The 72,089-nt window shown below is 39.2% G+C and overlaps 5 protein-coding genes across 6 annotated transcripts in view; 3 read left to right on the forward strand and 2 right to left on the reverse strand.

The window, feature by feature from the left end:
- The first annotated feature begins 14,223 nt into the window (after window positions 1-14,223).
- LOC128880395 (28S ribosomal protein S14, mitochondrial) lies at window positions 14,224-15,115 on the forward strand. The gene is made up of 3 exons (XM_054130430.1): window positions 14,224-14,363; window positions 14,446-14,586; window positions 14,872-15,115. The coding sequence occupies exons 1-3, from the start codon at window positions 14,253-14,255 to the stop codon at window positions 15,055-15,057; spliced, it is 438 nt and encodes a 145-aa protein (XP_053986405.1). The 5' UTR covers window positions 14,224-14,252; the 3' UTR covers window positions 15,058-15,115.
- Window positions 15,116-15,437: 322 nt separating this feature from the next.
- Window positions 15,438-20,940, forward strand: LOC128880391 (gustatory receptor for sugar taste 64f-like). The gene is made up of 10 exons (XM_054130424.1): window positions 15,438-15,622; window positions 17,423-17,671; window positions 17,872-18,103; window positions 18,601-18,736; window positions 19,384-19,583; window positions 19,654-19,745; window positions 19,865-20,085; window positions 20,170-20,338; window positions 20,553-20,642; window positions 20,741-20,940. Exons 2-10 carry the CDS (start codon window positions 17,453-17,455, stop codon window positions 20,801-20,803), a joined length of 1,422 nt encoding a protein of 473 aa, XP_053986399.1. The 5' UTR covers window positions 15,438-15,622; window positions 17,423-17,452; the 3' UTR covers window positions 20,804-20,940.
- Window positions 20,941-21,054: 114 nt separating this feature from the next.
- On the reverse strand, window positions 21,055-27,859 carry LOC128880392 (gustatory receptor for sugar taste 64f-like). Its single transcript, XM_054130425.1, has 11 exons — window positions 27,616-27,859; window positions 27,403-27,550; window positions 26,933-27,051; window positions 26,618-26,812; window positions 26,280-26,389; window positions 25,873-26,043; window positions 25,292-25,464; window positions 24,278-24,443; window positions 23,961-24,050; window positions 22,848-22,940; window positions 21,055-21,495 (listed from the first exon to the last, which is right to left on the reverse strand). Coding segments are annotated over exons 1-11 (1,287 nt in total). The 5' UTR covers window positions 27,617-27,859; the 3' UTR covers window positions 21,055-21,474.
- Window positions 27,860-33,150: 5,291 nt separating this feature from the next.
- Window positions 33,151-41,980, reverse strand: LOC128880394 (uncharacterized). 2 transcript variants are annotated; one of them, XM_054130428.1, is made up of 4 exons: window positions 41,672-41,804; window positions 37,325-37,448; window positions 35,827-36,090; window positions 33,151-35,531 (listed from the first exon to the last, which is right to left on the reverse strand). In XM_054130428.1, the coding sequence occupies exons 1-4, from the start codon at window positions 41,672-41,674 to the stop codon at window positions 35,476-35,478; spliced, it is 447 nt and encodes a 148-aa protein (XP_053986403.1). In that variant the 5' UTR covers window positions 41,675-41,804; the 3' UTR covers window positions 33,151-35,475. The 2 variants fall into 2 exon arrangements, with proteins under 2 accessions (XP_053986403.1, XP_053986404.1); XM_054130429.1 differs by lacking the exon at window positions 37,325-37,448 and having other exon boundaries at window positions 41,672-41,980.
- Window positions 41,981-46,540: 4,560 nt separating this feature from the next.
- LOC128879647 (netrin-3-like) overlaps window positions 46,541-72,089 on the forward strand; it is a 78,238-nt gene continuing 52,689 nt past the window's right edge. Inside the window, exon 1 of the mRNA XM_054128980.1 lies at window positions 46,541-48,993. Coding sequence (XP_053984955.1) covers window positions 47,667-48,993 — 1,327 coding nt within the window. The 5' untranslated portion in view covers window positions 46,541-47,666. The remainder of the gene's footprint in view (window positions 48,994-72,089) is intronic.

Below are 72,089 nucleotides of genomic sequence, written 5' to 3' on the forward strand. Positions count from 1 at the left end.
GGAAAAAAAGGCCTCGAATGCAAAGGGTTAACAGAAAACCCTGACAAATCAGAGCACGAGCCACTTTCTTTAATTTTAATTTAATTCTTAAATTTAATTTCTTTAATTATGTCTTTATTTATATCTCAGAAGTATGAGTTAGCATAAACATCTGCAATCTAGTAGTACACCTTGAAATTTTGACAAAACCTTGTGTCACTATAAAAACTCTTTAAAGAGAATCCTTATACCTTGAAACTCCTTAACGAAAATGACCTTCAAATTTTAAACAATTTTTTCGTGTACCTAGATCAAAGGTATTTAGATGATTCCACTCGTGTGGTCCTCCGCTGTACTACGTCCATTTTTCTTCCCTCTGTAACAATTCGGATCCAAGCACGTTCATTTATCAGCTTTGAAAGAAGAACCGAGCTCACATTTATCCTTTTCTCGAGATAATGTTTTCTAAATCACGATAGTAGCTGTGGAATAAGTCGAGCTCGATTTTTTAACAGCACCACGAACGATTACAAATGAACTTCTCTTATTGATAATTAGTTACGAGCGATCGAAATAAATTTCTTTCATATATAACTGCTTCGAGCAATCGAAAAAATATCGGACACTAATAACTGTTATTTGTGACCAACAAGTTTAAAAATCGATATTTTTTTATCATTTTATTCTTCGATATTTTGTGTTGATTATCTTGAATTTCAATAATAATCAATTTTTTTATGAATAATTTTTATCGTTGTCGCCGGTTTCTAACGTACTAGAAATGGCCATATCCGAAAATAGCGAATCGGTGGCCCTTCGATGGTCGAACAACGCGCGGTGACAGGCACCCATTCAAAGAACAATTTCTCATCGGTTACCTTCGCTCCAAAATTCCGTTGGAAACGGATGAAATCATTGATTCGATATAGTTGAGAAAAATTGTATGCCGGCTGCTTTTGAAGTCTCATTCGACGCTCCCCGAGCGAGCTAGCGAATCCTCCTGAAATTTTGATAAAACTTCTGCAGAGGAACGTGGAATGTTGAAACTTAAGGTACCCGCAACGGTTTCTCGGTCGTAATTTGCTTTCAATACTTTCGCGTGGTAAGTCTGCTACTTGGATAACGAGCAAATTCGGTCCGGGTGCCAAATAATAAGACGGGAAGATTCGAGCAACAATATTGATTAATCATATTCGATCTTCTTCTTGACAGCGCGTTTCTTTGTCATCGTTGCTTAATATCGTGTCACTCGACGACACTGTACTTGGAAAAACGCTATCGCGGGGCTCCATTATCCCAGATAATAAAGATACATGACTTCTCTAAAAAGAGAATTTTCAAATAAGAAAACCATTTCTCCGACGTTGATCGTTTCGTACTTTACGCAGTGCGACGTAAACATTAATATTGCGAATGAAGAAACGGTAAAAGGTTTACAAAATGAGCACTGATATTTTGTAATAATATTAATTTTAATAATAAAAGATATTTGCCAGTATGAAATGCACTAGAAAACGCACGTTCGCGTAAATCAATAGAAAGCTTTCATGCAAGAGCTCTTTTTAACAACGAGGCTTCGTACAACGCTACCTCGTTCGATGTTTCATGGTAATCCGCTTTTCGATAAGATGAACGTTAACTCCCGGAAGTAGGACGACTCGAGTCATTAAAAAAGGAACTCGATAGAGCCTGTCCAAGGAATAGAAAATTGATAATTATACATGTATAATATTGCGCGTACGAGTAATTCCCTTTAAATTTCGTGAAAGAAAACATTCACAATTTACGTTGCTTGTTCACCTTTTAATTTTCTACAGGAAACCTAAATGTCTGGAGGAATGTCAGGCAACCCGACAGCGTGCTGCTAGAGAATGAGATCTTGTTCCTGAGGGATCTGGTTACGGAATGGAAAAGGTAAGTATACCTTCTGATAAGAGGTATATGTGGAAGCGCATGGCACTTACTCCGGTGCCTTCGAATCAAGACATATACTTTACCAAAAAATACAATTTCTACCGTACACACAGGAAACGTTGAAAAATATTTATCTGCAGAGCCCTGCAGCTATCTCTCTACCTAAAGAAAAATGAATGCACCAGGTCATCTCGTAAATTCGTGACACTTATTGTTCTGCTATTCAAATTAATACGTGAAATATACCTGTGAATCTTATGAAAAGAAATGTATCCACCCTGAGGTGGAATATGTTTTAATTAAAAAGTATTATATCGTATAAAAGAATTTTAACCCTTCGCACTCGAGAGGTGACTCACAGTCTAGGTTTCCTTTAGGTTTAATTTCTTTGGTACTCGAAGTGTCAATAAAATGATTGTCGTTGAGGCAATGGTGACCATTGGTAACGAATACAATTAAAAAGCGTTCGAGAATTTTCATCGATAAAGACAATTATTTAAAACGTCTCACAAAATAATAAAAGAGCAGCTTTGATGGTTGCTATAGCTCTAAAAAGAATTATTGCACGCGCGACATCAGTATATCCAAAATGAGAGACTCGATTCCAAAGTAACTTGAACGGGTACCTTTAGAAACTGAACGAAGAAAACTTCGTCGCTCGTTCGATGCTCCTCCGATATTACCAGCCTGTATTCTCATTAAAGGGAAAAGAAACGTCGTCGTTCATCACACCCGTGACAATAGAAAATATCGTCTAGAAGAAAGTGGAAAAGATCGAGCGAGACATTATGTTGACACGTTTCAACATTCAAAGGGAAAAGAAACGAAAGCGAGTACATAGCCAGGAAATACGGGACTGAACTGCAGGAAGCGAGAACAGAAAGAACCAAAGGAATGAATAAAAGAGAATTGAAGGCCGCAGCTTTCATTCGAGTCGTGGCCTTCGCCGCCTCTTCTTTGCCTCAACACCTTGCCCCCTTCGCGCCGTTCCGTGAGAACCAATTTGAATTATCGCTGTTTCGCTACTAACCATGCCGATAACGCGTTTCCTTCCCTTTCGTCGTTTCTTTCATCGTGGCACGCAGAAACACCCTACCGACTACAAAGGATTACAATTTCATGAAGTCGCATAATTTTCTATCGGCTAATCCATCCTACTCTTACGTTGAGTTGTTTTTATTACTTAGTCCAGAGCTCCGCAACCCCCGTGCCGCGATGACTTTGCTCGAGAATAAAAAATCTTTTTAAGTTGGACCCAAACTACGTCGTGAATAGTAAAAACTGTGAATACAGATACATTTCAACGACGCTCAGGTCTGGTATGCAAACCAGTATCGTTGTTTATGTATCAACGAGGAATACGCAGCGAAGGTGTCGTTAACGATTTATAAAATAGACGTGGTAATTACGTAATGGCGTTTGTGTGTTTCACTGCATTAGCTCTTCTGCAACTTCCACCGCCACCGTAACTTAACGAGGTGAGCATCCATTACTCGGGGAAAGCAGTACAAACAACGTTTATTACCTTATTTTTCGGTGAAACGCCTCTTTGCTTTATCGCCGAGCAATTAACTAGATACCGAAAGTACACCCAGCTATACGCCGTTCTACAATTACAACAGGACGGGGCGATATTGCAAATTGCGCAACATCCCCTTTCAATCGCGTTGCGTTGCGTTGCGTTTGCTTGCTAACATTTCTGTGTAATTTATAGACGGACCTCTGTTAATTGATGACACCACAAACGCTGTTAGTTTTGGCGGCAAGAACCACAAAACTTTTAGACTATTCCACGCGGGATTGAAAGCATACGGAAGGGTACGTGTACCATCCGAGTTTGCCGAACTTGTTGAGGAAATAAAATAAATACACGCCTTAATTAAAGATGAGCCGAGAAATGTACACATGCATCGATCAAGAACGAACGATGCGGAAAATATCGAGTAGTGGTGTAAATTATTAGATTGCCCAATAAATGTGTGCTACAGATTGTATTTATATGTATCGGATGTAGAAATTAACCCTTTGCACTCGAGAGGTGACTCTCAGTCACCATTAGGCTTCACGCAGCAAATCTACAGTACCTAATGTTTCTTTAGGTTTCATTTCTTTGGAGTTCGAAGTGTCAATAAAATGATCGTCGTTGAGGCAAAGCTGACCTTATTCTGAAATCTAGATAGCTTAGAATTCATGAGCAATAGAATGCTAAGAAGCATCTCGTAGTTGCTGGCAGATACCAGAAAAAAAGGCCTCGAGTGCAAAGGGTTAATACGACAAGAATATATTTCTTAAATATTTCTTCTTAAATTCCAGCGATAGATGTGTATATAAAATCACGGAGAATTAATTTCTACGCCTAATGTCGCCATCACGGTTTAACTCTGTCTCCTCGTAGAACTGGGCGGCGAACACTTTCGATTCAATATCCCATTAACACGTTAATACACGCTCGCAAATTGTCTTTCGTCCTGTCCGCGAACAAGTGACCTCCATTTAACCGAATTATTGCTATTAATCGGTTCTAGCATTATTGAGGCAACGTTATAATTCAGAGAGCACCTTTCACGTGATTACGTAGCCGCCCCTTTCAACGAAGGATCGCGGGGTGCCTTTATCGATTGATATTCAACGCAACGTATTTGCTTCGAGCACACGTCAACAGCAACATCCGCGCCGCGGAACAAAGGCAATGGGCCGACTTTAATGAACTTTACCAAGGCATTTATGGCTAAAGGATCGCGGTCTGAAACTGGATCGCACATTACCAGCCGACCAAGACTTAATCCTAACCGAATTAGAGAACCGCGTAATTCGGACTGACGAAACCTCCCTCTCATCTAGGATCACGTTCTTTCCGTTACCACTGTTCAAAATTTTCCGTAAATATGTTAAATTTTATTCGCGATACTTGCTCTATTATCTAACTCTATCTTTTTCTTATTAACCAAAGGAGAACATTTTAGTCAGAAGAATATCGAGCACATGCTCATTGCTGCTGGTCTGTCCCGTTGAAACGGCTACGGTCGATAGGATTCGTCGAATAGTTCTTGTTTCAACGACACTGTCCTCGGATAATCCTGATAAATGGCACCGACATGTAGATCAGGCGCAGAGATGTATAAGTGGCATTTTTCAAAGCGGTATACGAATGCGAACTTTTGCTCGCGGTGGAAATTAAACTCGCTGAAAGTGTAAAAATCCTTGACTTTACTCGAACGGAAGAGGCTGAAATGAAGAGCCTTCCGAAGGGAATTTAAGGCTTTTCGAGCGATAATTTCAATATAGATTAATTCAATAGTTTGAGTGTTACGGACCAATACATATGAGAAACTTGCATTTTTTTTTTTTTTTTGGTAAAATAGAAGTTTCTCATATATATTGGCCCGTAATACCTAAATTATTAACCCGATTGGAAAACAATGTTAGAAGCAATTCTTGGAAATTCGATTATCTTTAATATGGCATCTTGGGCGACCCAATCGGATGTTTCTAACTCGAGATATGGGCTAAAATGTGAAGATATCTCAGAAAAAGATCGAAAAAGAATTCAAAAATTTATATAAAAAAAAACCTATCCATAGAAAAATTTTTCATTGCGATTTTTGAGTGTAGCAGACCAAAATACGTAAGAAAAAAATTGTCTCGTTGAATGTACATTTTGGCTGTAAACTTATCATAAGAAGATTCATTGTCGTTCTAGTAATAAACAGTAAAACTAATAAATATTTGATGCAGGAAAAATTTAACATTTAGAAGCACCGTAAAAGTTTATGTATGAAGGATGGAAGTCGTCGAACTTTTCCGAAGCAGTTTCTTTACTAGAGAAAAATCGAGGAATAGCGCGAAACTCCGTTATGAAATTGAAAAGTAAAAACTAGACTGCGGATGTGCGTTCAAATTTATATTTTCACAGATCCGAAAAAGCGAAAAAAGTCTAGCGATAACCATCTCCATTTCTATTTAAATCTGACCGGGAACTCATTATCAGCTGATATTGATTTATTTTGGAAAGTAATCTATGGAAATCGCCCGAGAATTCACGTTTTGACTACACACTAACAGACATTCGAATGTCTCGCCGCAATTTGACTTCCATAATAGATCAAGGGGGGGAAGAAAATGAACATGCAAATTAATGCGGTAGAGCCGCGCTGAAATATAGAGTTACGTGCCCGTGGATTGAATTGAACATCATACTGTGGCGTAACTGCGTATTTTAACTACAGATGATAAAAATATCATAAAAGAGCATTGTATACTACACCTATGCTTGAATTCAAATTTAAGATACGGTGACAGCGACGGAATAGACATCCATCTTTAACAATAGCGCCGTTCTTTCGAAATCAATTTTTGAATTTCCTATTATTACACTTCTATTGTCGAGATTTGGAACACGGCGCAGTTCTAGGACGTACGAGAAACAGATATTGCCTCTTTTATTGCGATGGAAATCAGGGCAACACAATACACCGTGCATTCTTTCCTCTTCGTGTATCGAGAGTGCGAAGAATTATCGATATTAATCCTGTTTATGGTTTCTCATCGTGAAGGTATTATTAGTTCCATCTGGGAACATCGTCGACGCTTTATCGGCTCGGACGACTAACTAATAACGCGTCTGATGAATGTTCGTTACGTCGAAACGAAACGAAAATTTATTTGCCGAGACAACGTACACGGGACGGGATGTTTATTTTTTGCAAATACTCCGATTGCGTTGTACAAGAATTGTAGCACTTACCAAATCTCCGGGGATTTGCGAGGTACGGGGAACGGTGGAAAATTGGTAAGCTTGAATTTTATACCGTTGCGATAGGATTAACGAGCTTGAAATTAAATTCCCTTTTTAATTTAAACGAGTTCGTTATGTCACGATTATGTATAAAGTTTGTAACAGTGAAAAGCTTTCGACGATCGTGCTTGTAATATGGTAATTAACGCAACGCTTGTTACGTCTGATTGATGCCCAAAACATTCTTTAAAAACGTCCACGTTGCCGTAACGCACTTCAGAGTAATTTTAGCATTTTTAGTATTTTTCTACCGCAGACCATCATAATGTACGCGTTGCATGGAATCTTGTTTCCAGTTCAACCTTATGATTGTTCAAAAGAAGCTGTATAAAAGAAATGTTACGTAACAAATATTTGAAGTCAATCGTAAAGGATTTTATTTTAATCGTAGTCGAATTTTCTAACGATACTTCTGAAAACGATGAGTTTCATAGAAGTCAGTCTTTGCGAACACCTTTCACGATGAGTGATTCCGAAGTCCGTTCTCTTTATCGAACATCGATAAAATTTTCCATGATTTATAACCTTACTCTAGCTATTCCGAGACAGGTATACGTAGAAATGCATAAAAAGTTTTTAAATAATTCCAATATCCCTGCGGATGATGGCCCGCACCTTTCTTTCCCCCTCTGCCACTTCACCGAACACCGTTCTATATTTTCCATTATTGTAAAACGCAGCGTAGCGGGGATTTCATTTCAGAGTAGCAGAGGAATTTGTTTGAACATTTTTTGCCTTTACAGGGGCGCAGCTATTATTTGGGTCTCGGTGTCTCCGATTCCTGTTTCGAAATTCTGCGTTCGGCGCAGCATGTGCATTCTGACTATTGTGTATCACGATGTCACGAGCGAACAATCGTCTAGCGCCTTTGAATTTTTCTTAAAGATTTACACGAACTTTCTGGCCAACCCAATACATTTGTCCGAGCAATTGGAAACAGGAAGCAATGCGGTATGTTTTCGTGGAATTTTCAAAATAATCCGGAAACTCGTCGTCGAAATTAGCGAATCCAATCTTACTCCCAGCGGCATCCACGTCTCGTCATTCCCAGCAGCGCTATTAACAAAGTGGGAAACGAGTTTTGCGAGGCACAATGAAGCCGGGGCATGGCAGCACTTCCGAACTTCCAGATTAATCGGGCTTTCGGCCGAATAACATTTATTCTATTATCGACGACGTATTTGTAATTCAAATCGTTTCCCCTTGGCCGAACAGGTGATTCCATCAGTGCACCATTACCGCGTAAAATCGATGCGCCGTTTCCCGCATAGCAGCGCAATTTCAGCATGTTAATAAGACCGAGAAACTTATTTAACGTGAATTATGAATTCCATAAAATGCCGGGTGAACTGGCCCGATCCCGCGTTTCGCATATTAAATAAACTTCATTCGGAAATGGTACTTGACGACTATTCCAAGAGACCATCTAATCCGATGGCTTTAAATTTAAATTAGATTTTTTTTTTTTTAAACGCTATAAGCAATAAAATTGTATTTGTCTCGCCAAACAAAGCTCACTTGTAGGTGTATAGGCTTTAATTTCAAGGCTGAGAATGCTCGAAATTGCATTCCAGTCCGAACCGATAACGTCGAAATGGACACAGAAATGGAGATAGGTCTCTAGAGTCCCATAATCGCGTGACAGAAAATAGCATTGGCTGACACGGCTGTTCTATATCTCGACTGTGATAAGGGTTAGTCGAACGATCAAGTAACGGTAATGGTACCTAAGTATTGTACAATTAGTTAGAAATAAGTAGTCTAATTAGAGACCTGACGAAAATGAATTCTACTTTATTTATAATTTATTTATTTTCACTAAAGAGTAATTGAATCGACGTATGATTAAATTCATTACAGGTACTGTTGTTTACAAATAGCCTTACGTATTAATCATTTTAAAGAATAAGTATACTCAATATGAATTTTTAGTCAACTTTTGCAATATAGACTAAGAACTAATGGCTACCCTTAATTACATTAATGACCAAGTTTAAACAATTTTTCACAATTGACTAACCACTAAATAATCGTTATTCAGCGATAACATGGACGCATGCCTATTAGCCGTTAAACAAAAGAATTACTATAACTAATAATATCAAACAATATGTTGTTATTAAAAAAATGATCGAAGTCACCAGTCATATTCCGATTACATTCAACCAAACGTCGGCATTAGTCTGCACAGTCAACGCGTTAAATCAAAATTTAAATTGTAAATATATATAAGTTTCGAACCCAGGTCTGAATCGTGGAACGTTACAAAAACAGAGCTCCACGAGAAACAACCGTGGGAACGATCATCGTTCAACGATGAGAAATCTTGTGTGATTTTACGTCGAATTGCTGAATTACGTTTACATTTATATCGAACGGAACGTTTCCGGTTTCCTTGATTTTTGCTCCAGCAACGCAAACAGATAATATTTGTTCGCGTCGGAGGAAATTTCGACGTAATGCCGAGCCTGTTTGCGCGTTCGATATCGCGGCGCGATCTTTCTTGGCTGGCAGATCTCTGTTAATACGAAGGACTATGTGGCGGCTGGACCGAAGGAAACGGATCTGACAGCAGATTACGACAGGTGAAAGTGAGATTTCTGAATGTCTTTATCTGCGCTCTCCAGCCGACCGCCGTGGTATCGGAAAACTGTCGGAGAAACGTTTGCCTGATTATTAGTTGGAACGTTCATTCCCACGATAGGTTACTGTAGAAGAAAGTGAAGAAAGAAAAACGTCTTGGAGAAAGGAAAACTTGCGATAAATTGGAAGGAATTCAGTATGTCTTGCACCTCTTCGGTTGGATGTTGAAAGGAAGAAATTCTTCTTTCGACAGTGTTTACTTTCAAGGGTACAGCAAACTATGGTAATACGTCCACTATCCGATGCGATGATTAGGAGGGATAACTATGTATTTGATTCGGAGCCCACTAAATTACTGTGTGACAATTAAATTTCTTTTCAAAGGCTATAAAATAAAGGACTGTGGTGGCACCTTCTGTTTTCGCCGATAGAGGAACACCGCGCGTACTGCGTGTTTCTCACAAGCGCTCGGTTCGTCTAATATTGATATATACTACTGACGAGGCCACTAGCAGGCCCAGAGCATTAACATTATTCGGACAGAGTATAAAAGTATTTTTGTATAATGCAGTTTATATCATTTATTTATCGATTTATGTTAAAGTTAAAATAGCTATTGTTAATGTCAGTATATTCATAGTCGTCGAGATATCTTAAAAACGATCTGAAACAAAAAATTCAAATATTTTATTAAATTGTACGAGTGTAATTATCGTGCGAAGCAGAATCAGAGTGAATTTCCATACATCAATTTTGTGCATTTATTTTAATAAATTTTAATTTCATCGTTTACAGTTCTAGTTTTCTAGTCTCTCGTAAGATAATTAAATTACTGGGTGCATGTTTCGTCGGTCTTCGAGTCTTCGTCTCCGTGAGCCCTTGTCCTCTTTCGTAATCCTCTAAAGCTGCCTGTCTGTTGGAACTGGAAGTGGTACGTGACATTAGTGCCGTCTGCAACAATCCTCGTCTATGCTTTTGTTTATTCAAAAGCTTATCTGACCTGCTACCTTGCCTTCTGTCAAGAGCACGCATTAAATCTGTTCAGCCACCATCCTGTATGTTAATACTCGATATTATAAACAATCGCTCGAAAGTATAGCACTTATCAAAGATACAAAGAGGAATACTCTCTTTAATAATGAGTGACAAACGACTATAATTCAATGTTTATATTAAAAAGAAACAAACGAGAAGAAAACTCATATGTATAAAAACTAAAATAAAAATTATGGAATAAGTTTTATGCATATATACGATATGTTATGAATGTACTAATATTTTTTTATTTTTAGTTCGTATCAACTGCATTTTTGTCGATTCATAATTTTTCAAATAAAATCCCATGACTTCTATTTACAGGACATTCTAAGGAATCGATATTTTCCATGTAAATCATAGCTTTATATAAACGCCGACACCACCTTTGTGATTACCAAACTGCGGATTTTATGCATTTATTATGTGCAATAATATAGAAAGCATACATAAAATATACGTAACGTATGTCCAATATATTTTAGAATTATTATAAAATAATACTGTTATTTTATTTTTCATAAGTGCACATACCAACTGGTTAACACGTATTTGTTATACTAGTTCATGTAAATAATACAAATATTATCAAAGAAGGAGAATACACCATCCCTAATGAAGAAAACGCTAATTTATTACGTTATCAAATAATTTGTTTAATAATACTTTTTTGTTTACAACAGATTGAATAAAAAGATCAGCGTAGGTCACCGGTGTTAAACGCAGCACAGAACGTGTTACGCGCGTGCGTTGCTTACGTAGTTTCGAAATCGATTTTCCAGTAAACGAAGTCTCGTACAAGAAAATTCTATTCCTCGTTTTTTTATTTATTTTTCACGCATAGAATAATATGCTCCCCGCAGGACGCTTTTAACGTCACTCATTATTCGAAACTCTGCATAGACTGCATTGATCATCGCTCCCCAATCTCTCGCATATTGACAAGGTACTGCTAACAAAGTTTTAATCCGCTATCGTATCAATTAAAAACACTATCGGTATTATTAATCCAGTGGTGAAATACCATTGTTGGTTCGGTAAATATGGTGCAGGAATGAGAAATAATTTTTTATCGAGTGGAATAGTTTTTGGATATTCACGATTCAACTTTGGGACTTATTAATTATTTTTTACTTTTTATTCAGACTAAGAATTCTCTAACACTGAGTTGGTTCACATTTTCGTGAAATTTTTCCTATTATCGAAATTAGAAAAACGTGATAGAGAGAAATGTTGAATAGTACAACAAGACCCATGCACCTAACTGTGAACACAGTTTTCAAGTGCAAGAATACACTTCCGAAGTGTAATTGGACTGTTTTTCTTTTAAATGGAAAAGTCTTTCGTTGGTCTTCCTTGCTGCACGTCATCGCCGATGTAACCCCATAGGAAAAAGTCCAAATAAAAATAAGAATGCGTCGTGAAACATTTATTTTCTGATAAAAATAAACAACAAAAATTTTGTTTATCAGCTTAACATTTATTCAAAAATAATTAGAAAAATAATACACAGTAACGGAAGTTGATATTCGTAATGATTAATAGAAAGAAAAAAAATTTTCAAATTTTCAAAAATCGGAAAAATATAATAACTTTGGAGGTCCCGCGATCGGACCGACCTGGAAAATATGCACTCACTTTGGAAAATGAGATTTAAAATTTAAAACTCAAAAATCTCATTCAAACGTACGTTAAAAATTCTTTTCATATTTTTTTTCTAAAAAGTACATGATAGAACAAAGCTTTTAAAAAGAAAAGTTTAAATTTGGACAATTATTGTTTGGCAGTTACTTGTTATACGAAATAACAAATTCTTAAAAAGAATCTCTCTTCCTTTCGGATTCGTCCCAGAAAATGCAGTAATTTTTCACCGAGCCTAAATAGCGAAGTTTTCAGCTTCCTCTGTATCGTCAAGCGTCAGTAATTACAACCGCAAAGATACCCTCATCTCGGGGTGGCATTCATCTGGGGCAGCATATAAAATCAATAGCCACGGGCTACGAAAATAGTCGAGGAAAAGATGAAGGGGCATTAACACGGAGTCGGCATGAAAAAGTCCGATAAGTGCATAAGTCTCGAGAGTAGATCCATCTTTTCGTTTACCAACTAAATCGTTACACGTTTGCTCTGCCGTTGTGCAAAATTAAAACATTCAGCCTCGAGGATACATCACTCACGCGGTGTACCTCGTTCCCTACTTCCATGAACACGTTTACCAATTCTTAGGAAAGGCTGCTGGTCCCATTCAAATTCAGATTTTACTAAACCACGTACTACAAAACGAATTTTCATTTTTGTCGAATTGGTACATTGGTTTGAAGTTTAATGACAGTCGAAAAAAAAGACAAGAATTAGTTATAGCTCGTATATTATCTACGGCAAGTTTTCAAATACTCGCGAAATCTTCTCGATATCGACGTTCAAAAAGATATACGCCACCGTCTTGGCGCGTCCTTGAACAGGAAATCGAATTTTGATCACCTGCGCCTCCAACGAACCAAACGCACCGCAATTTGCATTTTTGAATTCCTCGAGAATTCAGCGCAAATTTCATTGGACTTTTGGCTCGAAAGCGAGATGGTCTCGCGGTAATGCGACAGAATCTGGCTGGTGTAATTGCAATAACCGAGACGACAATCAACGTAACGTCCACCGTTCGTCAACCGCAACGCGCATCAACCTCGTTACCGCCGTCCATGACATTCTTGGCGTCGCGACAGCGGCGGTGTTTCCGGTGACTAAATCGGTTACTCACCCTGTCCACGTTTCCTGTTCGGATATTCCCGTTCGATACGGATCTGCGAATATCTCCGCAATTCTATCTCTGGGAGTGTTTCCAGAGGCCGGTCCTTTGATTTCCTGCCATTGCTCGCGGACATTCGTGAACGTTCATCTTCATCGGTAGATTCAGTGGTTTCTGTCCTTCGTTCTATTTTTTACCGCGTAGGAATGGAAGAAACTAAAGGAACATAATCGATTGAGCAGGAAAAGCATCTCGAGCGCGTGAAAATCGTAGCTACGTACAACAATTTTTTAGAATATAATAATATACATTTATATTTCGATTTTATTGGAATAATTTTTATTTAGATTTTGTAGGTAATGTAAGTACGTCGGTGTTATGAAAGTCTGGAACATTCTATGCGCGTTACCACACCAGATTTTCAAAATACTCCTCGAGAAAGAATAAACTAATAAACGTATGAATTTTCCCATCCGACTTTGAACAAATTTTTGTTCGATCTCGTAGAAAAAAATGTTTCCTCTCACTCGCGTGTACATTGGGAAATACAGGAGTATCGTACTTGTAATTGTTTTCAGTAAAATGAATCATTCGAAACGGCGACGAATATTATCGGTTTCTTTTGATGTTTCAAATTATTCAAATTATTATTCAAATATATACCTGCGATCAGCGCCATCGGTGGCAAAACACTCAAGTTTGTCGTGGGATAGTTTCACTTTTTTGCCGCTAGATGGAGGAACGGTATCTAAATACCGACATTACAGTTACTAGTTGAAACGATTATTATTTCATCCAGTGATAAAGCATTATTTAATTCTAAATTGTTGTAACAAGTCGATTAATATGCGCTCTACGTAATAAAATTAATATTCAATGCGGAACCTTACCCGCAATGAAGTTTCAGCATTTGACTCTATCGACATCCATTGAAAATCGTACGAATAACTGAAATATGAAACAACTCGGTCAACGAAATCCATAAAATTCTTTTTTTCAAATTTCTTAGGATAATGTCTACTTTGCAATGATTGTGTATCATTAAAAAAAAAAAAAAAAAAAAAAAAAAAAGAGCGCGAATCAGTCGATATTGTTGATATTTAGATACTGGTTGCTTTATCGAGCAAGAGAACTATCCCATGACAAACTTGGACATTTTCCCGCCGAGAGCGCTGACCATAGTATAAAAAATTAGTTCATCTGATGATACCATCTGATACGATACGAGTTAGCAAAAACATGGCTGCAATAAAAAATTGTTTGTCGAAATTTTCAAATTTTCTTTCTATTAACAGAAACTGTACAGCGTCTGGTGTAAGTAGAAACGGCGTTTTAGAATTTTATACGTAACAGCAAGATATACGTTTAGATTATATAATCTAAATTTGCTGGTTAGTTTCAGCAAGTACGTAATAAATATTGTAATCGATGGATGATTCGTGATGTTAAACGAAGAAAGTTGGCAGAAGATTATGCACCACAACGACTACGACTAGTTGCCCTTAAGAGAAACAGTATTTTGCCACCTGAAATTGTTGTACGTTATGTTGTACACACAACTTAACCTCAAACTATGAAAGAAACATGAATGATGTTTATTATAAGAGTGATGTAAATTCACCTTCCTTTTAGGATGTACAAGATTTTATCTTTCGAACAGGCATTAATAATAATGTAGTTTTCCATACAGACAAAAGTGAGATAGTTTTTAAACTTTGCTTATAGAAACTCCATTTTTCAAAAAAAAATGATCTTACATCACTTTTCTAACAAACAGCACAATTGCTAATGATCGAACTAGACATAAAGTTTTCTGTTTTAGAAACTTGCTGGCGAACAAATAGATAAAGAAATTCCTCGTCAAACTGCTCTGAGACAATTAACAAATCGTTGTGTACTGACTTCTCGTGGACGTGGTGTTGTTATGAGATGGAAATTATCTAGAATCATGTTCCGTCACTTAGCAGATTACAATAAATTATCTGGTGTGGAACGTGCTATATGGTAGAACTCGTGTACATTGTAAAAAATTTAAAATATTGAATAAATTGAAATAGTAAACCAAAGTATTTGTAATCCTTTTATTCTATCTATGTTGGGATTAATTTTAATTTTCTTTTTTACTAGTAAATATTATTCTTAAGGTATTACAAGTATTACCATTATCGGTGTGTTAGCATAAACAGTGACTGTATACATTTGTTGTTTTATAAGAATATTATTTACTTTCGAAAAATTTGAATATTGATTTGCAAATTTTAGCAAACGATATTTACAGTTTTGATTTGCCACTTTTAACATGCAAGAAGTTTTTTAAATACTCCCCTTTGTTTATCGCTGTTAAAGCGCGAGGATCCAGGTAACTATAAGCACCTATCTGGTCGGGTATGCATGGCGCAGGTCCGGCTACATAGTTCAATTCTTCTGAATCAAGGGACTTTACGAGCTAGTACACATTGGTATACTCGCGGAGTAAATTCAGTTTTGTTCACGTTACAATTTTACCTGTTGCACTTATCACCGCCATCGGCAACTAAATTTCCAAAATATGAGTACCACAGTTTCGAGATATCGTGAGTATTGTTTTTTAATTAATAAGAATTGCATATGTATGGATGTCTCCTCGATAAGTCTTTATTGTTTGATGCACCGTGAATCAATGATAGTGATCAACAAACCCCATGAGTTCGCATACCTACGCAAAATTGTGTCAAGTTATAAAGTTATGTTGTTCGATATCCTATTAAGTTTTTTTTTTTTTTTTTTTTTTTATTTCTATTACAATAATTCTCAGCTTACCGCTTCTGTTCACGAAAATATAAAGCATTTAGTTCTACTTAAATTGATATAAATGATAAATCGTAAATATTTGTTTAAATTGGTTACACATTTTTGTATCAGGTCATTCCACGAGTTCATATTACTTATTGTTGCGTTACGAAGAAATGTAATCGCGCTTTCTGTCTTTCTTCCAAAGTCATTACACCTTCCCTATATACTTCCTGTACCTTTTTATTAAATATAAACACAATTTACTGCACGAAATTATGAGACGAAATAATAATCGAATTCGTTTCACTAAATTGATATAAATTTTACCTGGCGGTAAGATGGTATAAAGGTAACGAACAACAATATGAAATCAATAATATAATTACCCAGATTCTCCTTGCATGTAGGAAGATAGCAATAGCTTTATAGCTAACATGACAACGCGTCAATATTTGTCACATTTTTTTTATTAGTTATTATATGCGATAGAACATCTACGATATTTGCCTGCTACAAAGTATGAATAACTCACGGAGAATTATCGAAGCTAATTAGTTTACCATATTGGGTTAATTCATAAATAACTTCCGTTTATTATTTTGTAATTTAATTCTAAATATATTATTACGTACATGAATTATTTTTAAGTATACGAAGAAAACTGAATAATAATTTCTTGTCGAATGATCCGATTCATCCGAAATATCTGAAAATTTCATTTCTACCTCCATTTAAATAACGAATATTCCATAAACAGTTCGGTATTTTTAGGTGTAGTAATAAAACCGAATACAAATTTCTTGTAAAATTATCTAATTCATCCAAAAACCTTATACCTCGCTAAATTTAATCGTTGAATACTCAGTTCAATATACCGATCCTTTTTACTTCGCACAACGCAACATCTTTATTACCGTTTCTGCAATGGGAGCAGGTAACGATGCATAGAATCGCACCAGAAATAAAGTTGTGCGAACCATAAACACGGTAAGTTAACAAGACTTTCAAATGTCAACACATTAGTTCATGCCCCGAATAAACATTTGTCGCTCCTTTTTCCGGGAATATAATACATCATTGGTATCGTTTGCCTCCAACGTGCGTCACGTCATAGAATGTCCACAGTGCTTGATAATTAATTCTATAACACGTGTTTCGTGAACAACCGCACGAAGCGATTCTCACATAAAAATCCGTAAAAATATCTCCCTGGTGCATTTTATAACGCTATTCGATATTCAACGAGATACAACGCTCGTGATTGGAAATTCGAGAACGTCGGCTCCATTTCCTGCTGTGAGAAAGTACTTGCATTAGTTTGCTCGCGCGATATTAAAATCTTTATCGCTGCAGTTCAGGGGATAGAGGAGACTGGAGTAAACTGAAACAGGAATCAACTGAGACGTGGGTCAATAGAAAACGAGACCTCTTTTTTTTTGCCTTATCGTCTTATTTTTCTATTACTTATCTTACACCACGGGCTTTCAATACTTTTTGTATTAGTCGTACCTTGAAAAACTGCCCCCCCCTAATTTTATTGTACACGTTTTGCTGTTGTGTTTATTTCTCTCTATCGCGTACTGTTTCCATTATTTTCACAGGATTATAGTACGTAGCGGAAATGTAACGTGATGGTCGTATTTGCAATGATGCATACAGAGGTTCAGGTCATGATGTTGAAAACGAAGTTAGCCCTGACTGAGATTCCTACTAAAAGTAGAAATTCGACACGCAAGATCTGGCCCTTCTTGGTGTACAACCACGACATCGAAAAATTACGTATAAATTACAACACGAATCCATCAAGACAAAAGTTTCGAGATGAACACAGTTATTCAATGGACGCTGCCGTGAGAATTTATTATATTATATATATATAAGTTGATATTTTCATAGAATTAAAAAGAAAGATCGATTCTTTTCTTTTTTCTAGTCAACAAAGTAGAACCCTTCTTTAAATGAAAAAGGACACTAATTTTTTTGACGCGTACAAAGGGATAAATAAGTAAGGAATTAAATTGATCAACATTGTTTATTTATTTTCTCATAGATCTCGGAAAGTTTTCACTGCGCGATGGGACCCATTTTGAGATTAGCACAATTATTTGGCATACTTCCCGTGTCTGGAATAAAATCTCAGTCACCCACGGAGCTTCGTTTTAAGATATTCTCGTTTCTGACCGTCTATTCCGTCTTCATCATCGTAATGATACTTTTTATAACGATTATATCGACGATACATATGATGACAACCATAAGCGCCGAAACATTCCACACACGCGGTAAGTGGATTATTTTTCTCTGGAATATATATGATCCGTATCTATCGTGAATGCTTTCTCGGTTTTTAATCGCGCCAGACATGAAAAAAGATTAAATAAACGCACTAGGTAATAAACACGTTAGTCCGACCGGCACGCCAAGAGCCAATTTGTGTCTTCATTTAGCATTGCAAAACAACGATTTACGACTCATAAAACCGAGCTTTTTATCGCTTGATATTGCGATACCGCTATCTCATAGACACAGGCTACGTCGAACTTACTTTACCTATCGCTCTTTCTCAAATAAAAAATTACTCTAAGCAACTCAGCTGTCTTGAGAGGCAAGCCTACCCAGAACGACCTGCCTTCGTTAAACAAAGGTTGTCTAACATTTCGAACGTTATTCGATTGATTTTTTCTGAATAATACATTTTACATTGTTCATCTACAACTTGCGATAAGGTGCGACGAGGTAAATATCTGAAGAAAAAAAAAATGCAATATCGCGTTTTCAGGTGGCATAGGCGAAGCAACGATCGGCACGGTGTTCTATGGGAATAGCCTGCTGGGCGCAATTTTATTTTTCTGGCTATCTTCGCGATGGACGTCTCTTCAATACGAGTGGAAGGCCATGGAACAATACATAGACAGGTCAATATTGCGTTCACGGACGAAAAATATGACGCGATTCGTTATAAACCGTGTTGTTTCCACTTCATCAGTGCCGCACGCGAAGTTCAATACCTGCTAATCATCATTGCGCTACGAGAAGGCGGACGGGAGGGAGGGGCGAGGGGATGTGTGTGTTAGATAATTGATTTATTTTCGAGTAAAATGCAGTCACGCGACCCTAGAAGATGTCCTGGAGATGTCCGACAAGTTTACGATAGATTTTTTTATTTTATCACAAACATACAAAAAGACTGGTGAATTTTTAACGAGATAGGAATTCGGAATATTGTAGGCGGCATTGTTTAAATTATTATGGATAAAAATATGTAAGGTAATTTGCATATGCATTTTATATTTTTTAAGTAAAACGTACGTTACGAAATAGCATCAAAGAGTTTGTATACTAAAAATATGATAATTGTACCGGAAGGATATGAATAGTTGAAGAAATGTAGGAAAATATTTGTTTTCTATTATTTTCGTCAGACAGACTCATTCACCATTTTTTTTTCTTTCCTATTAAAATTTTAGATTTGTAAAAATTTTTCATTAAATAGATGACCTGGTGCATTTAGTCGCATTTAATAAGCATTAATTCGCACACGAGTTACGTCTGTTCTGTCCAGCAATTGTACGGTTCATCCACGCCTTCGATGGAAGTTTCTCCTCATAAGTTCTACCGTTTTACTATTGGCTCTCATAGAACATATCCTAAGTATACTGAACAACGCGGGGAGCTACGAATGGGACGGATCGAGAAACTCGACGTTTCGCAACTTTCTAGAAATATACAGTCTACGATCGCATGCCTTTGTCTTTAAAATAAGTAAGATTATGTCATATATAAAGTGTCCAAGTGTTTCACAAACCATTACTAAACTTATTTTTCATTTCAGTGGATTACAACTTTGCTTTCGGTATATACGTCTTTATCGTTAGCAAACTAGCGACCTTCATTTGGAACTTTACAGATGTCTTCGTTATGCTGGTACAAATTTAATATATAAATTATTTCTTATTTTCATCTGTTTCACGCATTTACTAGTAAACGCACCAGGTCAGAGCGAGACAGAGCCAGCCAGTGAAACGTTTTCGTATAATCTTTAGGTTTCCACAGGCCTGGCTGAAAGATACAAGTTTTTGAACAAGAGAGTAGCGATCATGCTAGTGAAAGATCGACGCTCGTTCAGCTGGCACAAAGTGCGCAAAGCATACGCGGTCTTGAGTGCTCTCGTAAAAAAAGTGGACGACCATATTTCACCGATTATTCTATTATCGTTCGGAAACAATCTGTACTTCATCTGTCTCCAATTACTGAATGGTCTATCGTAAGTGCAATTTATTTATAAACAAAGGAACAACTTTCTATTAGTAATTATTAGTAATTAACTAATTTGTTTGTACGTTAAAAGGAACTCGAACAGCAGTTCCATCTTAAGCGACATATACTTTTTCGGCTCCTTCGCATTTCTCATCGCTCGTACATGCGCGGTTACTTTGTTTACCGCTAGAATACATGATCAAAGCAAGAGGGTGTTACCTTGCCTGTACAGTTGTTCAACGTCCAGTTACGACTCGGAGGTAATTTCTAAGAATATTTAGTGGGCTCTCGTATACGTTTGATCTTATTCTTCAAGAAGGTAGAACATTGTAGCATTTTTAAATTACAAGAATTTCAACTATGAATTTACTTTGTTCACGCTTCTGAAAAGTTATAAATTTCAAGAATGTTGTAGTGAACATTTGAGAAAGATATCTCTAGACTGCTAGTGTTAATGGAAATATTTATCGACAGGCTCAGAGGTTGGAATATCAACTCGCTACAGATGATGTAACGCTGACAGGATTACGTTTCTTTTCAATTACGAGAAACTTTATGCTTGCGGTAAATTGATCAGCATTTCAAATTATTCCCGTTCATATACTTTCCACCCTGTACAATACTCCTTTAATATACTGCGTTCAAACAATATTTATTTACAGGTGGCAGGGGCGATCATAACGTACGAAGTCGTACTTTTGCAGTTCAATGATTCGTCACCGTGAACGAATAAGTCGAAAGATTTAGCGTGTCTATTTTACTTGTTCAATTCTATTGTCGATATTTTATATGTTTTTGCATTTAGTTTTGTTATTCAAGACTTTTCGTATTTCAAATAAATCATTATTTTACACATCTAGTACATTTTTTCTTTTTTTCTTACAACGCCTCTCTTTTTGGCCTTATTATCTTATTTTCCATTAACTTATCTTACGCCACTTGTTCCATATATTTTTATATAAGCAATGCGTTGAAAAAACTGGGTCCGGACACGCCCAGAATTCGAAACCTAGCCCTCAGCATGGTAATCAGCTACGCTATCCACTGCTCCACCGTCCTCATCTTACGTCGAGTATACATTAATCGAGATTACCGCATTGTTCAAGGTGCAACGAAAGAAGTAAAATTTCTTTTTATCAACATAGTCATACATCGTATTATTTTGCATGTTAGTTACAATACTATTGCATTAAACGATCTATATACTCGGTTTGCTATAAAATATGTCATGCATCGCTCGATTATCATCTACGGAGGATAAATACACATGTATGCCGTTCTAGTTTTAAATAATCCGAGGATGTTGAAATTCTGTAGTTCTTAATGATTGATGTACAGAGAAGGATGGCAGGCAAAGCTCCTTCTCCGCAGAGAAAGTATTAAATCGTCACCAGGATCAGTTCTTCGAAACGAGGAACTACAACAAACAAACAAGTCTGCAAGTGAAATTTTATAAAAACAACAATGCTGTTGAACCTTTTAATGGCTCGTCACCTTTCTTTATCAGCTTTACCATTGTCGCTAATGGTACTATTGCTAATATTACAAACTTTCAATAGTGGTTTTACTTCTATGAAAAATGAAAAGCATTTTTTGTTGAGACAAAAACATCAATATATTGTAATACATGTATAATACACAGGATTATGAAAGGATTAAAAATACAGACAGCGTTATAAATATTCAAGCTCATATTATTAAGCCTATACTACAGTACTATGGATAGCTCCTTCTAGTTTTATACATAATTCTATCAATATTTGTTAACGACATAATAAAGCAGTGCTGTCTATAGGTCGAGTCCTCCGCGCGGCTGTGTTTTAATATACCGGGTGTCCCAAAATTAGTGTAAGAACCGGAAATGGAGGGTAGCTGAGAGGATTCTGAACCACAATTTCCTTTGCAAAAATGTCGGATGATTCTTCGTTTTTGAATTATTAACGAAAAACCACCGACCAATCACAGCGCCCGAATAGCGCGCGCTCGGTCGCGGAGTTATTGTAAAATCACCTTTTGTAAAAGTTCGTTCGATATTTCTTATGATTTCAAAGATATTTCCGAAAATATAAATAAAAAGAATTATTTCGAAGGGGCACTGCGAAACACTTTTCTCGAAGGATACTGCTACAAGCCTCAAGCATTATCAAGTGTTAAAACAAGTTCCGTGAAAGCCACGGAAATCATACGCTAGGTAAATGTACATAATTACTTTTCAGAAAATTTTTATACCAATTACAATCATAGAGAAAGTAAAAGCTATGAATACAAGATTAATTTACAGAAGTTATTCTAAAACACTACGAGGCAATACGCTAGTTCAAATCGTATTGTATATACAGCAGCTATACAGGGTGTCCCAAAAGTCGGGGAGGAGCCGGAAATGGGGGGTAGCTGAGACGATTCTGAACTACAATTTCCTTTGCAAAAATGTCGGATGGGGCTTCGTTAAGGAGATATTAAGAGAAAACCCCGACCAATCAGAGCGCGCGTAGCCTTCGCTACCGCGGCCGCTCGAACGGTCTACGCGCGCTCTGATTGGTCGGGGTTTTCTCTTAATATCTCCTTAACGAAGCCCCATCCGACATTTTTGCAAAGGAAATTGTTGTTCAGAATCGTCTCAGCTACCCCCCATTTCCGGCTCCTCCTCGATTTTTGGGACACCCTGTATACTACTACGGATTTAGAAGCATTTTTAGGCGGGAAAGGGAAGTTCGAGGAGGAATCCTTCTAAAGCGCCTCGAAAGATACTTGCAAACGCGTCTACTTCACCTCGCAGACGTCCGTAATGTTCGTTGGATCGATTTGGTGAACGGAATTAAACTGGACGAGAACCAATTCGTAGGTGACTATAGTCCCTGCCACCTGAAACATGTTTAAATAACGAATTCGTAATATTTTAATGATGGAAAGCCGCAAGATTGAAAGATGGAAATTTTGCGTAATTTTCATATTATGTTTGCGAATCGACCTTTACGCGAAGAGCGCCTTGATGTCTCTAGCGTCGCATCGATCAACTAATCGATTGACAGTGGACGCTCTATGTCATCGTGAGACTTTTTGGGCCAGTTTCAAAACGCGCAATGGCCGCGCACGTGCGCGCGTAACAGCTCTCATTGTTAGTTTTCTCATAAATATCTCAGTGATTGTCTCATCAAGTTCAAAGTGTTAATTAATGTGTGCGCCTGGAATAACGTTCGCCTACTCGGGAACCACACAGACTCACTCAACCAGATAGCGTCAGAATACTCAACCTTCGATAGTTCACCTTCGACAACATCGACAGGTACTGTTACGAACACTTTTAACGCATTATACCATCGTTTTAGTAATAGACGAGATTAAAGTGTTTATTGTTAATCTCTGGCATTCATTTGTACAATCCTCGAACAGAACATCCGTTCGTGAACATAATACATTTACGTGATACATGTATACTATATTTATTTCTCTTTGTCATTATTTGCGGTTAAGCAAACAATTATCTAATTATCTAACTATATTATCTAATATATTTCACCCGCTGATAGTAATTCAAGTTTCAATTATGGCGTTTTCAAACTTTCATATGTATGTAGTTTGAAGGAGTTTCCGTGCTGTTTCTCAAATAGAACTTCAGGACGAAATTAAAACCGAATATTATTAAACTTTGCAAAGATTGCCGATCTCATGGTTCTCATTAAAACTTTAAACTCGATGTGTCTCGTTATTTATACGGTGGGTTAAAATTATAGTAAATATTTTATTTCGCTGTATATCCCATTCCGTAGTACATATATTAAGTTAAGATTGTATTATCATGCCAATTTTAAGCTCTTAAAAATTAAAGGAAGCGAATTAAGAATCGAATTTAACAAAGGTTGAGAGGCACTGTCGTATACGTACAGTTAACACGAGACCCCTGGTCACCGAGAAGAATTTCATTCCAGTCAAGCAGATGCTGTCCGTCGTAACTTGAGAGAGAAACCTCATGACCTATGAAAATAGCAAAATTAATGAATTTCTCGGGGTGGCAGAATTAACAAAAGCGCGACTTTTGGCGAAAAGTTTTTGATGAAACAAATGGAAACCGAATGACTTACACGAACATGTATATTTAAACAAATGAACGATAAAAAAATGTACTAATTAACTTTCATTATTGTGATTTTGATACGGTGATTTTGCTGTATGTTGTAAAAATGAAATATACGAGATATTACTTCAGCGCAGAAGCTGCTTCCGGAAACGGTGTATAAAATCGGAGCAGGTAGCAAGGACTCGTCGTGTATTGCTGCCGCGCATAAGGAAACTAGCGTCGTCCTTGCCAACAAGAATCCAAAGGAGAAGCTGAAGTAAATTTTCTCGACCAAGCCTCGCATAGGACTGCTTCAAAATAGAAAATTTTAACGTTCTACATATGTTTCACGAGAAATAACTATTGAATGCTTTAAAATTAAATGTGACTGAACGAAAGTCACTGAGTTAACACCGAGGACCAGGACTACTTTTTTTACTACAAATGAACGATCATTAAAAAATATGAAAAACATAATACAGGGTGGCCCAAAAAACGCATACTCGCGGTAACGTACGAGCACGGCTCGCTAAGACGTGACCTATTCTACTGCGAACGCTCCACCGGCATACTCGCGGATCAGTGATGGGCAAAACCCTAGACTTCGAATAGATCTAAAGTTTGCCGATGTGTTTGTCTCGTTTCCTTCTTTGGAAAATGTTCAAAAGAGGAAACGAGACAAAAATATCGGCAAACTTCAGACTTATTCGAAGTCTAGGGTTTTGTCCATCACTGGCGTACGAGGGCGTCCGAGTAGGGCTTACCCTATACTACTGCGAACGCTCCACCGGCATACTCGCGGTAACGTACGAGCACGGCTGGCTAAGGCGTGACCTATACTACTGCGGGCTCTCCACCGGCATACTCGCGCTCTGATTAGTCGGGATTTTCTGTTAATATCTCCTTAACGAAGCTTCGGACAACACTTTCGCTAAGGAAAAAGTTGTTCCGAATCACCACCTCCCGGAACCACCCCTTTCAAGAACCTCCAACATTTTTGGAACACCCTGTATGTAATATGTAATGTACGTTAAGTCAGCCTAATGTTCTAATAATATTCGAAATACGCAAGTCGGTTACAAAAGTATTGAAAATAAACTGCCCAAGGCAATGCAGTGGGAAAAATGGCACACTTAAGATTATGCTTCAATATGTATACTTGAAAGAGAAGAGTAGTTGTATGCAGATGAAGTAGAGATCGGTGGCGAAGGAGAGAAGAACCATTACAGAGATATGGGAGTCCAGTTGCCTCGTCAAGCTTGCCAAATGGTTATAGTCGTTTCTTGCCTCGGCCCACCACCATTCTGGCATTGCCTTAACAATGAAATGATACTAACGACCAAGATTCGTCATTAGAAACGATAATTCTTACATTCGTTCGCTAAGATTACAACAGCTACACCGTGAAAATAGAAAAACTTCGAGCAGCAATTACTGATTTCCTTTATCAACAAAACGCTTTTTCTTATAACGCGAGATTGGCGGGCTTGCGAATATCACGTTGTACTAGAAACGATAATTTATTGAGTACCAACGATTGCTATAACGTTTTCACTTTTCACTTTGCAGCTATGGAAAAATTCAAAGAACTGTTTATTAGTAATCGCAGTCATCGAATTGTATAATCGGCAATCAAATTCCTTGTGAATTTATTCGATAACTGTAGTAACGCAAAAATGAATCGTGGTTACGAATGAAGTTTTATTAGAGTTATAGAAATATTTGGAAAGTGCACCTTACCTTGCCTCTGATAGAGTATAAGCGAGTATTTAATTGGCGAAATTGGTCTGTCAAAGCTATGCTGATCAGAATGAGAAACAAGTCGACAAAGTTCCAAGAGAAAGTACACAAAATGTTAATAATGTCCACCACTATACCTTTCCATAAGCTGTACGAAATTTTAGAAAAGACCTAATTAAAAAAGGGAAGACACGAGATTTGAGAATGTTCTTCAGGCTGTACACAACAACTGCCATTAACCCTTTATAGGTCACTGGTACTCATTATTACCAGTAAGGAAGAAGCTTGAATTTTGTATTTTTAAGTTTCTACGCTTATCCACACAAAAAAAAGTGAACAAAAAAATGCCCAGGGAGCTCCGGCCTATAAAGGGTTAATTAAAAGTTAGATGAAAATACTTTTCTCACCTGGGGAAATTGCGATTGGAAATAGATACCAATAATATCCGAATTACCTTGAAAATCTGCGCATTCTTTGGCTCTGATGTAACCATGAAGAATGGAAAAACCATGCTCCACTGCAATAAATTTACCATAATTCGTTATTCAGAAGATTATTAGATTAAAGATCGAGCAAATTTAATTGCAAGTGTCAAAAGAAATATTAATATAATGTTACGTATATAAAAATTTTGCAAAACTTTTTTAACGTGTAGAACGTATTAAAATTTGTGAGAGAAATTTTTCACTCTCCGGAAGTGAAAGCGTTTGTCGGCATTGATAAGAAAAATATAAACGTCACCCACCTAAAGCCAATATCACCACCGTTATAGTCACCATCTTGAATTTAGTGGACAGAGACAATCTGGAGACTTTTCTGTGTTTGTTGGAAAACTCCTTTTCAAGCTTCTCCCACGTCAGCATTAAGCAAGGCCACTGCGTGGCCAATTTCAGGAAAAGGAAAGACGCGATCAAATTAGTCCCATTGAAAACTAAATTGGCTAATACCCATAAAACAATAAAGTGTGTTATTTCGATAACAATTATTATAATGAAAATAAAAACGAAATATTTCCTTCTTGATTAAAATGTGAAAATTGGTAGCAGGAAAATTAACTTACTCATTTTTGCAGGAGTTACTTCTGTAGTAACTATCCTCAGAATGTTGAAAACCGTCATCATCGACGAACCAAGTAGTGAAATTATGCAATAAATAATCTTTGGGCTTCGCCAAGTGAACCTGAATATATGTTAAAATTCAATATAGTTTAGTGTAGGACACAATTCGATGTACTTTAATATGTTATATTTTAGTACATGCTACAATTTAATATACATTTAAGTATGTGTCACGATCTGATTAAAATTCTTGTGGTGTTTAGGGTAGTGAGTAATGTAGCAGGCTGCAACTGCGTCGATCTCAGGTTCGAATCCTGGCGAAAAGGTTCGCTTTTTTTCACGAATAATTTGAACGATATACGTATATTAAAATTCAATATACTTGAATATGCGATACAATAATGTTCAACCACACTTGAACATCCACGAGGGTCTACAAGCATAAAGTTTCGTTAAAGAAGAAATAACTTGCCTAAGGTACGAAGCATCTGGAGTATTAACGCCAGACACAGGAAACATGGAGAAGCACTGTGCGAGCATGATGATCGGCCTCATGGACGCGTGCAAACTGTCCGTTGGCGGATTAAAATTTCCTGCCGAAGGTTCCGCTGGACCTGACACTACCAATCGAATTAAATCACTGTACCGGTAATGCGGATTCGCAAAGATCGTTAGCGCAACTTACTGTCGGTGATCTCTGCGTTGGGCTTCAGACTACGGAAGTTGCCAACCTGCGCGGTGTCTTTAGATCTGAAAATTTCATGGACGATTTGGTACGCTGCAGATTTATTATTTCTTCGCGCGGTACCTCCGTTACTTCTAACGTTTCTAAGATAATTGCACTTTGTTTATTCGATCCACTTCACTTTCATGACAAACGTTAATCAATCGAAGCGTGATAGTACGACGTTCGATATTCGATCCGATCTATGAACTTCATTCGGGACGTGTCGCGATCGACGGTGTGCACGATGCAGGATCGCATGACGAATAGGAGACGAAATCGTTGTTTCAGAGTTTTGTCGTACGCCGAGGAGAAAGGGTGGAGGGTGTCTTATAGGGAGCGGAAGCTCAATAAACGTATGTTTAAACAACCATTGGAAATATTGGCTCGAACATCGCACTGGACACACCGACGGTAAGCGTAACATTCCGCAACGGACGAAGGGTTTGTTCTTTGGTATAGTGGGTCAAGAAGATTTCCGCTTAGGTTATCGGAACTTTCTTACCGTTCGTACGAATTTGTGGACATTGCAATGATTGATAAATAGAGGAGGAGTGAACGTACGCGGAACAGTATCGTTTAATGCGTTTTAAATAACAAGTGAATTGTAGTCAAATTGCATGTGGCCTCCTTAACATGGTTGCTTACAGAGATGGGCAAAAGCCTAGGTTTCGAATAAATCGGAAGTTTGCTGATGTGTTTGTCTCGTTTCCTTTTTCGGAAAATATTCGAAAGAGGAAACGAGACAAACATATTGGCGAACTTCAGATTTATTCGAAGCCTAGGGTTTTACCCATCACTAGTTGCTTATAGTATGCAGAAATTATTTGGAATAACTTGAAAAAATATTTTTAATATTCCTCAATAAAATATGCATCTAAAAGATGTTATTCGTCGAAATGGATGAGGTATGAAGCCCTTCAGACTTGACTTTTTCCACTTTCACACAAGTCCAACACGCGTTAAAAATGCAGCAAAGATATTCCACGTTTCTAACCACTGTTCACATCTGAGAGTGTCAAATTACGAGGATGTCGATGCACGATGTCAAAAATATCAAATCTTTTTTACACATACCTAACATTGATCGATATCATGTTCGTAACGGTCATATTTAGAGACTGCATTCCGCTGGATGTTTTCTTTATATCGCCGTAATCCGACATACTACGTATTTCATGGCGTAGAAAGTTGATATGTTCCGAATCAAACAAAAATGTTGCGAATCTTACAAAATTTAGTAAATCACTTTGTAAATATCATCACTTTGACAAACGGAAGTATTTCGTAGAAAAGGGTGGCGAATGAAAGAAGAGCAATTCGATAGGAAAAATTAACTTGGTTACAAACAATAATGTTAAAATAAAGTATTACTCAAACTTCTTAATATGGGTTTTGCGTATTTTTACATTGAAATTCGAGTAATTAGAGAACGAAAGGAACGGATGGAAGTAACGAGTCGTATTTGTAACTGCGAATATCACGTGTCGAGGATAACTCCTTCCGTAGGAGAACACGTCGGAAAATGAACTGATAGATATACGGTCCGCTGAATAAGCTATTGTTTATATAGGGCGCCTATAACCTATGACAGAGGAATAACAGATATGCATCGTCGCATCCAAGTGTGCAGAACGCTTCGTATAAACCGTTACAAGCTGGATTTCAATCGGGAACGTTTTTGAGATAAGAACAAAATATTTTGTGGGTCTTTTAAGGTCCTGTGCGGTTTGTTTCGTGACATATGTATGTGATGACGATGACGATGACGATGACGATGAGAATAATAATGGCGTTGAGAATGACTGTCTAGAGGACGATGACGATCACGATGAAAACATCTATGATACCAACTACGATAATGATCATGACGATGACGATGACGATGACAGTGACAATAACAACAACACTAACAATCTCGATAACCATCACGACGATGACGACAATAGCGATATGAATATCTATGATAGTACAATAACTACGATAATGACCATGATGATGACGATGAGAATAATAATGGCGTTGAGAATGATCGTCTGGAGGACGATGAACATTTCTAATGTGTCTGGTAGTAGTAGATACGCTTAAATATATCTTACTTAGCAGGGAAGGGTTACAAATTCGTCCCTTAGGAATCTTGAATAATCTATCGTTCTATCGACCAGTGTAACGAGTTCGTGCCTCTTCATAAAATTATCATTTTTATGGCCGCTCACTGACATGGGAGTTATACCGGAATTTCGTTATACAGAGTGTCCCAAAGTTAGTGTAAGAATCGAAAATGGGAAGAGGGGGTAGCTGAGACGGTTCTTCTTACAATAATTCTGGGACACCTTGTATATATTGCAGATATAGTAGTCGCGATGTATTTCACTCATCATTCCATATGGGATTCTTGCGAACTGCTAGCCACTTCCAGAAAATGTCAAGCACAGCTGTTTTTCCTTACACGATTAGAGTAAACGATTCCCAACTGTTTATTCAAACGTGTAACCATCTGAGTCATTTATCAGGCTGGATGTGCATTCATCACTCAACTTCGTCGTTGGTTGGAAAGAATGCGGATAAAGGTACTCGAACAGTTTGATGGGATCAATAACGCGAAACTTCAGTTGTCGTTTTAAGTTCGCTGTCCAACTGACATCACGGAGTATTTCAACACCCCAAAAATATACTCGTTATAGGAAAAGAAAACGCAACAGTTCGTTTTAGCATCGTTTGTTTAATAGAGGTGGTTAACGACAACGTACATTAATACAATAATAAAACTGTTAGAGACGAGCAGCAGATGTTTTGTGCGAAAAAAAGGGTTTATCTTGAAGTATACGTAAGAATAAATGTAAACTAATGAATTTTTTTTTTTTTTTTTTTAAAGAAATTTATCAAAATAAAATCACAAAGAGAAATCGTTTGTATACGATTAACATTAGGTTCAAAAGTATAAATGGCATTGAACGATTTTCAAGGCATTAGTTATAGAAAGTATCATGTTTCTTTTATATTATTTCATATTGTATGATTTTATAAATATTACATATCCTTTTTTAATATTACTACTTTATATTATAATTACAACACGTATACGTATATATTACATTATATAATATAAAGTAATATAAAAAGAATATAATACCTACCTTAAGAGTATATATATAGTATTTGTAATATATAATATATATACTATAAACTATATGTGTTATACCACTATCCTTTACATTACTCTAAAAAAAATAAATTATAATGAATGCACATGCAGTAGCGATTGAATTATGAAATCGATCCTTAGATTTTTAATCATGTTTATTCACAGTGACGCATGGTCTCGTTGGCTCTGTATCTCCTGCACGGTGCGGTGTCCCGTATACGCGAACAAACGATAACCTGACAGGTTGTGTAAACAGAATTTTTCCATTGTCACGCCGCGCCGCTTGCATTTGCTTCCAGTGAAAAGGGGCGCGTATGTGGATCTTGTCCCGTAATTCCGACCCACTTTAATATCCTCCCCTTTGTAGCCGTGGAAACCAATAGGTTTGCCTGTACCAGATATCATGCCGTTCGTAGTTCGAATCGCTTCACTTTTGTTACTGTTCGTCAACTACGTCTCTCGCGCAATCACGGCGAACATAATGGATTCAATTCGAAACGAGCATTAGAAATGCTGTTTCGCATTTTCCGCGGTACACGGCTTCTCCCCGATAATATTGCACGCGCACAAAGTGGAGCTGCTGACGAGTGACAATTAAACGTACTCAAAAGTATTCGACGACAGGAAATGTTCTTAAACAAAGCGGAAGTGTTTGTTCGAAGTTCGCTATTAAAGATTCAGGGTTGAAAACATTGTTTCGAAATCCGATCATAATGCAGCCCGCGACGCTTGATTAAACGCACTCAAACTTTTGCTGTATTATTCTCTACTCGTTCTTAAATACGTATCATTATATATTATTGAAACAATACAAGCCTTATTCAGCGAATATATACGTACTTGTTTCTCTATCGATCTTTTATTTAGTCTGAAAATATTTATTCTTTACGGAAAAAGACCAAAAAGATATCGGCCTGATTTCGATATCTCGAGATAATATTTTCCAGCTTATAATCCTTTCATCATTTTCAAATCTTTTACGGTACAATTTCCAGAAATCGTTGCTAAAAGTGTATACTCCAAACGATTAATAATAATCCGTTAATAGAGTCGGTAGTATAAAGAAATAAAAATTTCATGCTCTTAATTCTCTTTGACTCAACATTTAATTAATCGCTATGAATATTTATTCCAATGTTTGATGCTCGTTAAAGCTTAATCATGTTCTGCCCCCTAACAGGCTTGTTTACTTCTAATCCTGCTCGATAATCGCAGCTAGTTATAAATTCGAGATGATTATCACAGAAACGCTGGAAAAAAGGAAAACATTGTACTCATGTTGTAGTCGATTCACACATGTGAGCGATGTTTACATACTTCTCCCACACATTGCTGAGCGGTATACACCGCTTACTATACTGTTTATTCACTTGTAACGAACTTAACCGCGAAGGCCGTTGTTGCTGTACATACACTTGACAAACATTTTCGATCGATTTACGTGTATTACTTAGCAGCAATCGTCTGGTCGTATCATACACCTGTTATCTGTGCTTCCATTTTTATTACAAATGCGTACATCGGTGAGATTTCATCGCGAACACGAAACTGTGCTCGAATTGAACTCGTAACCGTTATTATTCCAGTCGAATTTAACGTACAGTAAATATAACAATGGTAATATTTATATAATTTATTATAGCCTTTAAAAATTGTAAATTTTTCAATTACGACCGTTGTACTCGAAACATTTACCCCGTTTATCGTGTGACTAGAAAATACTAATATTTTCTAAACACATTTCTTTTCTGAACAAGTGATGCTTCTCTACAACTGAACGCGAAATTAATCCAGTACACCTGAATTATTTCCTTAATACTTATAAATTAATATTATCACTACTTACACTTTACCCGAATGATATACCGGACCTCGATACTGTTCGCTTGTTCTTCCTTTCGTCGGAACGGTGCAAGTTACTCGTATTTAAATTCCAACGAAATTCAGATATATAAAAATCAATAATATTACATGCTTATGGTACTAAAATATCAAGTAATAAAATAGAGCGATAATAGTAAACTTTTCTTTATGCGCGATCACTGTCGGTCGTTATTTATTACATGCAGTGACGCATCCAGAGGGGTGGAAGAGGGTAATTTTAACCTAGGGAAAAGCAAAGAGTCCAACAAGAACGCTTAAAGCGTTCTCCAGTCGCCACGACTCCCTGGTGTTAAAAAATTATGTTTGTTCTCAACTATCGACGCTTAGGCACATTTCCTCGCCCTGTGCCCCTAGGATGCGCGTTGTACAACGACGCGGATGCCTCGTTAGGCTATTTCGCGTAAAAAGGAAAGGGTCTGCGTGAAAGGTTTCACCCAAGGGATTCCCCTAAAGTAAAAGCGCGGCAATTCTTATTATTGACAAGTGTATTGTTTTATTTCCACGTGATTGGCACATGTGCATTAATATATTCGTAAATATAAAATCCTGTCGTTCAATGAACCTCCTTAAATGGAACGTATTCTTTTCTTTTCTTTTTCAAAACAACGAATGAAAAATTATTTAAGATAACCATTTTCTGTTTAGATGAAATACTGTACAATTCCTTTTTAGAAAATTAAGTAGTTGCGTAACGACACTATCGTAATATAATTCAGGATAATCTCACTTAATACCCTAATTCAAATAATAACGAACAACTTACTGTTAATAAGCTTATATTTACAAGAATCTAGAATCGTTTCGTTTTATCATAGATCACACACAGAATTAACTTAGTCCTAACCAACGACTCCTATTTGTACCATTGTTACATTTATGAACGCAATTGAAACATGTTTGGGATACTAATTGTCCAGGGGAAAAATAATTCGATGAAACGTAAAAATCATGACCGCCCATTTGGTTATGCGAGTTTCATAAATTTATAAAAGGATAGATCAAAGTTTTGTTTACTCTGTCTGCAGCAATAAAAAGATTTGTATTTGCAAACGTATTTACTAGTAGATCCATTTCTACTTAGAATATGCCCTTAAAGATTTATTTACATCGTGTGCGAATATACCACGAATTCTATACAAATTATAACAATGTATAAACGTCGAAATTAGGCTGTGAAGATCATGCGTGATACATTTGGAAGCATCCCCAAAATGATCAAACAAAATTAAACATGTTCAAGAATGTGCAACACGTTTATGAACTACTTATGTACAGCTAGTCGATAACGTCTCTGTACACCTTACTAGAATTCCTTCAGCGTGGTGTAATTTCGACTCCGAAATGGATAAACGAACAACCCTCGCGTTATTTTACTTACACATTTAACATTTATTATTGGAACATGTATCAACAATATCGGCTAGAAGAGTTTCACCTTTGCCAATATCGATGTCATCCGACATTGAGATTTCCTGTACAATGGAAACGTAAATGCGGGGAGTCCTTAAAGCCACAACAAGTATATCCATTGATGATACATAATAACATAAAATATCATTAATACAGGGTGGTCCATTTAAACTAGGCTACCTGAATGTCTTTCTCAATTGGGATGGCGCAGAAAATAATTTATACGCAATATGAATTGGCTAATTCGTTTTGTAAAATATCATTTCACTGTAATACGACAGAAAAAGATATGCACTTATGAGAGGAAAAACATGTAACTTTGAAATCCTGGAAAATAAAGAACAAAAATTTGTTGCAGTTTATTAGCTCATTCGTATCATTCGAATTTCACAAAAAAAATATATTTTCTATCGTTACAATTGGAAGAAATATTCAGGTGGCCTAGTTTAGGTGGACCACCCTGTATACGATATCAAAATTGATACAAGAGCAGGCTTGATTCTTGTTGTTATTTCACAAGCCTAATTTACCTATTACGAAACGAACATCATTTATTTACATTTTTCCTACCTACAATAATAAATTCCATGTATCTAAATGAAATAACGTAAACGAGAACTACTCATTTATCACTATCGAATGAAAAATGACACAGCCCTGAAATGATTCCAGTAAAGTGCACGGGAACTCGTTTCACCCGACACCTTTCGATGTCTCGATTCGATACGGATTTCTATCTAAAAAATGTTACAATTACGCTATGCGAACGCTCTCCCGCTGACAACAGAAAATTATTAATTCTTAGAGCGACGATGTTCGATCACAATGCGTACGTTTCTTACGGAGAACAGGCAATCGTAGTCATGAACCGTAATCAAATAAATGCCATCGGACGTTCGTCGTACGCATTACAAATGCTTATAAAGATGACTTCGATACGAAAGATTTATTGCACACGACTTGAAGAGAATCCGACTACTATGTTAAAAAAAAAAAAGAATACAACGTATTTACAACAACGACCCACCAGAAATCTAGATTGTTATCCCAGAGTTAGAGTCCGTAACAACTTATCATCGCGTGTTATTTCAATGAATATTATCCACGTGCCTTTGAGATTTAGCCTTCGCTAAATACAAGTTGCCTACGTAAGTCGAGGACGCACCAACATCCAAATAGGGAAAGGCAACGTTAGCAATGATATTTGCGTGCGCACATCTTCAACGAGCTGACCGTGCTCCATAGGCGTCGAAATAGTTCTACGATCATCAGCGCTGCAAAAGTTCGATGTCGATCGGAATATCGATGGCGTTGCGGTATTTCCCTTCGTGAAACTTCAAATAATACCTTTTCCCTTTTGATGCTGTTTACCCAGAGTCGCGTCAGCCCTGTTTCGATGTACTCGGTGCGTTCGGATCTTGTCCATTATTAGGCTGATCTGAAATTAATACATTTTTATGAATGTCTGATGGTCTAATTACGGATGGTTTGATCTCTGCGCGAGGCTGGTAGCAATTTTATATTGCACTAGCTGTGCGTGGAATATCATTCTTATTCTACAATATCTCCACCCCAGCGTCATCGTGTCCAAATGTTGCCACAGACTTTCTTTTTATTTAAATATTATATTTAAGAATTTGTATTCCGAATTTGTATTTTTATTTAAATAAAAAGATATATTCTGCGCGTATGATAATAACCCCTTAAGGTAATTTACAATTTTCGTTTTTCACCTGTATTCGTGGAAAGCTCGTCGAAACGGTCCGGCAAGTCTAATATTCCGGTTTCGGCGTGACGTCCCATAATATTCGGCAAGGCATTCCTTCTGCCAGTTCTTCCGGTCGTGAGGAACTCTTTCGCCCCTTCGCCGTTTTCATACGAGCCTGGAGTCACCGAACCACTTCCTGTGGGGCCGGGATCCTTCGCGTCAGGTACATTGCCGATCTCATCGGGACTGATTGGTCCCGAACGTCTCGGCGTTAGCATCTTCTTCAACGCTGCGAACAGATCAGAGTTATTTTAATTGTCGCGTTACTCGTACGCGTTCTTAACAATGGGATACGGATTATTTATTTGGCGCTAGCTCTATCGAATATTTAATATTTCGATGTTCAGATTTAGCGACGTTAAATCGATGTGTACAATAGTTGGACGCAGCATTCGTTTTTAAAGCGTAATACGTTAGTAAGCTGTGTAACAGGATTTGCGCTGATAGGTGAAGGCGCACCCTAGCGGATAATAAATGCTCAAGAGTGAGTCCTCGGTGCGCTATGCACACAGCTGATAGTATAGCGAACCTTTCAACAGAAGTTATTACTTCGTAGCACAGTAAACGACCCTTCCATTAGCCAAACGCTGATAAGGGAAGTACGCAAACTGTAACACGAGTTTCCGAATGAAACATAGTAGAGATGATGATCGTCATTGACATGTGTTTGATATTTGCGATGCACCTCGCTGTTGTGGATGTACACCGCAATATAAACAAATTGATCCTTGAGTAAAATAATTGGTGGGTTAGGTGGTAGAGTAAAACTGTCTAACCAGGCTTCGCCTAATCAGGAATATCCTTTTCGATGAGGGAAGAAAACTAGGAGAGTCCCTCTCCTTGAAGTCATAGAAAGATGATCACCATGGAGATTTTAGTTATTACGTTCTACCATCATAAGTTTGTTCATCCTAAATGCATACAACTCTAGGCTCTTGAATTCGATATTTTCCTTAAAGACATTTTTAAAAAAATGTTTCGAAAAAACTTTTTCCCTAATATAAAATTTGCTACCATTTTTATGTTAATATCCCTTAGACGCCGGGATGTTTGGAGGTCGATCGGGAATTACTTATATCAACATCAGGCGGACCAAGCACTTGTGAGAAACGCGCGGTACACGTGGTGTCCCTCTAGCACTAAAGACAGAAGGGACCACCGCACCTACTTACAATGTTCGAAATATATTACGAAAATTATGCGTATTTATAAACTCCACAATTTTGAATAAATTTGGTAGAAATTTGTGAGCCATGTACGTCTGAAATAAATAAGTTAAATAAACTCAAGCATTCAAGTTTCGAATTTAAAATTATGCTGGTGTTAGATAAAAGCAAACCGAGCAGCATGATCGGTAGTATTAGCTCGCGAATGTAAAGCAAACGATATCGGTTCGAGATTAATACAAATGCACGAGAGTTAGAAAAAAAAAGTCTGGCACAAACACTTTGAACAGAAGATACCTTTTGCACGAATAAGGTGCTTCCTTCGATATCCTTTAAACGTCGAATAACTGGAAACCGCATGGTAATCTGTCCCTGTCGGCGATGAAGCGTCGTCATCTCGCAAGAGTTTGCGCAGCTTCACCTAATCGAGTGTTTTTCACATTACAAAACAAATCACACGATAAGTGGGATTCACGGTGTCAATCTTTCGTAATGAAGGCTTAGGAGAGCTGCGAGTGACGCGCAGTGAAAGGCAACGACCTGAAAGGGGCATATACACCAGCGAGCGTGAACAAACGTTGAATTTTAAATCTTTAAAAAGTGTGTATATGTCCCCTTTAGGAAGCAAATTGTTTCAGCCAGTTTAAAGATACTTTTGGTAATGATTTTGTTCAAATTTAAGACTGGTCTTGGTGCGACTTTGAATCAATGCATTTAAAAAAAAAAAAGAAGAAGAAGAACGTAGAGGTCATTAATTTGAATATATTTTGTAGTGTTCCATTTTTGTACATTTAGTGATATTAATAATAATGAACGAACAAGCATTTAATTGCCGTTCGAGTCAATTCGCAATGACGTTGACGGTCATCTACATGTATTTCGATCGAATTTCGCCAACTTCTCGACACGAAGCGTTCCTCCTCGAGGACAGGAAAGACGAAAGTTCCTGCGCTATTTTTAGCGGGTCAGGTGGTCCTTTATGCGGTACGTATTCGTATTGAAACAGAAGAACAATGACTACACGCTCAAAAAGCTCTAGTTTAGAAGAGGAAGCGTTGAATCGATAAACAATAAACGAGCTGGACAATTATAACGAGGACGGTAATAGCAATACTCGTTGATTTTCATCGATCTGGTACCGAAAATTTGTACCCTAGATGGCGAAAGACAGTTGATAACGAGGGTGATTGTATAATTAATTAAAAAGTTGTTTGAATTTAACGTAAAAGAAACGACACTACTTCCCAGTCTACTTTAAATAAAATTAACTATAAACAAGTTTTATCGTAGGAAATCCAAAACATACAAAAAACTCCTCCCTCGTGAGGCTAACGTACTTTTGCGTTATGTTTAAAAATGTTTTAGTTACTGTTTATTGTTGATACGGATCTTGGAGCGGTTCTTAATCTTATGTACCTTGTTACATGAAAAATATGAAAAATGAAAAATTGGACGAGGCAACCTCCCTTTCCCCTATTCTAATAAGAAACATTAACCAATCTGACCCTATAATCGTATTAGAGTAAATTTGGAGCCAATTTAGCACGTGGAAAAACTTTGGTGGCGAGCGTCGCCATCGAAATTCGATAAATAGCACCTGGCGAGGAATCGGAGCCAACTCGGAAAGCATCAGCGCTACTATTTACTTTAGAACAATAATCTTCGGTGTTTCACGCCGGCATAGCTTGGCCAAGGAAGCCAATCAATAGTCTCCTGACGATAACACCGTACAAAATCCATTCGAGGAACACCAACCGAACCTGAACTCCCAACAACAGGCACATTGCATGATGCAAAGCGTGACATTTTTTCTCCTGAGCTGTACCGCTTCGAAGTAAAATCCCCTTTCTTTTTTTGTTCTTCGTTCATCGAGGCAACGTTCACGAGGATTTGAGAAATTATAAACAGCAGCAGAAATTTGAAATTGCCGTCGAAATAATTTAGACGGAAGTTGAGCTCGTAAGGTTTAAGATCGATTCAGACTATACGACACGTTCCGGCAACGACACGCACCGGCACCGACACGACAAAACATTAAAACACGCGTTTTAATGGAACTATTCACACTATTCCCGTTGACGGAACGTTCAAGTCGGTGTCTGTTAAGCGTGAATAGTTCCGTTTCCATAGTTCCGTATTTTAATGTTTTGTCGTGTCGGTGCCGGTACGTGACGGTCCGTGTCGTATAGTCTGAATCGACCTTTACTCGGAAAGAAGATTTTCCGTTCGGTAACTTTGTTATCGAATACCGGTAAATTGTAAACTCAGAAAGATAAACTAGCGCAGCTCGAGCCATCTCTAGACGAAGATAGATGGATCTGAGCGAACAGCACATTCGCGAATACCTCCGTAGTATGTAATCATAAACATCCGATAATTGTATCCACAAATCACCCGTTAACCACTTCAATAATTGAATACGAACATCGCACGTTGGTTGCTGGCGTGTACGTTAGATACTCTGTTGCAGCTTGTATTATTTTCAATAAATCCGAAAATCACTTTCTGAAATAAACGCTCTGCAGTTTGTATGTTATTTATTCATTTTCAATGCAAGAGCACAATTTCATTCTCGCTCGGTTACTAGTTCAACAGTTATAATTAGACTGCGGATCTTTATGCATTTATAGGAAATTCGAATATGCGAGAAACTACAAAATGCAAACAATATGCAGGAATATAAAAACAATTGAAAGTTAAGTTCATGTTATAATATTTGCAGAATAAAATAAATTCCTATTTACGTACGTAACAAAAATTAGCGCTGTTGAGTTATATTGCTAGCGAATATACTCCAAAAAGTTCTCGATTCGGAATGGAATGACTCAGCTATGTATAAACTTATATTAGGGCTGGAAATGGGTATATTAGTACATATACTGGCAATGGTTGCCAACTTCTTGGCTATTTGCTTGGATTGCTGAGAGCTGAGACATGTTTTCGCAAGTATGTCGCTCGATTGTTCCCCCGGTATTTAAGCGCAGTGTGTTTATTTACACGTGGACAGCCTTCCAAGGGGCGATTCCACGTGCCAAAATAAGAAGAAAATCAGGGAATAACGAACTACGTTTACAACATTTTTATTTTCTGATCTATGAGAAAAGTATTTATAATATATACAGTTATTACAGATTAGAAAATATAAATTGCTCTGAAATACATTGAGCTTTCTATTATTTATTTGTCCGAATCGTAGCATTTTTATGTTAAAAGTAAAATATGAATATATACAATGCAAATATTTACAATGCAATCAAAAGTATTGTAATGAAGGAAACAGTTTTGATTTGTATCGTAAAATTCAAAAAGCTTGTATTTTTTTTTTTAGAGATAATGTGTTCTTATTATTTTTATTAAAATAAGGTTATTATTATCATTATGTTAATTACTATGAAAATAGAATGCTTCCAGCTTGAACACTGAAACACTGAAGTACACGCTACGAAACAACGAGAAATCAATTATTCGTCCAAGTATCGCTGACGTTTCTCCGTTTTTCTACAGACTTACTCATGCAACAACCCTGAAAAGACAGTAATCGATTCGCTCGGATCCTCCGCACTTACGCGGTTGCACGAATAGAGAAACTGAATCTTTACGTCACTGTCACGTGCAATGACGTCGTGAATTCGTCTACGATTCAAGATGCTCGAGCGTACGATTACACGGGACTCAAAAAATTAATTAGCGGATCAATACCTCGCTAAATCTCTCGGAGCAGCGTTACCTCTCAGCTTGTTATTCGTAAAATGCGAATTGTCATGTAAACACGACGTCCACTGGGTAAACGAGAACAAAATGGTAAGAGAAACGGCAACCGGTAACAGAAGAGAAGAGAATGCGAAAAATGATAAATGACGGACAGACGCTGGCGAGCAAAATTTCTATCCGCGTACAAAGTTTGAATAACAAGTAAAATAAACTCGTCAAAGAAAAATAAGTCGTGGTCCGATATTCGTTAAATTAAAATTTGAATTCGGAGTGTGTAATGAAATTACACATATTTTATGAAATACATAAATCTCTGCAACAGTTATATACAGTTATATATATATTGTTTTGATACAAATGCACCTATATATATATATTAAAATAATAACAATTTGTTTTGATAATTTGTATATATATACACATGTATATATGTATATATTTGTGTTGATAATATGTATATATATACATATATACCTATACATATATAGGTGCATTTGTATCAAAACAAATTGTTATTATTTTAATTATCATTCAGATTACAGAATAATTACAGAAACGAGTATCCTGATTTCGTTTCTTAAATTGTACGCTTTAATAACAGAATATTAAATAAGCGTTCTTTTACTAACGTTTCACGAAATATAAATCCGTGCGTATCGCATTCCGAATTTTTTAATTTTCTCCATCAAGCGCGCTGTGCGTTCTCTCAATTAAGCGTGACTAACAAATGAGCCGAGTATTACGTGACAGGAGTACGCCGCAAGCCCGGACGCATCGAAGCGGAACGTTTACTGAAAAAAAAAACTTAAGACGCACTTCCAAAATGCGGAGCACTGGCGAGCGCAATAGACGAGAATAACACGGCTGACGCGATAATCGACCGCAAACGACTATGACATGACGCGTGACGTTAGGTGTGATTCATAAACTCACCATCGGGATGTAAATAGGGTTCGTTTTTCTGTGTGCGTAGTTCGTTATCACTGTGCACCGTGCAGGCCAACACACGCGTCTGCAGTCGGATGTCCACTGCCAGCGTGGACGCGACACACAGCGTGCACGCCGGTTGTAAACCAGCCGCCCGCGAATCGATACTGCGCGAGCGAAGGCACACAGCCGTTTCACGAGAGAAGAGTACACGGTGTGCACGATACACGGTACATTCGGCACAGGTGAGAGTACGACGGTCGCGATGGTCAGTCGTGCTCGAGAAATCCTTGTCGAACGTTTCTTTTTTTCTTTTTTATTATTATTATTATTATTATTATTATTATTGCGAAAGAATTACGCGCACGACGTACGCGCGATGGAGGCGAAGCGCGCGACAGCCGTCCGTCCACCACTCGACCGGCGGGCAATTGCAATAGCTCGTTACAGAGAAAGAGAGCGATAAACGCGACGAGGATGGCGCCATAACTTCTCACCCGGCGATGTCTGATTTTAGTCTGTCGACGGAACGGGTCATAGCCGCGGCTCGTGGCGCCGGGTTCGTTCGCGGTGCACGCCACGCGTTCTCTTTGTCGCGAACACGACGACAGTCGAGGAACGCCGATGAACACCGAACCAGGGATTGAATTTTTGGAACGCGGACTTTTTTATTCAGAATTCGCGAACGGTGGGACCTCGAGTAACGAAGTTTCGATCCATTGAAGATTATCATTCGGGACTCGGGTATCTGGATAGTGGATCCAATCGCTGGAAACTACTATCACTGGATATTAGAGGGTGTTGCTGATACCAGGACGAATCGAAAAGGTCTTTATTAATTTGCGAACTGCGGTTTTGTTATCGAGATATAAGGAGTTGAAGTTTAACCAGATGTTTAACCCATTCACTACCAATTACGAGATTCTCGTAGTTCAAATTGATTGCAGGTACTCAAGGAATAAGTTTGTAGCCTTTTGAGTCACGAATTATTGTAAAAGAAGATCGTAAATATTCTTTTTGAAACAACAACTTTAATATTACTTTGTATTATCAAAATAGAAACCTAGATTACACGTGTGTATTTAATCTTGAGGACCCTTTGCACTCCGATGTCCCCTCTGAAAGGATAGATGGTGGATTGTGAAAGAGATGGTATCACATTTTTTTTGTATTTTTGTTTATTTATAAAACATGTCAGTCAATTCTTAGTCTACAAATCAACAAGTAAATGTTGAATTATGATAATTGTTACGTAAAATTACATTTATACGCAGAAAAAAAGTAGAGAATATGTTTTTTATATTTTCATACTGGTGGCGCCATCTCTCCACGAACCGCTCAAGTTTGTCGTGAAATAGTTCTCACTTCCTGACACTAGATAGCACCACATTTTTGGTATTTTTTGTTAATTAAAAAACCGGGCATTAGGCAATTATTACTGTACAAATAAACAACTAGAAGCTGGGTTATGCTAATGGCTACGTTAAATTACATTAATATGCAGGAAAAAAAGGAGAATTTAGGGTTTGAATTTTTTCATCTTGGTGGCGCCATCTCTCCACGAACCGCCAAAGTTTGTCGTGAAATAGTTCTCACTTTCTGACGCTAGATGGCACCACAGTTTTTGTTAATTAAAAAACTAGTCATTAGATAATTATTACTGTAAAAATAAACAATTAGAAGATGAATTATGATAACGGCTACGTTAAATTACATTAATATGCAGAGAAAAGAGGAGAATTAATAGTTTGAATTTTTTCATCTTGGTGGCGCCATCTCTCCACGAACCGCCAAAGTTTGTCGTGAAATAGTTCTCACTTTCTGACGCTAGATGGCACCACATTTTTTGTTAATTAAAAAACTAGTCATTAGACAATTATTACTGTACAAATAAACAATTAGACGCTGAATTATGATAATGGCTACGTTAAATTAGATTAATACGCAGAGAAAAGAGGAGAATTAATGTTATATAGAAACTATTTCACTACAAACTTGGGTGGTTTACTGAGAGATGGCGCCACATTCTTCGGTATTTTTATTTATTTAAAAAACCAGGTATTAAACAATTATTAGTGTACCAAACAACAATTAGAAGCTGAATTATGATAACTACGATGTAAAAAATATAAGAATATGCCAAAAAAGGTAGATAATGTGAATATAGTATGTGAATATGTGAATAATGTGTATATAGTGAATCATTTCTTGATTGAAACTATAGAATCTAACACTTGCCGTACTAATCATTTGTCTATTCTAGTCAAAATTCAAAAAAAATAGACAAATGTTTACAACCCCAACTTTACCAACTCGTAACTTTATATCGGTTAGACTCACGAGATTTTTACAAGAGTCCTTTCTTGAAGAGCATTCAATTTCCTATAAGAACATACTATGACATAATATTTCAGTTATTTCATTCTCGAGATATAAAAATCAGAATGCCAAACAGTTTTCTTACCCATGTAACTTTGAGAATTCAACTTTGACGTTGGTCCTAGGCGTACACAACTCCCTGTACTCGCCGGAAGTTTGCTGAGCGACATCCGGAAAGAGGAAAAATGCAAAAGAAAAGGGCTATTGGTTGATTGACGGTCGTTGTAAAGTTTTAATCCGACGCGAAAGGCCTAAGCCGAAAAGCCTAAAGCCGAGAACGTCATCACGACCGCTCGTGCTCGTCTAGCTCTTCCTTCAGATTAAATTAATTCGATTAACGAATGCCGCTTATCGTTCATGCCGCGTGATCCTACGAGATATTTTTTTCAGGGACGATTGTCATATCTCGACGTTTACCCTCGTCTTTACACTTATCGTAAGTATGGTAATTTTTGAACACGTTCACTGCCAGACTAAAACTCTTGGAAATTCCTACTATGTTTAAATTTTGTTTACAGACTATTGGAAGCTGCGTAATGAAACATTTATTGCGGTATTTAGTTTTGTAACTTCATCGAAGTTCGAGTATTTCAATTAAATTCTTTTCCATGACAGTTAACTTTCAAAAGTAATTTTCCTAATTTTTCAGTGAAAAACACTGTCACCCATATATGGGTGACGTGGCGATCAACGTGTTAACAGAAATCGTGAAAAAGACTGTATGTGCTCCTTTAGAATGTACGATTAAGTAAAAAAAAAAATATACATGTCGAATTGAGTAACCTCCTCCTTTTCGAAGTCGGTTGAAAATTGAAATTCGCAGAATTAATTTCTCCATCCGATATAATTATACCGGAATTGTAAGCAAAATGCGTTTTACGAGGTTCCTTTTGTAAAGGAGGTTGGGAAGAAAGCGAAGCTTGGGAGACACTGTTTCGGTGGTCGTTTGAAATATCGTTTAAAGGTATCCCACGGAGCCATTGAACGAGAATTCTCCTCCATCGAGAATACGTCAAAGAACTGTTTCTCTAGGAGCTGAATTCCACCGAAAAGGTGTCCGAAACATAATTACGGCATTCACTCCACGAGGGATGCCGGTCGCCAGCAACCTTCCACTTCTTTTCTAGTTTCTATTGCTATTCGGACGACAACCCTCCATTTTCGGTAAACGTGTTCCACTAATTTATTACTGACTGCTGGAATTTTTGTGAAAGGCCCAACATCGCCGCTACAGCTTTAAAATAAAAAACTTAGTATAAAATGCCAAAAAAAAAGAGAAAAATTGATCTTTTTGGTGTAACAAAATGAACAAGCACGAAAATGTAAGTAGGTGTTATGTATAACAGTAGGTATAAAATAATGAATTGTACGATTTTTAGTACCATGAATTAACGCTAAGAAAATACTTGAGACATAAACAATTATCGATTCTCCCTCCCGAAAGTTAACACGAAACGCCATTTATCCCAAATAACAGTCATTACCTGGCCCACGCAAAAACGTGAAAGCTGCAACGTATATATTTTTCATCTGATCAATTTGTCATGATCCAAGGGATGACGTGAACGTTACAGTAAAACCGGGAATCAAATTATAGTTCGGATAACCCGAAATTAAGGAAAGTATTCGTGGAATTTAGCGGGGAGATCCTGGCAGCGATGGTTGCGATGCTAAAGGTTCCTTTTCCGTCGATTAGATGAGAAGACAGGTCCCGATGCGTGCATGGATTATGGAGCGGGTTCTGCGAGGGTCTATCGGTCGAATTGGCCAGCGGGAAAAAAAGCAGAACGGGAATGCAGCAGATAGGACGTCGAAAAGCAAGAGGGACAAGCCGGAGGGAGAGAGCAGAGGCTTCCGTCACGCGATCCTCGCCGATCCTCGCCGATCCTCGAAGAAAGGATCTCGTTAGTTAGTTAGAATTCAACACCCTTCAATTTTTTACGAACATTTTTTTATTCGCGTCAAGTTCGTGCCACACGAATGTCTCGCGATTCGCGAATCTACCGCGAGCGATCTCGACGGGTTACGCCACTTTGCTTTTTCAAGAATTTTTACCGAAGCGACGACTCCAAATCTGAACTCAAAACTTGGAAATTAAAAATGGCGAAGGATATGATGGACCAAAATGAAAAAAGTGAGCCGATTTGGATGAAACATGGTATTTTGGCGTGTTTAGGAGAGCTGATTTCAAATCTGAACTCGATATTTGGAAATTCAATATGGCGAATCCAATATGGCGAACAAAAATGAAAAAAGTGAGCCGATTTGGATGAAACATGGTATTCAGGAGTGTGTAGGAGAGCTGATTTCAAATCTGAACTCGATATTTGGAAATTCAAAATGGCGAATCCAACATGGCGGACCAAAGCGAAAAAAGTGAGCCGATTTGGAGGAGACTTGGTACTCAGGGTTTTTGGGGTCGATGATTTCAAATCTGAACTCGAAATTTGAAAAGCAATAAACAAAGCGAAACTATCTCATCCTTTCTGTATTCATAGTATCATCTTTGAAGGTATCGTCGCCTCATTTTGCACACCCGACATAAATGTCCATAGATTCTACTCTGAAATCCTTGCTTACCGACAAATCTATAGAAGGTGTACCTGCACCCATTGAAAAATAAACGTACGAAGCTTCCAAGTCCCGGCGATCATCTTCGGATGTATCCTACTCACTGTTCCATCTATCGGAGCGGTCCGCTTCCGGGCGCAGCTGAATCCTCCACCGTGGCGGAACGCGAGTAGTGGGGTCCCGACGCGAGTAGTCTCGGTGTGGGATTGGCCCGAGAGGAATCGCTCTCGGATAAGAGGGTGCGAGCCCACGGTCAAAGCGAACAGAGAGGGAGACTCAGGACGAGCGAGTGAAGACTGTAGGGTGGGGAGAGCGCGAACCAGAGAGGGACTCGGAACAGTTCGGATGCACACTGTGCAAGAACGGTGATTCAGTTAGCGGCGAGCCGCCCACGGGAAAGTCTCGTCGTGTCGGTCTGCTCCTCGCGTACCCGCCGTGTTTCTCGCGCCTCTTCTCGTGGCCTCCGTCTCGATGGAGCTTCCGCGTGCTCGCGCACCGCGCAACAAACTGGAATGAACAATCCACGTATCGGAATGAAATTATGGTGAATTACTAGAGCTCGAAAATTGGAGAAATTCGATGAAATACACAGAAGCTGGTTAAGAAGGACCTTTTCGATCGCACCAAGGCTCGTCTTCGAGGAAACGTTGCAGAGATCTCTGCGGACTCCTCCGAGAGATCTTTCTTAACCCTTGCCTACAATTCCAATCGCTAGAAAGTAAATAATCGTGAATACGATCGAAAAATGTTCCTCGACCCTTCGAGACCGATGAATTCTGGCGTCAGAGGAGCGTAGGGATCGATTCCGATCGAGCTCGAGGCCTCCACCCTCGATTTCCTACGACCAGAGAATACACAGAAACCGAAAGGCGTCGAGTTTTGAATATAAAGAGAACAAAATATCCAAGAAGGGTTGGATAATCCTCACCCTCGGTTTCCTGCACGAAATTTAAATACATAGAGACCAAATATCCGAGAATATCCAAGAATCGACGGACAATTGCCTCGAATCCGTCATCGCAACCGTCGAAACCTACTAAAAATCGGAATCATGAAGATTCTATCCACGTCTGGCATCTTCCTGCTCCTAGGAGGGCTCCTGCTCCTCTGCAGGAGCACGGTGGCCAGCGAGATGTACGCGAACACGTTCTCCAGCCAGCAGCACCCCTCGGACCCTTGCTACGACGAGGACAGACCTCGTCGTTGCATCCCCGACTTCGTGAACGCGGCGTTCGGAGCCGCTGTTGAAGCGTCCTCGACTTGCGGAAGTGGCGGACCGACTAGATACTGCGACGTGACGGAGCAACAGGGAGGAACGACGGGGACAGGTCAGTGCCACACTTGCGACGACAGCACACCGTGGCGACGGTTTCCGGCGAGCTACCTCACGGACCTGAACAACCCGAACAATGTGACCTGCTGGCGGAGCGAGCCGCTGGTCACCTCGCAGAGTTTCTCCGCGCCGCCTGACAACGTGACCTTGACCCTGTCCCTGGGGAAGAAGTACGAGCTGACCTACGTCAGCCTGCAGTTCTGCCCGAAGGCGGCCAAGCCGGACTCCATCGCGATCTACAAGTCGATGGACTACGGGAAGACGTGGCAGCCGTTCCAGTTCTACTCGTCCCAGTGCCGCAGAGTCTACGGCAGGCCGAACAGGGCGCCCATCACCAAGGCCAACGAGCAGGAGGCGAGGTGCACAGACAGTCACAGATACACCGGAGGCGACGGACTGGGGCCCGTCGGGAGAATCGCCTTCAGCACCCTCGAAGGACGACCTTCCGCCTCTGATTTCGACAATTCTCCGGTGCTTCAGGACTGGATAACCGCCACCGACGTCAGGGTCGTGTTCAATAGACTCCACGTGGCCCAGCAAACGTCTCAGGAGCAAGTCTCCCTCGGCAACAACGACGACCGCGATCATGGATTGGACATGAGCCTCGAAAAACTCGCGAAACGCGAGAGGGACCGCGACGAGAGGACCAAGAAGAACCTCCTTCGAGGACAGCTCGATTCCTTGGCCACCGCGTTGCCTTCCGTGCACCAGGTGATCGCTCCTCAGGAGATGCAATCGAACGACGCGGTGGACGTCGCCGAGATGAGCTTCGCCGCTGTCACTGTCTCCACCCCCACGACCACCACCTTCGCGAGCAATATCGGCACCAGCACGCTAGCTCATCACTACGCCGTCTCCGATTTTGCCGTCGGCGGCAGGTGCAAGTGCAACGGCCACGCGGCAAGGTGCATCCCGGGCAAGGACGGCGAGCTCGCCTGCGAGTGCAGGCACAACACCGCCGGCAGGGACTGCGAGAAGTGCCGACAGTTCCATTTCGACCGACCCTGGGCACGGGCCACCGCTAGAGATGCCAACGAATGCAAAGGTTAGACTTACGTTCTTTGTGAGCTTCTCTTGTGGATTCTTTTCAGGCGTAACACTACTATAGAGGTTGAAAAAAAAGGGACAGTTTTGATCATTAATTTTGGGAGTGTCGTAAAAGGAATAGGATTTTCTTTCGTTCTAATTGGAAAGTGAGAATTATAATTGAGAATTACAATTGACAATTATAATAGATACTGCCACTATTATTATACTTATACCACCGAATACTATCGAATGTAATTTGCTAGATTTTCTATTAGCATTTATGGGGTAACACCACTCTAGAGGTTAATAGGAGTATAATTGTTCGCAAACGCTAAATAATACTAAATAAAACAAAGGAAAACTGACGAAAGAATTTCCCTTCGGTGTTTCTTGGCGTTTCATCGCATTTTCTCCGCCAATCGTAGACCTAATAGAGGTCGCGGACCTAACGATTTTCTGTAGAATAATTTATGAAACTATGGTCGTTACGACTCTTTCAGCGATACATAATTGTAAAGCGCGTGGGCTGAATCCATAGATGTTTCATTTCGATTGATTTTTCACAAACTTCAACTTCGAAGCGACTACTGACATTCTCGATCGAATTTTCTTACGTACCACACTTTGACACATTTATTTTTCTTAGAGATTTCATCGATTGGCTGCGAATGTTTATGCAAAGTCATATTTTTACAGATACAAAAAAATGATCCAAACTTAATTGAAAATATTAGTCTTACCTTCTAAACATATATATATATATATGTATATAAAAGAGTGTGCATAAATGTAACAATATTGAAAATATCAACAATAATATATATGTTATTATAACAACTATAAAAATACACACGCAAACGTGTATATGTATATTAAATATATATTTATAGTTGTTATAGTAACATATATATTATTGTTGATATTTTCAATATTGTTACATTTATGCACACCCTTATAAATTTCATCCAAACATTCCCAGTCTAATAATCACAGAATTTATTGTACCGACAACGTCCCCTCGTTGGCAACCTAAAAGGGTTAAACCTAGCCAGCAGTAATCCTTAACAAGACTCCCTTTTTAACCTTTAGCATCGTATCAACATGCAAAGATAGCACCACGATCAACACTAAACCTACCTACTTTTATTCGAGTCTATTTCTACTGTGATCGATTAAACGACTAGCGTTTTAACTCTTTTCGAACCAGATTTTCTAATTCCAGTATAGTTCCGTCGAGTCTCGTTCGATATAGGACATATTAAATTCGATAATACACGGAACAATCGTACGTAATTCTTGTGTCGTATCACAAGAACTGTGGACAAAAGTTTGAAAACTTACAAATCGAACGTGGTTAGTTTAGCGTTAATTACGATGAAGCTTATCGTTTTTTTTTTGTTTTTTTTTTAATCGCGACAGACCCTCGTCTGCCGCGGTAGCCGCGCGAAAAAGGCGTCCCCTATCGATTCGAAACGATTTTAGAGGGTGGTTTGGCCCCGACGTTTTTGATTTGAGCATACATCCTCGATATACGAGTCTCGAGGCAACGCTTCGCCGCTTCGAATTAAGGGGTGAACCGAAAGGAGTGCCTCTACCCCTGGGGGTCGTTGCGTGGGCAAAATAGAGAACGAGAGTAAGAGACGAGATCGTCAAGAGTAAAACGAAGCACGGAGACTCGAGAATCGGGAATGGAGGATGCAGGATGAAGGAGCGGAGCCATCCAACGACCAAACCAAACAGGAAAACGAACTCTCGATCTTATTATATTAGCTTGACGAATATAACATTTCCTTTATACAACTCCAGTTATAAGTATTAGTACTTGCAATGTCTACCGGAGATGATTGTTTAAATCGAATTACAAGTTGGATGTTTCCAAATGAACGTTTCATTGTAAATATACAGACGTGTCGAATTTATTTATGGACATATTTATAACGAAATATTTCGTTACCCTTCTTACCATCGAAAAAGTTGACGAAGTTTTCATTTTCTTGAAGAAAATGGTCATTTTTAGATATTAAAAACTCTTGAATATTTACACTATTTATTCTCTGAAATACTATACACAGAAACAGGGATATTGACAATTTTTAAATATTATCACAAAGTCACGTTGAAACGTGTTTACAAAAAATAAAAAAAAAAAGGAACTTACAAAGAAGGAAGAAGAATGGAAAGAAACTTTTGATTCCCCTGTAATATTATAGAATGCATGTAGAAATCGGTGGAATAAAAAAAGGGTGTCACTCGCCACTCGAGGCCTGGAAATTTCACTCTTTCCAATTGCATATGCCGTCTGTGCCCATTCCGTGAGTGTCCCAGGCGGTATACATAGAGTCCCTTTCAATGTTTGTCATCTATATTCCTTTTTGTTCTTGCGATTCAGCCCTTGCGACATTTTAAGCGCTTAAGTAACATATGCTAGGGTTCTGCGTTTTAAGTGACGCAGACCTCGCACGCGATTTATGACGTGCATTGTGGAAATACGGGATTTCCACGTCCCGTGGCTTCCGGGTTGACGTCGCTCGACACCTAAACTTTCTTCAGGTCAAACATTTTCAAGCAATTTTATTGTTCCTCTACAGACGACATTTCGACTAATTGATTATTTTATTGGCATTCATTTTTTTTTTTTTTTTTTTTTTTGTAGAGGCATTAGAATGAGATCAGGTTGAGATTTGTATATAGATTCATTGTCAGATCGAGAACATGGAAAGTTAATATAATATATATACAGAACTCAGTAGTCACCAAATCTCGTTACTGTCATTCTTCTATCGGATTAAAAATGTACTTGACGATTATCAGGTGTAGAAATTAACTATGTGTACTTGCTATTTTGTTATGTCAAAATAGAATTGGTTCGATGTTTTGCCTTTGAAAATGTTTGTTCATTTCTCGGATGTGTGACTGAAAGAAGATTCAAATACGTATGATTTTTCTTTATAAACAAATGGCAATTTCTTTATACGTAATGGTATCGTAACAAAATCGAGAAAACACCCTGCATTCAACGTTTCGGAAACGAGAGTATCGTGGCGTCCGCGTCGAAACGATTTCGAGTGCGAGACGGTGCTCGCGTATATTTGACGAGCATCTTCCAGGCGAGTAAAAATTGAATCGGAAGGGGTCTCCCGGCCAAAATTATTACAGTCAAAGAAGAAAACGATGAAGAGGCTTAGCTCGAAATTCGTCGCGCCCTTCTGTGAACAATTAGGCGAACGACGCGGTTGATTTTGCTCCGCATCGCGGGACAGAAACACTCGACGATTTTATTACGGGGATCCTTTTCCAATTAAACGGTTGCTATGGCGATGGCTCGCGAGTGCTCGCGGTGACGCGGGAATACAGATTTGCTCCTCTCGACGCCCGTAATTTCCCTAAGTCGTATTTAATTATCGAAACGGTCGAATATAAACGTACCTTAAGCGGTAAATGTAGTGATCCGCACGAGACGAGACGAGAATTTCTACGATCTCGATCTTGATTTCGAAAAATCTCGAATGTTTTATTAAAGTATTAAAGAAATAAAATATTTACAGTTCGTACCTACTCTTTGTTTTTTTTTTTTTTTTGGTAATGTAAAAGAAACTCTGCTGTAACAATATACGCCAAAGGTCTGACAATGAGCAGCGAGTTGCCAAAGAGGCGTTCTAAAATGTAAAGAAAAAGTGTTCGAGCTTTCACATTCCTCGGGGTTGAACTACAGATTCCCGGGGAAGGTGAAAATCGAGAAGAAAAAAGAAACGGCCAAGAGGAAGTCTAAAGAGTACAAAGGCGAGCGAAAGGAGAAGGAAAGAGGAAAAGAAGAGAAGTACGCGAGCAAAAATCGCGGTGCCTACGCGTATAACTACGTGTCGTATAAACGAACCCTTGAGAGCATAATTCATTGCCATAAACAGCCTGTACGCGTGCCACGTCAAATTAACGGCGAGCCGCAACAAGAACCGACCCTTTCACGTCACCAAGAACCTTCTAAAGTCTATGGGTCCTGTTTTCCTTCCTTTTACCTTTGGAACCTTGAAAATTTACAGAGTGCCGCAGTGGAAATGTACGTTAAATAATTAAGAAGAAATTACCAATCATACATTTAATACCAACTATTTAACATCTTCAATTCCAAGGCATTACGTTACATTAAAGTAGCAATCTTCTCGGTTCTCATTCCGATCTCCGATTAGAATGAATCAATAACATAGATCCATGATATATTACAATAAATTCACTTCGTAACTCAAGTGCATTAGTAACAATAAAAGTATTAAAAATATTCCACAAAGATCCACCTTTTTTCGTGACGCATGACTTACCTCTATTATCGGACGATTTTTCCGTTCCAAGTTAGCGCAGTAATCGAGGTATTGTCTTACCTAACAATCGTCGATCGTCAAACGAGAACAGGGTCGTAACCTGCGAGGTTTCCTTGGCGCAACGAAGAGGTCAAGAGTCACGGTCCTCCCCACGGTTGACTCGACAAGGTCGACAGTCGACGCGGGAACGATAATTCACGCTCCTAAATCCGCTTATAAAAAGGAGGCGAAATACACATTGGAAAGTCGAAAGAATCGATAAAGACGGTCGTACGGAGCGCAGGTAAACGCTTTTCGTTACGGTCTGAGCCGAGCAAGCGGAGGAAAGGCGACGGTGGAAAAAAGAAAAGCGAGGAGGACGAAGGCGCGGAACGGAGGAACGCGGCGACGGGACGAAGGGGAGGACTCGAATTAAATTACATTTTAATTTCGCGGCCATTTCGCAGCGCGCGCCGCGATACGCCAAATATCCGGCGCAATTTACATTTTAAATTGGACACTTCTTGCAGCGATTCGAGGGTCTCCGCTGGTTTCGCATCATCGTCTGACGAGGTTGTCGTCGGTTTCGTGAAAAAGCGCAACCCCTTCTACCGGCGGAGATTCTCAAAAAAGGTTCGCGCGGTTGCGTTGATTCCTTCTGAAAAAAGTGGCGTGGCTGTTTGAAAAAGAGGGTGAAAGTGAAAGAGGGAAGGCAGGGAGGGAAAGCAGGGAGTTGGTGTTTCGTTCTGGACATCCTGGTAGACGTCGATAAGGGTCCCCAGCAATATATATATAATAAATATACGAATATAATGAATGTATTGTTTCGTGAATAATTGTATTAGTTTTTACCAAAAATTACTTTTCATCGTAAAATATTATACGAATTTTTCTTATTATTGAACTTTGATAATTAATTTTGAGAGTATCGCTAAAGGAATACGATGTCTTTTTCCAGGGTTTATTTAAAACATATCGTAGTATAAATATAAATTGTTGTATTATAATTTTAGTACAAAATGGCGGCGACGAAGCTGCAAATAGAAAATCTAGCAAATTACATTCGATAGTATTCGGTGGTGTAAGTGTAATAATAGTGGCAGTGTCAATTGTAATTCTCAATTATAATTCTCGGTTATAATTCTCACTTATAATTCTTATTTTCCAATTGGAATTAAATTCAATTGTCACGCGATTACATTTCAGTGCCATCACAATAAATTCCATGCTCCCTCGGCTACCGTTATTTTTAGTACACCACGTTTCCTGTTAGCACGTTCTATATTCTCCCGATGCAAAGGGTTAATCGAGCCCTATTCGTCTATCGTTCGTTTATCTCTACGAAGCCCGTTCTGACTGACGACTACCCTCGCGTGTAAAGAAGTCCCTTTCGAGAAAATCGGAGCGGGATTCGCATGACGGATCGCATTCGGTCGACGGTGCCTCTTTCTTTTTTCTTGACACGTTTCGGAACTACGCGAATGTTATTCGCTCCCCCGGCCTCCGCAGTCCTCCGTCGAGGCTCGTGCAGCGATTATTCTTCCCCGTGATGCGATGCCGAAGCGTTTTGCATGAATGGGAGTCGTCGCGACCTCCAAGATGAATGGTTCACCTCTTTCCCCCTCTATCGCCAACTGTTTCTTCTCTACCTCCTACGCTGATTCGCTTTTTCACCTATAGGTCGGTTCGCAGCGATCTCGAGAACGATTTTTCGGCGGCAAAATTAATGTATCGGAGGTATCCGAGTGATTTTCGTTTCTGGTTGGCTACTGTGTATACATCATTTTAGTTCAGTCGAAGGTTAATACGTTAAGTCTGGAGTCTTTACATTTATTTCCAAGTAAACTAATCAACAAAATTATTCGTCAAAATTTTGTCATTTTTCTCAGGCTTTAAACCTGACGATAAATATTTTCAATTATAATTATTGGAAATGGGGTATAAATGAATAATAAAATACTAAATTTATAGATTAACTTTAGCTTTATTCTTTAAATCGTCACTGTGATCTGTTCTCAACGAAGAGCTACACAAGACTGACCGATGAACGTTATAAGAAGACCGTAGAAAGAATTTCTAGCTGTATACAGGGTAGTTTTAGCGCATCTGTTTAGTCTCTAGTAAACTACAGGAAGAGTCCTCTCATGCACTTCAGTGACTGCCACTGCAGTGACAGATATAACGTTGTACATATACTCTCGGTACATTTATTTTTGTAGGAAAATTACATGTTGAATTTTAGTAAGTATCCCAACAATAACTCACAATTTTTTTTACTTACTACGCTATTGAACCCCCTATGAGATTATTAGCAATATGCACATTCCAGAACATATTAACAATTACATTGTAATTACATCAAACAGTACACATTGCAGTATTACACAAAACTTAAACTTAGATACAATTACTATGCAAGTACAGTATACATATAATTCACAATTGCGAATTGAATTAAGTTTCTCCCAGCAATGTCACGTAAACGAACGTAACCCTTATCAAAAATGTAACCCGCAATGATTGCCAAATGTAATTTGAAAAGCACGTGCTTTTGCATATTGGTTTATTGAGAATTCACTGCAGTTCGAGAAATTCGCGTACGGTATAGTCTCGCACTTGGAGGCGCTTGGAATAAGCACAGCGTGCGCGTGTCCAGGGCTGCTTGCAACCGTGGCCAAGAGAAAAGGAAATATATCAGTCGCGCGAGAGGCCTTTCCGTCGGGCCGATTTTCACGTTTATGTTCGTGAACGGTGCATACCTACGCATGCATGTGCACCGCGCAAGATTTACTCCCAAGCGAGGCAAGAGAAGTTGCATCGTTGAGAATACGTGCTTGAATCTTATTCTATCCACAATTATTAACAGTATCGCGAATCCTTTCATTTAGTATATCTAGCGCTATTGTTACGCTCCGCAAATAACGGATAGTGCATAGATAACGCCGGGATACGTAGAACAATTCAGTCCGTAGTAGATTTACCCCGCGAAGTTATGCAAAACGTGCTGAATTTTTCCTCGCGTTAGAAGGAAATTCCAGAGACGCCGCGCAGTTTGTCGTTTAGCAGACAGCAGCGAAATTGCGGCGGCATGAATCTCTCTCTGACATTCGAAATTCAGCAAGTCTCGCGTGCACGTCGTTGCGCAACTGTTGCGCAAGCGATCGCGCGGGGATTGTCGTGGAAAAAGAAATTATGAAGCGAGATCGATCCAAGATTATCGTCTCGGCGTTGTTCCTGCGTTGCCAACGAAGAGACGAAACGACTTAGAAAGTGAATTTTGATGGGGTTGTATTACAAACCTGTTCCTGTCACTTTCCTTCTAAATAAACGTTTTTGTTTAAAAATAGTAAATTCTCATACTAAATATAGTCAGCACATGTTTCTACTTGAACCAGAATTATAAATTATACTACTTATAATAAACAGGCAATAATGAAAAATACTATGTTACGATAGAATTTAACACGTCAGAAAATACCACAGCAGGTTATCACAACAAATGTAATTGAATCACTCTTTAAGATATTCAGTTTCAGTCGTTTTAACTCTGCGAGATAGCATGTTACGACTCAATATCGGTTTGAGAATTATTAAACGGCCATCAAACTCCTGCAGCACGTCCAGTTCTGCGATCAGGAAATACTCTGTTGAGTAGATTGCGTGCGATGAGTGCATTATGCGCAGGACAACCATCACGCTGGTACCACATCCTTATCCGATGTCTTAATGAAACCTCGACTAAAAACATTTGCAATTCATTCCGTGAAAAATTTGCATATTTATGTCCCTTCGATGAAAAGCAGGCCAATAATGCGATTTCCGATGGTGTCACGTCGCACTTTTACGCACTGTGTACTGCTGATGCACTCGTAGAAGACCGTGTGGGCTGTTAAGGGCTTGGCAGGAGGCGTTAGATGTCTGTTCGTTGTAAAAGATTAGATGCGCAATGGTGAGAGCGATTTTTCTATATACAATCGTAAAATAATTCATTCCTATTAATTATTAAACTTCAGGGTTTAAATATTTTCTAATTTCGTATGTACACCACAATTTCAATTTATAATTGCGGTCGTACGAATTACATTGAACAATTTCAATTTGTTTGCAAATGGGGGAGTTTTTCAATTTTCATTTACATTTTCGTCTATATATGTATGTATTAGGTTGTCCTAAAAGTTTCTTTCGTTTTATTAATAAGTAATACATACACAATATTTTATGTCTAATGTTACATTATTGAATCGTGTACGATTCATTTTGCTCCATTACTGTTACAACATCAGCATCTAAGAAATTAGATCGTCTATTTATATAAACACTACCGCACAAAATAATTCAGTGCAAATCACGAAAGAAACTTTTGGGACAACCTAATATTTATTTATGCTCCCTCAAAAGGTTCGCATGGCTCTCCTTCCATTTTTCCCATTTACAGATTTTTTACAATTTCCTTCTTATATCTAACCTTAAAACTACCTTTATCTTACCTTACTCTATCCTTATCTTACACTTAAATTCTATAACCAAAAACAAAAAGAAACCAAAACAAACAAAAAAAAAAATGCTTTTTCGTCTATATATCGAGTAAGCTATTCTCAAGAAAGTCTCCCATCTGAATTATAATTATTTACGACAATAAGTCGCGTTAAATATAATCGATTACACCCGAAACTTCGATAATCGTCCCTTTTAGGAAATCGAGAGGTCCGTTGAGCGATGCACCGTTGCGGTGTCGCGAGGGTGTAGGGTGATTCGGGGCGAAGATAAATTTCGCCTCGCATTAGTTGTCCGAATCGAAAGGTTGCTCGGACGTCCATAAATACAAGCGATAGTTGGCGTATCGCGCGGGGTGTTTATCCGAGCGCGAACCAGCCGTACACTGGCACCGGCTCGTTCGTATGTAGCTAGGTACGCGAGACGTATAAATAAATCCAGGAGCTGCCACGCGGTCTGCCGTGAAACACGGTGTCTCGAGAGTGCACCAAGCACTCTCTCCCTCTCCCTACGGTCTACTCGCGCACGCACGAGATACTCGCACACGTGCACACGTGCACGGGAGGTGGCACGCATGCGCGTCTCCACGGTGTCGTTCCACGACTCGATGGACACGTTTTCTTTCCCGCACAGGTGCTTCCCCGATTTGCGGGTATTCTCGTTCCTGGATTCTCCGTCGCTCCTAACGGCGCGCGCTCTGCCGACGCTGTCGCGGATTATTCGATCCAGTACGAGGCTAAATTTTTCAATTTAATTTTGTAAAGATACAGACGTTCGTAACTCTTTATTTTTTATTGGATATATTAATAACGAGTGCTTCTCAATTGCTTAAATTATATTTACACGTGTGATTTTATGATAAAGTATAGAACATTTTCCTACAAAAGCTCCCTTGTATAATTTTTTAAAACCCAACAAAAAACAAAGAAACAATGCTAAAGAAAGGAAATGTATGTTATTTGTATAAAAAAAAAAAAAAAAACTGTTATCTGTGTCGCTCAGGTTTTATTGGTCAAGTTTTCGCGACAAGGGTGACTTTATTTTCCTTTAAAACGAATGTTTTCAGGAACCGTTCGAACGCCACGCATATACCATGCGGGCGCCATTTGTTGTTGCGCGGACAAATTGAAATATTTACGCTGGTACGCGACAGCGAGTTTTCAGGGAACGTTGTTTTTCATTTTTATAAATGTTTCGCGTATAAAACGAAACGGTCCGCGGATACATGGAAACCTGCGAAACCGATGAATCGATAAAATGTAACTGCGGGCAATGTTGCCCCGGCCGAGAGAAACATGTTTCATAAACGTTCAGCATAACCAGTTTTTTCAATAATACGAAAGTATTAAGTCATCCCGTAAATGGCGTTCTTTTTTCCGATAGGTGTATTCGGTGTGCAAACCACTCCATGTTGGTAATTAATCGAGCGCATTTAACCATAAACTTGTACGCATAAATTTGCACTCCTTTTTCTTTCAACTTTTATCACCGAGGGAATATCGTGGAACGATTTTCAGGCAACTTTAAATAAACTTTCTTGATGTTGAAGTGCTAAAGAAATATCCTTTATAAGTTTTATGAGGTAGATTTGATATGTAGTCCACGTTTATGCGTTTATAGCGAATGAGAATATTGGGATATCTATGAAAATATGCAGAAATGCAAAAATATATTAAATATCGACATAATGCATACAGTGCACAATTTTAGTGTGCAAGAAATTATAAAATAATATAAAGAGATATTGTTAGTAAAATATCGTTAGACAAAAATATGAAAAGGGAAATATACAAGGAATTTTCAGGTCGTTGATTCGAAACCTGAACTCGAAATTTCGAAATTCGAAACAACGGATCCAATATGGCGGACCAAAATAGGAAAAGTGTCTGGATTTGGATGAAACTTGGTATGCGGGTGGTTTTGAGTGCGCTGATTCCAAACCTGATATTAAAATTTAGGAATTCAATATGGCGGATCCAAGATGGCGGATCCAAGATGGCGGGCCAAAATGGGAGAAGTGTCTGGATTTGGATGAAACTTGGTATGCGGAGGTTTTTAAGTGCGCTGATTTCAAATCTGATATTAGAATTTACAAATTCAAAATGGCGGATCCAAGATGGCGGACCAAAATGAGAAAAGTACCTGGATTTCGATAAAATTTGGTATGCAGAGGTTTTTGATATGACTATGAAACTCTAGAAACTGTTATCTTTATACTTTAACGTTGTTCCTATCTAAATAAGCATTGAGTGAGCAGCCCTTTGCTTGATGAAGCAAAACCCGACGCGACTCGTCCCAAAGAGGGAGATTTCCCGCACGTTTGGCAGTGCGTTTCCCGTTAAAGTTGGTTGGCGCAGCCAGGACGGTACCGAGTCAACGACAATAACAACAATAACGAGACGGTGTTGCTTCGCCGTTCGTGTTCGGGGAGGACGGAGCGTTCGCGCTCGTCCCGAAATAAACGGCGACCGCATACTCGCGCGCACGCATGCGCACTACTCGCCGTCCACCGATTTACTCTTTCTCTTTTCTCCTTGTCTGGCCACTCGCAGCTTCTTGCTCCGCTTCTGTTCTTTATTTTTGCGCACCTTAAACTGTCTCCCGTCCCGCTTATCGACCAAGACAGGCCGAGCTCTCGTTTCCTCCTCGGTCTCCGCGTTACCCTTTGTCGTCCGCGCGATTTGCAAACCGCAAAACGACAAAAGATCCTCCGCGGATACGTTCGGAACCAGTTGGAGGATCAACGAGGTCACCGGCACCTTTGGCCACGATTCCCTTAAATGGCCTCGCCTTGCCAGCGCCTTTTAGAAACCGCTCGATGGAACGATGGAACTTGTCTCGTCACCGCGTCTTGGCTTTTCTGTCGCTTCGCCTCGCTTCGCCTCGCCTCGTTCGCCCTCTCTTTCTCTTCTTTACTCTTCGCTCTCCTCTCTTCTCTCCGTCTTTCTTAACCTCTCTAACGCACGTTCATTTTTTCTCTCCCCTCTGGTGGCCTTTCTCCATCACTCCATCGACGTTTTATCTCTACCATTTAACGACCTTTGTCCCAGCCGAGAGAATTTCATTATCCGTGGTTTAACTACTTACCCAGGCGTGAGAAGTTTCGCAATCCTGTAATAGCGTGTCGTGGCTTAATTCGTCCTCTTCTTACGTTACCGTCCGCGGTTCGAAGCTAACCTCTGCCCGCGTTACGATTTAACGCGTTCACTCCCACGCAGGCTTCCCATAGACGGGGATACCGTCCTCGACTTTTGGTCAAAGTTTATTGCGATGAGCACGCATAGTCGATTATTGCATGGTGGACTCGTTACCGTTCCAAGTGTCCTCGAAGGTGACGTTGTCTAGGGAGAGAAACCACGTTAAGAGTTCAAGTATCGCATTAAATAACTTTTGCGATTTTTTTGTTATAGAGAAAGAATTTTTGCAATTTGTGTACAACTTTGGAAATACTTCGGGTACGTTTTAAGGTACATACGGTCATTTTTACATTTCAATTTTCACTGGAATTCTGCAGAATTTCAATTTCCACTAGAATTCTTTAGAATTTCTCATCTATCCGAAGTAAGGAAGACTTCTCTTGTATTCAACCTCGAAATTCGTTACAAAACGAAACGATCCAGTAAGAGGTCGGTGGAAATCCGAAGGAGAGCAAATGTTGGCACGTTATTATCGCGGACGTCCGACATATCCAACGACGAGGATAGCACACGTTCGAGGAAACTACACCGTCGCGATCCGTGTGTTCCGGCAGAATTGCGCTGGAACTCTCGGTGCGGTTATTACGGTTATACATACACCAATTTTCTGCTTGGTTTTTTCCCCTCGCAATTATTTGCTCGCACCCGTGACCATAATAACACTGCTCGAGCGCGGAGATCGACACACATGTAATCAGGGAGAATTTTGTGAGAATCTCAGACTATGCACGTCAGTCTTAGCTATCCTGTAGGAATTTTAACCCCTTGAGGGGGGCGCCACACTTCGGAAGCCTGAAAATTATGGATAAAACTTCAACCGTTCTATTTTTTCTTTCCTATTGACATGATACCAGTAGATTTAATATTAGGTTGTCCGGAAGGTTCGTGCCAATTTCTAAGAAAACTTGAAAAACACGTTTGAATTTTAATATATATTTATTGAATTACATAGGTGCCATTTTGTTCCACAATCTTTCCACCTTTTAAGGGATGTATAGATGTTATTTGTTTTCAATCACTTCGATATATTCAGACCTGTACCACCTACCAAAAATCGTCATCGACTTTCCGGACAACCCTATCAGAAATCAATTCTGTATATTAACTTGGATGTTTTCAATAAAATAACGAACATTCGCGTCGAATCACGCGGATCGTTTTGTCGGAGTATTCAGCGTTGCAATGGTTAATCTTCCCGGCTCGAACGGTACTCGGATTACTATCGCGCAAAAAGCCGAGATTTTATAATTCCTTTAAAATAAAAAAAAAAAATGTGGCCTTATCCTATCCTTATCATCCGCGCAGCATCGTTTGCAGCCAAGATTACAGCGCGCATCCACAGCTGGCGACTATCGAAATCGCTAGCTGCGTTCCAGGTGAATCGATCGGAAGACAACGGACCATCCGATACCGTCCCGACGATTTAGATAAAGCTTCCCAGCTTAGAAAGCTGCACGATCTCGCGCTCGTAGGAGTGTCATCGAATTTGTTTGCTTCACTCGCCTGAATAAATCGCTATTTACGATCTTTGATTCCAGCTTGCATGCCATTCTTGACTGTCGACAACCTCCCACGCGGGCTGGATTACGTGAGGTACCCGATTGGGAAGTGAATTTGACGTGTTTAATAGGAAAACCCTTTGCAGGCGCCAATTATTCTTTCTTTTTTTCCTGAGAAGAAACACCGAATAAAAATATTGCATATAAGCATTTCCAAGATATTTCACTCGTTTCTTTCATGAACGATGTAACCATTGCTATCACACGCAGAGTAACGTTCCACGTTACCACCAGTTCCGCGTAATATCGCACGCTAGTTTCGAATTCTTGGCAAGATAACGTGGCTGCGTTTGGCAACCGAACGAAACGAAATCAATGATCGTTTTATGGTCATCGTCTCTCGCGAAGTAGGCTGCTTCGGTGAATGGCATCGGGAACGCTACCGCGAAATGCGTCTGGAATTCTTTATGCCTGGATTCATTGGAAGGAATTCATTGGACCTCGAATACTCGAATTGCTTGAAAAGATACCGTTCTATTAGGCTCAATTGAGTTATCTAAACGTTTCTATCGCTTGTAGAATTTCCTGGATCGAGAACGATCATATTTCTCCAATTTTATATCCCGCTTTGGTGCTTGAACCAAGACTAGAATGTACAGGGTGTCCCGCGTAACACTTTCCACGGTTTTTCAAGTACTCGCGATAATCTGACAAAAAGATATTTTAAACAAATGTTGATCAGTTTTCGATTGGCTATGCAATGCGATTAAAAAAACATTCGAATTTTTTTTTTTTTCAGTATTGTCAAGGTACGTATAGATAGATTGAATTTTTCTGGCTCTCCAAACCGTTCCTCCAGAATTGTTATTCGTTGCAAAGCGTCCGTTAGTTCGATTCGCCCTCAAGAAAGTTTAGTTTCCCGACATCGTTCCTAGGTTAGGTCCGTGTTAGATCTGCAGTCGGATCTCTCCCTCTTCTTCCCGACGCCAATAAAATTTCCAGTCTCGGTATTTCTTCGAAAGTCCGTGGTACGTGAGGGCGATCCGCGGCGGCGTTGTATACGTGACGCGGTTTTATTCTCCTTCGTTTAGACAGAGGAAACACTCAGCCACCGTGCTGGATTCGGTTTGGGCTATTAGCGGTCTGAATAGGTCGGGAGTTGCCGTTTGAGTAACCCTCGCTCGACTTCTTTCGCGAGGCGAATCGCGAGAGGCAACTTTTAATCAAGTGGCCGGTACGCGAACCGAAAGGGGCGCAAGAACTTCTAGCCAGATGCGTCCGGAATATAACGCAACAGAGTTCGGATTCGAGTGCACCAACTATACGATATTAGGCTTATCCATAGGTTAATGTTGTTTTTGAACACTTTGCACTCGAGTTTTTTTTCTTCTGATGTCTACTTACTAAAAGTAAGGTAATCATTCAGGTGGGTTATTTTAAATGCCCTCATCCTGTATAAGGAAGTAACGAAAGTCTAACGAGGCGCAAGGCTGCGTCGTTAGGTATGATTAAACCCGACCAAATTTGGTCGAACCTCGAAAGTTGGTTCGAAAAGATCCTCACAGGGAGGTAAGAGGTTTTCTTCGGATGACCCGTCCGACCTTCGGTTATTTCTTCTCTTTACACGAGTCACGTCCACGTGGAAGTATCCTCGTGGGTGTTCGATAAATTGGCCGGGTGGGACGTCGTATTGTCTCGCGTAGATTGAGCGCTTAATCACATAGCCACCATTAGAGAAGAGGAATCGACAATGGTAGCTGCCTGTGTAAACCAACCCGCACCTTGGTACACCATTCGGAGATAAACTACAAAACGACCACGAAAATCGGTTAATGTCCATACATGTAAAAAAGAGTCGATCGTATTTTTGTTGTTGTTGCAATTCATCCATGGCGTGTTCGTCAACTGTCTTAGGAGAACACAATGTTAAGTTATAGGTCGTCAAGTAGAATTTTAAATATCATGTAATTGTTTACATAGTTTATAAAATACATAACCAACAACTAGACAGCTCCCCTGATTAATCATCCAGCTCGCCGTCCAAACCTTTTTAAGCAACAGACAGAAAATAAATAGACTGTTAAAATAAAAATTCATTTATACGGTCCTCGAACCGGTCCACCCGTTCGCGAATACTCTTTCGCTTTTACTTTTATGTTATTTAGTTCCATAGTTAAAAAGATGAACGCGTTAACGGTTAACATTAATAATTGATTGTTGAATTGTATCGAACAGCGCGAAAAGCGCTCGTGAGCGTCGTATAGGATCGAGTTATAAGGAGGATTTATTCTCTTAAAGCGTGCCATTGAGAGACTGGGAGAAATAATGGCCCCGGGTATAACCGATGTTCCATCATGTATATTCTTGTTGATCGTTGATCTCCCAAGTGTACGGATGATCGGTGAAATATAATTCTCGTGTGGCCAGCTAACTAACCCGTGTATAAACCATCATTTTAACCTATTAACTGGACAGGTCGTGTTAACTCATCCATTCTTACAAGCGTCTGTCCTGGCGGAGCTTGTGGCTGGATTAAATTGTCGTTTAACAGGGAAGACGGGTGGTGTTTCGTGTTCATTAGAGTGGTGTAAATCCATTCGGAAAATTGAGTTTCTGCTTGCGATGGTTATTAAGAAATATGCCGACTTGAGAGATTACTGCAGAGTAATGGCTTAAAAGGTGCATGACATTTGTATTAATTCATTATACGTTATTACTTGTAGATTCGTAATATCTGAACAGAGTTGTATTTCAGTTACATTCCATGTAAATTACATTGTACTTCAATTAGATTCGTGATTGCAGTAACTAGCAACTGAATTAAGTGAAAAGTTTTAGTTACAGATGTAATCGACATGCAACGCAATCGAATTACATCGTAATTACATAGAAATTCAATTACGACATCTGTGTTTGCTTCTCGTAATTCTCATATTAAGACAATCGCAAAGTTTCGTCTATAAAATTGACAGTTTCAATTTAATTCTTTGAACTAGCGCCTATAATAATAAGTTCGACGACAAAAAATTATCGTAACGGAAAAGGTTAACTAGCTCCTCCGCCCTGAGGATTTAAAATAGCCACGATTCGAGATGATAATTCATCGATAATAATACCAGCAACGTCGACGTGCTGGAACACGTAGAATTTTCGAATTCGCGAGGAAAGTGGTATACACGCGATCCATCTGGCCCAACGATCAAACAGTCTCTTGGTCTCTCTTTGGTTACTTCGTCTAGGATCCCAGTGGGAGCACGAAGAGGAGAGAATAAAAAAATAAACAGAGTTGACGGCCCCCGAAACGGGTGCGTCGACTGTTTATTTTCTCACCATCGAAGTGTTTGAGAGCGCTTGAACCTGACCGACCCAGCCTTGCTCCCTGAAGACCGCTTTTATTCGTAGAGAATATTTCAAGATGGTTTTTGCTATATTTTATACGAGAAAATATCGTCGATTCCCGAAGGTCTAAAATGAGAAACGTGGAACAGTAAATGCTAGGGTTACGCCTGGAATCCAAGGAACATTTGGTTCGCGTACGTGACACGCACATGGAAAATTGGCGCGACACTTAGAGAGGATTGACCGTGCTCCTTCGATCGCGTTCGTTTAGATCACTTATCGATGACGTTGATTGCTTCGACATCCGTCCCTCGATACCAGTTACCGAGAATTACTAGTTGTAATAGGACGTGAAATTGAAGTAGTTGGAACAATTTGGCACGATATAAATAAATCAATGTAAACAATTCGCAATTATATAAATAAACCAATGCGAACGGCTCGTAATACAATTGCAATTTGTCATTTTTAATTTGTAATTCATACCAGCATGGTGGAAACGGAACAGTATACACGAGGCAATAACGATAATAAAGACCACCCCTGCGAACGTAACTTGTATCAGCCGCTTCTCCTCATCTATCAAGTTTCCTCGACGTCCTATCTCGCCAAATTGGCTCCGCTACCTTGCAGGACATTTACCTGCCATGCTCGGGTTACCGTACCCCTTCAGTTTCTCAAAATAACAGCGTTGCGAGCCACACGATACACGAACAAAGTATATAAATTGAATTCACGTTTGGGAAATAGACAACAGAAACACATTTTCTTGGTCTGAGTTAGTCTAACTGATCTAGTTGCATAGCTAGTTTATTTATTATTAGGGGAAGAATGTATAGTAAGTGTATAACAAAATACGTAATAAAAGTATACTGGTAACGATATAGAAATAGTCATCTAGCCACACCTTGCAGTATTATTTAGAGTTGATGTATCAAATATAACAAGTGATGAACAGAATCCTTACTACACGTGCGCTGTATATTAAATTAGTAAAAATAAAGGTAGATACGTGAGTTAATTATAAGATAGGAAGAAGGAAAGTGCCTTAGACACCGGGATGTTTGGCTCATATATGAATGTTCTAAAAAATTGTCGGATATAGCTATAAGATGGCTTGCTCCCTGTACATTATGTTTAAAAGATGTCGAGCGTAATTAAAGTTCCATTTGTCTAGTTTCACGTGCCCCAAACCTAATTAATAATTGAATAAATTGCTAGTACTGCCACAACGAACAGCCAGTACTTAGTCTGATTCATGTAAAAGTTAGTTTCTTTCTCTTTTCTGTCCTGTTTTGGAAATTGAACGACGATGGGAGTACGGCTGCCAAATCGGAACGGCTCGCAAATCTCTCAGGATTGGAATGCAGCGAGCCAAAACTGTCTTTGCCCACAAATGATAAAAATAGTATACGCGCCGATGCGGCATGCTTTAACATAGCAGAAAGAGGTGTCCGTCTGTGGGCAAAATAATTCACTCTCCTCGCCATCGCGCGCCGTACGTGAAATTCCATTGGTTTGAAGCTCCTTACGCTTCGATTTTACAGGGTAAATTTGTACAGTATGGTAAAGTACTTATATACTAAAAAGTACCAATATCGACAGCTATTTTAAAATTCATATAAATCAATAAATATATCGTATAAAATCGATACAAAAATATTTTTACACTTCCTCTGCATAGTGTTATTAATCAAACAAATCATTGGAATCATTCTCTACTTTATAAACTGCGAAAAAAAATTCCTAAAGTGTACCACCCAGTTTTTCTGAAAGCTCAAAACGAATAACGCTGAATCAGAATCATTGTTGTATAAAAATCAATAATAATCCATGTGCCCACGCATTAAGCTTCGAGTAACGTTAAAGGAAGTGTATATAATTTATTGCAACGGAACCGACTCGCGCCTGTGTTTGTTAAGTAGAATTTCTTGTAACTTGTAAAGCAGGTAGTTTCTCACGTGTTCACTGTCCACGCACAAGTGGAGTGGCGAAGGCGTGCAGAGTATTTTGGGCGTTACTCTTAACAACTTATGATTTGCGCACCGCGTGGAGGACGTATAAAGAATTAACGAGGTGCAAATAAAGACAGAGAATTAGGGAGGATTGGGATCCAACGGTTAAAGGCGTACAGGCGTACATAAAAGTGCGCGGCCATCAGGATCCTCCTCGTGTAGGCGTTTCCGTCCGAGACCACCCGCGTGCTCGCGTACTGTGAAGAATCGAATCGAGGATCGATCCTCTGGTTACCCGACGCTCTTATAACGAGCGCCGCACCACGCTTGCCGATGTCAGTTTAATTACCTGTCATATTTTCCAAGCGGAGTCGTTCTTTCATTTTAAACCAAGAAACTCTGATTTCGTTTGTAAAACGTTGAAGAGGTACAGAAATTTAACTCTTTGCACTGGAGAGGTGACTCTCGGTAGTACTCTCTAGGTTTCCTTTAGGTTTAATTTCTTCCGAACTCGAAGTATCCATAAAATAATTGTCGAAGGGGTAAGGGTGGTCTGATTTTCAAATCTCAAATTATAGATCTCATTTTCGAAGTTAATCTAACCTTAGCATTCGTCGACAATACAATACTAAGGTCGATCGCATACGACGCAACCGATTTGAAATTAGTGTTCCAAACCGTTTCCACTCTTTGTGTTACCTATTCCACTGTCTTAGTTTTATCTAGATCCACGGTCGCATGCAACTAGTTTCAGAGTGGTTTGAAACTGACCAGTTGCGCCCGTGTGCGTACGGCCTAAGAAAGCATCTCGAGTTGCTGCCAGATACCAGAAAAGAGGCCTCGAGTGCAAAGGGTTAAGAATGCGCAAGCTCAATTTCATTTGAAAGCACTTCGAATAAATCTAAAGTTTGCCGATGTGATTGTCTCGCTTCCTTCTCTGGAAAACGTGCAAAAGAGAAAATAAGACAAACATATCGGTAGACTTCAGATTTATTCGAAACCTAGGGTTTTGCCCATCGCTGTCATTCGGTGCGTTTTTGCGTCCGCGCGCGTTGGAAATCCCGGACAGTTAGAAATTCATAAGGCTAACCTCGGCTCGACGCTAGAAAATAGTCGAGGGTGGTGTCCTCGGATGCAGGAGGGCCGTCAAGGGAATTCCAGCGAGAGGACGTACAGTGGAATCGACTGGAAGCCGACTTGGAGGTGCGAAGGCACCCTACCGATCCATTGTCCTCTTGTCCACCCTCGGAAAAAGCATCGACCGCCACTCGTCCCGGCGCGCACATGTGCTCACGTGGGAGAGATCCATGAGGAAGAACCGGGACCACGAACCGGGTCCTTTTTCTTCTCGAAGCGGAAGGAATCCGTGACACTGATTCAACGAACCGCCTACGTCGCTTCTGTACGCGACATTCCTGAAAATAAATAGGAAGTAACAGCGGAGCTCTCGTCATTTATAGAAATTACAAGAGGGCTAGAGGAGAGGGGAAAGGGGAAGTGACAAAAATTGTTGAATCATTTCCTTTCTTTTTTATGGTTGGAAACCATTCTTTCGGTTTCGTTTTTCTCTTTTAAATGTAATTAGTTTCGCTTTAATAATAAATTAGTTCTGCCTGTCTTATATTCTAGTAAGTCGGTTTTCAACTACTGTCGTTCAATCTATGATTGAGTGACCTGTAAGCTTTTGTAATATTTCAGACATCTTAGGTGCACAGAATTTCTAACAATTTTTGCAACGATCGTGGCCTAACACCATTGTGGGAATAATTTCGAGAAAGATTGATTACGCGACTGAATCAACTAACAAACCCGATCTTACTCGCAAAGATCATTCTCCTCAGCTCCTCCCATAAAACTTTCATCATAAATACTCGAATCGACGAAACTCGTTCGCGTTTAAGAATACAAACGAGGTGGATAAACAGAGATTTCGATTCGGCCTGTAGGAAAATGCGGAAGGGCGAGTTTGTGGGGGTGGACGGTCCGGGAGAGGGGTAAACAGAGGGGAAAATCCGGAGGTACCGTGGGAAAGAAATTTAGGAGAGGGCGAGGTGGTAATCGGTAGAAAATCCGCAGGGATTCGAGCGCGACGGTGGTGGGTGCCGCGCGGCGTTATATCGCCGTCGATAAATTGGAATTAATTAGCGAAAATAAACGAGCCGCTCGATACCCGTCCCCGTGAAATAAACGCGATCGTGAATGCTAATGGAACTGATAGTGTGCAAGAAGACGCCGTATTAAAGATTCGTTTCCGTCGTTTACGACGGCCTGGGCCTTCTTCGGCTTAATTTAAACGACCCGAAGACGAGCGATCCCGCTCGCGATTAATACCCTTTGCCTCGCTAGCTTGCCAACGTTGCAACGAATTAGCGTAAACTATACGGACTATAAAGACGTTATCGCCCAGATACTTGTAAAGTGTGTCGGGGCGGGTATTCCGGAGTAAAGAACGCTCTTTCGCGACAAGAGATCCTAATTGTATCCATATTCTAGAACTATGGCAGAACCTGGCACCCAACTTTTCGAAAATTAATTTTTTTTTTATGGGAAATGATGGTATCTCGTTCGTACTTGATTGTACCACCGATAGTTTATACCTTCATCAATTAATAAATAAACAAAATTTTTTAAATGGCCAGCACCCGACATTGAGATATTTAAAATCTGTTTTTTCGCTGTTCTTTAAAATCGTTTGCACCCGTTTGCACCGCTTTCCGTTTCGCTTGTACCTCAATAGTTTAATTAAAGTTTAGTAAAGAATAGGGAAAAAACAGATTTTAAATATCTCAATGTCGGGTCCTAGCTATTTCTTCAATTGTTTTCATTTATTAATTAATGAAAGTACAAACGAAACTGTTGGCGGTACAATCAAATACAAACGAAATACTACCATTTTCCACGAAAAAAGAATTAATTTTTGAAAAGTCGGGTGCCAGGTTCACATAGCTATATCCCAGATGCCATTCTGCTATACACTATTAGCTTCGAAAAATAATAAAAATCTTGGAGTCCTCTACAATTTTGTCTCTAAACTATATTTCTTACAAACAATATTCCAGATAACATTCCGCTACGCTCCATTAGCTTCGAAAAACACGAAAAACCATCGCGCGCAATTTCGTCCGTGAGCGTACGCATAAAAATCCCCAGGCGAATCGAAACGACGATATTCGAGTGGCCTGGCGTGTATCCTGTCGGTCAAACAATTTTTTGAATGGCCTCGCATTGTAGCTGCAGATCTGGAGTTGGACGCGTTCCGCCAGGAATCGACATTCCGCTTCTAAACGTCAATATTTTATTACCGTCCGCGCGGTACTCCGTGAACATTTGTTTAATAACGCCGCGTTATCCGATTATTGTTTTAGATTTTTCAACCCGAGCGCTCAATTTTCTTTCTTTGTTTGTAGAAGCAGCGATGGGAGGGGTTGGAAGAAAATTGGCGAGTCGGAGATCAACGGGCTCGCGAAACGCAAATATCGTATACGTGTACGTGTTGCAGCGGGGAGTTGCGAAAGTTTTTAATTTGACACGTGCAAACAGCTTGAATTTACACAAGCTCGGTTCCGAGAAGGCCGGCCCGCGCAGGATTTTAAATAACGCGTATCGATGAGCGAGAGGTAATTGAACCTGAAATTATTATCCGATCCTCTCTGTAATTCAAAACGCCACAGGCGCAAAAATGTCGGACAAGAATCGGAAAGATGAAAGCCAACGGCCCCGTCGAATGTACCACGAATACACGGATACGAACGTGTACGACTAGCCCTCGCCGAGAAGAGAAAACAGAGGATACAGGTAGACGATCGAACCAGAAAATATTCCATGGCGAGTACGGACCACCTCTTCAGCCGAGCTACGGGGTCGAAAATTTTCTGTTTTTCCGCGCTAAAATCCATTGGTTAAATTATAGATTATATTTAAAAAAAATAATAATAACATACGATAGAATTAGACTTATGGAAAAAGGAAATCTGAAGTTTTGGGGGAATGAAAGGTTTGGAAAAAAATATCTCTTCCTGTCAGTAGCAAGGCTTCGCTTCCCCCAGGTTCAACGAATCACAGACGAAAGTGGTTCGGTGAAAGAAGAGCATCGGGGCTCGCGATATAACGTATAACAGTTAGAGAGAGATTAGCGTGAATCGACGTTGGTTCGGGGTACGTTCTCGGGGGTGGGCCACGTATGAACGCACCCTCGGCGAACGAAGGGCACGGATACACAATTCTGCGGATGACCCAACGCGTACATACGTCACTGGCACATTTTTCCCTTGGGGCCAAAACTGGATTATCGCTGCTGGCATGGCGAGGGCGATTCTTGCAAATGCTCTTTGTATTC

The sequence above is a fragment of the Hylaeus volcanicus genome, chromosome 7 (assembly GCF_026283585.1).
Source record: "Hylaeus volcanicus isolate JK05 chromosome 7, UHH_iyHylVolc1.0_haploid, whole genome shotgun sequence".
Classification (NCBI taxonomy): domain Eukaryota; kingdom Metazoa; phylum Arthropoda; class Insecta; order Hymenoptera; family Colletidae; genus Hylaeus; species Hylaeus volcanicus.

Excerpts from the sequence above, each read along its gene's own strand:
- LOC128880395 (XM_054130430.1), top strand. The coding sequence starts at position 14,253 with ATGATACCATCTGATACGATACGAGTTAGCAAAAACATGGCTGCAATA. Across the intron at positions 14,364-14,445 it reads GAAACTGTACAGCGTCTGGT|TTTCAGCAAGTACGTAATAA; the intron begins GTAAGTAGAAAC and ends TTTGCTGGTTAG. Across the intron at positions 14,587-14,871 it reads TTTTGCCACCTGAAATTGTT|AAACTTGCTGGCGAACAAAT; the intron begins GTACGTTATGTT and ends TTTCTGTTTTAG.
- LOC128880391 (XM_054130424.1), top strand. The coding sequence starts at position 17,453 with ATGGTCGTATTTGCAATGATGCATACAGAGGTTCAGGTCATGATGTTG. Across the intron at positions 18,737-19,383 it reads ATGGAACAATACATAGACAG|CAATTGTACGGTTCATCCAC; the intron begins GTCAATATTGCG and ends TGTTCTGTCCAG. Across the intron at positions 19,584-19,653 it reads TGCCTTTGTCTTTAAAATAA|TGGATTACAACTTTGCTTTC; the intron begins GTAAGATTATGT and ends TTTTCATTTCAG.
- LOC128880392 (XM_054130425.1), bottom strand. Across the intron at positions 26,390-26,617 it reads GGTGGTGATATTGGCTTTAG|TGGAGCATGGTTTTTCCATT; the intron begins GTGGGTGACGTT and ends AATTTATTGCAG. Across the intron at positions 24,051-24,277 it reads GAAGCAGCTTCTGCGCTGAA|GTCATGAGGTTTCTCTCTCA; the intron begins GTAATATCTCGT and ends CTATTTTCATAG.
- LOC128880394 (XM_054130428.1), bottom strand. Across the intron at positions 36,091-37,324 it reads GCACCTTATTCGTGCAAAAG|CGTTGAAGAAGATGCTAACG; the intron begins GTATCTTCTGTT and ends ATCTGTTCGCAG. Across the intron at positions 35,532-35,826 it reads CGAGCTTTCCACGAATACAG|ATCAGCCTAATAATGGACAA; the intron begins GTGAAAAACGAA and ends TATTAATTTCAG.